The sequence below is a fragment of the Mixophyes fleayi genome, chromosome 5, assembly GCF_038048845.1.
Source record: "Mixophyes fleayi isolate aMixFle1 chromosome 5, aMixFle1.hap1, whole genome shotgun sequence".
Classification (NCBI taxonomy): domain Eukaryota; kingdom Metazoa; phylum Chordata; class Amphibia; order Anura; family Limnodynastidae; genus Mixophyes; species Mixophyes fleayi.
The window spans coordinates 109,328,099-109,400,187 of NC_134406.1; positions in this window are offsets into that span (position 1 = coordinate 109,328,099).

The following is a 72,089-nucleotide window of genomic DNA, read 5'->3' on the forward strand; positions in this document are numbered from 1 at the left end:
GCCGAAACTTGTCTTGAACAAATGGAAACGCTAGACATGGGGAGTTTTGTCAAGACTTTATGCAATATTATCAATGATTGTACTGTACCTTATGTCCTCCCAGATGACGTGTATTTTGTTTGTGGAAGAAGGGCTTATACTTGGTTAACTCCGATTTCCAAGGGTCTATGTTTTCTAGGTAAATTGGTTCCTGAGTTTATGACCATAACACATGATGAAATGACTGTTATCCATAAAACAACATCACACTCATACGACAATACACAGTATGAACATCGTGGCAAAAGAAACATGATTCCAGGTGAAGAACCTGTAGCTACAAACTTAATTAGTGAAATTAGAGGATTTCAAATTATGGTCGCATTAGTCCCCACCGGGATCACTCGAGAAACTTTAAATTTTAAGTACATACAAGACCTGGCTAAATTAATTGACAATATCACAGAGATGTACAATGACACTTTCAGGTAAGGAGCTACAGGCTTACAAAAAGGGGTTAGTTCAACATAGGTTGATGTTAAATTAACTTACATCTATTACTGGTGAATATTGTGGGACATTAGCTGCCAAATTTGGTGTCAAATGTTGCACATACATCACCAATAATACAAATGACTCTAAAGAAGTAATTGACAGGAAGATGGACGAAATCTTAAAGTGGAAATTCCGGAAGAACCATAATTCTTCACTATATGAAATAGGAGAAAAGGTAGCAGGATGGTTTTCTTTGTTGAACCCTGCAAAATGGTTCTCAGGTCTAGGGAAATAGGTACAAGAAATGATCACTAGCATAGGTAAGCTCCTTATTCTTATATTTGTTGTCATTATAGTAAATGTCTTGTGTGTGAGATGTGTTCCTACTGTGTTGAGGTGTGGAAAACGTTCTACTGAGGTAAATACTGGAACTGAGAATGTAATGATGATGAGAAGTACAAGTACCACGGTTTATGAAGAACTGCATTACAATCCTGAAATAGAAAGTATAATTAGGTTACAGTTTTGTGCAAAGGGTGACCCGTGAAAGTCAAATAATTGAATGAAGTCATTTCAAATTAATAAACATTGATTTATTAATTTTAGATTAAAATAAGCGAATGGTACGCTACGATGTGGAAGGGCTAATTACGCAATTACACTAGTGAACACTTATAAATACATTTCCACTCACACATGCATTTGTAAATAGTTCACTTTAATAAAGTTCCAGCACATAGTCTTTATATTCAAATGTAATAGATTTAACAGTTTAATACAATAATGTTAAGACATGTTGGAGGGAGACTTACAAGGTCACCAATAGGCAGGAATGTTGATGGACACCACAAATTAGGGCGTTTAACCAAACATAAGAAAGTATCCATTTGGAAGGTCTCTATAGGTAATTGTAAGAATGTCATTCTTGCTGACATGTGTCTTGAACAAATGGAGACACTAGGCATGGGTAGTTTTGAAAAAACCTTATGTGATATAATTAATGGGCATACTGTTCCTTATGTTCTCCCTGATGATGTGTACTTTGTTTGTGGGAGAAAAGCTTATTCCTGGGTGACTCCGAGTTCCAAGGGTCTGTGTTTCTTAGGTAAACTGGTTCCTGAAATCATGACTATTACTCATGAAGAAATGGTTGGTATTCACAAGACTACATCCCCACCATACATACACACACAGTATGAACACCGTGGCAAGAGAAATATGATTCCTGGTGAGGAACCCATAGCTACAAAATTGATTAGTGAAACCGCTGGTTTCCAAGTTATGGTTGCTCTAGATCTCACCAGGACCGCTCGGGGAACTTTAAATTTCAAATATATTCAACACCTAGATAAATTGATAGACAATATCACCGAGATGTATGATGACACTTTCAGATATACGGGAAGGGAGCTACAAGCATACAAGAAGGAGTTGGTGCAACATAGGTTAGTACTGAATTATCTCACCTCTATTACTGGTGGATACTGTGTGACGTTGGCCACCCAGTTTGGTGTCAAGTGTTGCACATACATCACCAATAATACAGATGACCCCAAGGAGGTTATAGACCGGAAGATGGATGTAATTCTGCAACTGAAATGGGAATTTCGAAGGAACCATAATTCTTCATTATATGAGGTCGGGGAAAAGGTGGCAGGTTGGTTCTCATGGTTGAACCCTGTGAAATGGTTCTCCGGTCTGGTGGAGTGGGTACAGGAAATGGTTGCTAGTGTAGGTAAGCTCCTTTTCTTATATTTGGTGTCATCTTAGCAATTGGTTTATGTGTCAAATGTGTTCCTACCGTGTTGAAGTATGGAAAACAGTCTTCTAGGGGAAACACTGAAAACGAGACTGAAAGGGTGGTGCGAGATACCGATGTCATGGTCTTTGAAGAAGTATTGTACAATCCTGAACTTGAAACAGTGATTTTGTGATAGTTTATTACACTATCAAAGGGTGGAGCTGTCGAAGTCAGCAAATTGGATGAAGTCATTTCAATTAATATCTAGAAAACTTGGTTGCCTTTGTCTGAAAATATGCGTAGAGCACGCTATGGCGTGGAAGGGCGTATCATGCCGCAACACGTGGAAATAACAGTTTTTACACTTTTTATATACATTCGCACAAACACACACATTTGTAATTAGTACACATTAATTGTAGTTACAACACATAGTTATTTATGTCGAAATATAGTAGTATTTATGTGTAATATTATAAGTTATATGCATGTTAGTAAAACATATGGTTAAGGTTAAAGGAAAGGTGTCATGTCTGGTATCAATAAATATATTTTAATCCCCTATTCATCAGCAGCTGTCCAGTTCATTCGGCGAAGAGATCGCACATTGCAAACTCTAGTTATTGATGTTAGGGAATAAACCTTTAAAGTGATGCTGACTATAAAATGCTAATAGACTAGTTGAGCAGTGGTGCACGCAGGGGGGGTTTCTGGGTCTCCAGAACCTGCTCCGCTAACTAAGTGCCCACCATAGCGGCACTGTACTATACAGCAGCCGCGGCGCTGTCAAAGAAGCGTCCGCGGACGCTTTTTTGACAGCACCGCAGCTGCTGTATAGGACAGCGCTGCCGAAATGGAGCTGCTGTGCATGCACAAGGCGCATGTGCAGCAGCTCTCTTGAGTGTTTTGTTTTTTGGGGTTTTTTTGGGGTCAGGGAGGGGAAACATCCCCCCCTGACAATCATGCGTGCGCCCCTGTTGAGACTGGATTCTGGTCGGGAAAGTCAGAGCACATCCCTTGGAGAGATGACCCCCACCTTTGGATATTTTGGTTTAAACTAGCCTATGATCTGCAACACCCTGTACCCTCCTGAAGCCTGGACCAATAGAAGCAAGCCACGTCATCTGCATTGTTTCACTGTATTTCTATCTGCATATAAGCAGGAGCTTTTCATCTAGTGGACAGTCATCTTTGACCACAGACTTTAGACCTGAATGACTGTTCACTGGATCCAGAGCGCCTGCGATAAGTAACGGCTGTACTTATTATTATTATTTCGCTTGATTTATTCTGCTACTTTTTGAGAATAAATATTTGTGCGTTGGAAACACAAATCGAGATTCGACAATCGTTATTGGATAGCGACAAAACGTGCATAACAATATATATATATATATATATATATATATATATATATATATATGAAATCTAATTAAAACTTAGACGCAAGCTTCAGTACTTCCTTTAGTAATGATTAATAAAATATAAAATAGCCTATAACTTTTTTGCTGCTTCAACTGATAACAACAATCTTATGCCATCTAGCTAATTTTCAGTTTCTATAGTACCCAGTAACTGTAAAATACAATTAAACAATAAAATCAGGGTGCTACAGGGCTCCCATAGGCTATTGGAGGAGCCCTGTAGCCAGGGACGGACAGGGACTAAAAATCAGCCCTGGCATTTAAAGCACACAGGCCCATGTGTTGTGGGCTCTATGCACTATATTGTTGCACACTGATGCTGGCACAGTGTGCATTGCTGGTGCAGTACAACATGATGTAGTATGAGTTTGTGTGTGTGTGGGAGAATTATTTCACTCCCCACATTACAGCAACCAGCATCACCCCCCACATTACAGCAACCAGCATCAACCCCACATTACAGCAACCAGCATCAACCCCACATTACAGCAACCAGTATCAACCCCACATTACAGCAACCAGCATCACCGCACACATTACAGCATCCGGCATCACCCCCCACATTACAGCAAACAGCATCACCCACCACATTGCAGCATCCGGCATCACCCCCCACATTACAGCAAACAGCATCACCTCACACATTGCAGCAACCGGCGTCACCCTCCACATTACAGCAAACAGCATCACCCCCCACATTGCAGCAACCGGCGTCACCCTCCACATTACAGCAACCGGCATCACCCCCCACATTACAGCATCCGGCATCACCCCCCACATTACAGCAAACAGCATCACCCCCCACATTGCAGCAACCGGCGTCACCCTCCACATTACAGCAACCGGCATCACCCCCCACATTGCAGCAACTAGCATCACCCCCCACATTGCAGCAACCGGCTCACCCTCCACATTACAGCAACCGGCATCACCCCCCACATTACAGCAACCGGCATCACCCCCACATTGCAGCAACCAGCATCAACCCCACATTACAGCAATACCCTCTCCTACTTATTAACAATACTAAGCCCCAAACACACTACAGCATTGCCGCCACCACGCCACCCCATACTACAGCAATACCACCAATTATAAAGGTGCTCCTGTAGGAAACCAATGTTTTGCTTTTTTCAGATCTCCCACAAAATAGCAACAACAGAATACTTACACACATATAGGTAACAGATACCCTTTTCCCTCAAATAAATAGTACTGGCAGACTTTTCATGAATCATTCCACATGAAATAAAACTCTAACATATATCTAAAAAAACCATAACTATTGAATGATCATTTGAACACACACGGCCGCATTAAAATTATTTCCATCTACAGAAAAATGTCAGAGAAAAATATTTTTTTTTACTAACTTTTTTTTAGTAACTGGATTTGCGTCTTTTCTATTCATTTTAAATAACACAGTATATAAATTAATGGGGGATATTGGAGGTGGGTGAGACATAATTGGTTGTGATCAATCAGTTTGATGGAAAACAGATAGGAAACATTTAGATTATTTACTTGGAGACGTCTACCCCCTTGACTCACAGGCAGGGCCGACAAGAGGAATTTTGGGCCACAATACAGCAACTTCTTTGGGCTCCCATCATATTCATCAATGAAAGACTTGCCTTTGGCAGAAGTTCATATTATGCCACACCGTAGTGCACCCAGTTTATAATATGCCACATCGTAGTGCCCCAAGGTCATTACATGCCACAATAGTGTCCCCAAACAACATTATGCCATAGTAGTGCCCCCAAATCATTAGTAGTGCCCAGACAAAAACTTATTCACAAATAAAAATTGGTACAGCATATCGGATACTGAGAGTGTGAGTCTCAGGAGCAGCTTAATACACCATTTACAATGCAAACAAAAAAGATATATTGACACAATCACAAATAAAATTTATGACAAGGAATGTTTTTTCCTCTTAATTTAGAAATCTCTGTACAGATAGATATGCAAGAAACATTACAGCGCAATAATAAGCAATACATAGTGTTTTAAACGTCATTGGATACACAGTAGTGCCCCCAGTTCATGAAAGGATGGTTAAAAACACATTGCACACGAGAAAATATATGAACTTACCTGATTATGGCATTCTGTGTTCTGTTCTCCTACTGGGCGCGCTGGGCGAGGAGGGATCCGCAGCTGTCAACTCACACAGGCAGTCGGGAGCAGGAGCAGACGGCAGTGGTCGAAGCGGAAATTTAGAAGTGGGGTTATGGAAAATATAAGTAAATAGAGTATGAAGGCTTGATTTTTTATTTGTTTTAACACTTGTCCCCTCTATGCATTCCCATTCTTCATTACTACTTGTGTTTTATGATGGCTGCATCCCTGACATTCCCAATCTTAAGATGTCTCTCCCTTTACACTTTCTTTTACCTATGCCCCTGCACTATCTTCTCCTTTGTCCCTCTCACTTAACCCCCTGCACCACCTTCTCCCCTGGCTCTCTTACACGTCTTCGTGCACCACCTTCTCCCCTGGCGCTCTCACACGTCTTCCTGCACTGTCTACCCCTCTGGCACTCACACGTCTTCCTGCACCCTCTACCCCCTGGCTCTCTCACCACTCTTACTGCACCCTCTACCCCCTGGCTCTCACACCCCTCTTCCTGCACCCTCTATCCCCCTGGCTCTCTCACCCCTCTTCCTGCACCCCCTTCCCCACTGGCTCTCTCACCCCCTCTTCCAGCGCCCCATACGCCCTGGCTCTCTCTCCCCTCTCCCAGCACCCCCTGGCTCTCTCACCCCCTCTCCCAGCAACCCCTACCCCCTGGCTCTCTCACACCCTCATCCAGCACTCCCTACCCCCTGGCTCTTTCACCCTGTCAGAATCACTAGGTGGAATTGATGATACCTGCCAGCAGTTGGCACTACTGAGTACTGAGGCGAGGAGTCTAACACGCCCCTGGTTTTCAACAGGAACCCCCGCAAGGAGAAACGGACTTCGCTGCAAGAGCTGTGCAGGTCGCGCCCTTCGTATCAGTCAGCTGGCGAGGTAACAATTGAGGCAGCGGGGATAGCCCACCAGGATGCAGGATGGAAGAGTAGTCAGCAAGCCGGGTCAAAACCAGAGGAACGGATATAGCCAAATCAGAAGCAGGAGAATGGTCAGGAAGCCGGGTCAATACCAAATAACACTCAAAGCCAGAATCAGGAACCAAAGGAGAAGTCAGGAACAAGCCGGGGTCAGAATCCAAATAACAGCAACACAGGAACAAACGCTGGAGCAAGGCTGAAGACTAAATACTCTGGCACTAGACATGTGTCAGAGGCTGCCTTATATACCCTAAGGAGCCTCCTGATAGGGTTAGGGAGATTTTGGCGGTAAGACATGCTGGCTGCAGACAGGTGAGCAGAGATAGCGTCCCGCTGCTAGGCAACAGGACGTGGTTGCTTGGAAGGTGCAAGCGTCCGTCCCCTGCACCAAGTGTCAGTGCGGAGTGCTGGGACGGCACCTGACACACCCTCTCCCAGCATCCCCCTTTCCCCTGGCTCTCTCACCCACTCTCCCAGCACCCCCTTCCCCTTTGGCTCTCTCACCCCCTCTCCCAGCAGCCCCGACCCCCTGGCTCTCTCACCCCTCTCCCAGCCCTTCCCATTTGGCTCTCGCATCTCCGCGACACTCCCTCCCCTCGAAAACCGGGGGGGGGGTCCCGCGATTTTTGCGGGGGGATGTCTCGGGGGTGCCTCGATTTTCGTGGGGAGGGGTTTGCGGGGGTGCGGTGATTTTCTCAGGGGGGGAGGGAGGGTGGTCGCGGGGGTGCCATGAGTTGCGGGGATCATGAGTGTGAGAGTCAGTGGGGTAGGGCTGCTGGGAGAGGGGGTGAGAGACAGTGCACAGCATAACAGGGGAGGGAGCTGAGGAGCGCGCAACAGAGCCACCAGCAACCAGCCACCAGGAAGACAGGAGGAGTCGGGCCGGCCCATATAGCCATCGGCCCTTCTGGCATTTGCCAGAAGTGCCAGATGGCCAGTCCGGCCCTGCCTGTAGCACTGTCCACGGAGCGGGGCTGTCCACATATAGTCACTGGACAGGCGGCCGCATCACATGCTATGCGATGCGGCCGCGTCATTCATTAATTCTCACACAGTGAAACATATTTTTTGACATTAGAGTCAACAGATGGGGATGGCTCTGGTCTGATCCTACTGTATATGTAAAATATAGAGCAACATGCCCACTATGATTTCAAATTATTTTATTAATGATAATGATTATACATCTCATTCAGACAAAATGTAGTCCAGGGCAGATAGCAAGGATGGGGCCTCTATAAAACTAAGAATTAATCTTAGCATGCAAAACAATAGAAGTTGGACTGGCACTGAAAAAAAACCAGATGCAATATCTTGGCTTGCACACAAGTTACCAGCCCGCATTCTGGTGACAAGTATAAAAAAAGACTGCCATTCTAGTGGCAATTATACATTAGAAAGTCCTATTCTTGAGGCTAGTGTACAATGCAGAACTCATTCTATTATTGTAGATAGAATACAGAGCTACATACAGTTTCTACCTAGTTAGTGAAGTTGAAAAGGACATAGGAACATAATTTTAAGCCTTTCCAAAATTATAATTATGTTGATTGAGAAAATCAACAAAAGAAAGAAAGTCTTCCCTACTCTGTCACAAAACAAGTTTTGATATCACCTTAACCAGCCTGTTTCTCGTTTTCTCGTTTCTCACAAAATTTGAAGCACAACATGTACTTTTATAGCCCAAGGTTTTCCTGCCCCTGGGGCAGTCTTCACTTGGCTATGTAGAGGGGGAGAGTGTGGTCTCCAGGAACAGATGACCAGACAAATATCCGCAGTTATGTCCAACAACCCAGTCGAGGGGGCCAGTCACGTTGTATACCAGGAGACAGTCATTCGGAAGCTTCACCAGACTGCCACAGGAGGCTAAACTTAACTGCCAAAAGACTTTTTGCAGTCGGGCATTTTAGGATTGACAGGACACCCAAGAGAGTGTGGACTACAACTCTGCTACCACAGATGTGTGCACAGGAGTGGCCCAGTTTCATTGTTGTCTCAGCTTATGTCACAAGGCAGCATAAAGCACCAATCAAGCTGGGTGGGATGTTATGCCAGCTGTCATGGGACCCTAGTGGGTGATCAAGGAACTGTGTGCTGCTGTCTACCCTACCATCAGACCCAGGTGGAACCACAGCAGGCCAGGGATTATGGACTTGGGGGAGAAAGAATTGCTTGGATAAGTGAGCCACTGGGGAACAAGGGCTAAAAAAGTGAGGGAGGTATGTCACAAAATGAGTGTTGTTATCAGCTTAACCAGCCTATCCCTCATTTCTCACAAAATGCGAAGCACAACAAAATGTACTTTTTATAGCCCTGTTAATGTTCCCCAGTTGACCAGAATACATGTTGATAATTGGACATTGTTGCCATTTTTATATATGAGACTTTTTCACTATATGTTATTAATTGTAAAAATGTATCTAGTTTATTGTATAATTATTGATATGGTAGTGATGCTGTTATACAATATTCTTAAATAGAAGCCAGGTGGGTTATGTGTAAGGATCAGGTGGGGTCTAGGATACAGGTCAGGGGGCTGCAGCTGCATTCCTAGATCTGGAGGTCGGGAAGGTCAATTAGTATCCATTGCCTTCCACTAGACTAGTTGAGACATTTTGGCAGGGACACAACAGGGGAGCCACTGTGAAAGGACACTCATTTCCCACTCCCCCTCCAACCCCATGGTCCAGCACCGACCAATGTTCAAGAAGGAGAGAGCCAGGGGTTTGCACAGGGAGGGGAAAACACCATGGAAATTTGACCCTTGAAATAAGGAACCACTTCAAGGGGAAGGTGGTATTCATTCTGAGGATTGATGCCTGAAAGGTGCAGGGCTGACTGGTTGTGAGTTGATGTTCTCGATCCGGTGATCATTTCTGGCCTGTGTTCTGGGAAGCAGACTGCTGCTACATCTGCAGCTCAGAGAAAACCATGGATCTTGGATTGTGCAAGTCAGGACAGCCAGGTGACTGTGACGCCTTAAGCTAGTAGGGTAAGGGACAGATAATGTAGTAAACCTGACTAGCATTTATTTATTGTTTGTATATAATTTTCTAGGGACTGTTTTATTACAATAAATGTATTGTTGTAGTGTCTAACTGCATTTGCCTGAGTGAATCTTAAGAACCCTAAAAGGTACTGGGTAAGGTTCCCTGGCATATTAAGGCACCACTGGGTAGCAAGCTATTGGGTAGAATTGGGACAGAAAAATGCGGTATCTTCACACCCCCTAAAAAGGCCAATTGAATACATTCCCTAGATCACTGGCCCCCATAACTTTCTCTGATAACTGGATACAGATAGCATTACTAAGAGATGCATCCAATCAATCCATTTTTAAATTTTGTTCATAAATTTGCTATCCCCATTTCAATTTGTAAGGAATTCCAGTTTAACAACATTTATATTAAAGAATACCTTCTTTTGCTGATGTCAAATTGTTCTTTTCTTAGGAACTGATGCCCTGTTGTTAGAGATGAGCAAAAATTTTAAACCATTCCACTGAATATGCGATTTATATCTTGCTTATCTTTTCCTGTCCCTACTACTCTAATGCTGTAAGTCACTCCTCTGCGGTGATTTCAGGAAGGAATGCTAAAAACTTGTGTCACCTTGCAATCCTTCTGCAATTAATTACCACACAGTGGCCAGTGACTGGACTGCTGGTGGAGGTAGGGAGTGGCAATATAGGAACTAAAATGCTTTACCTCTCATCTCTGCCTCTCCTAGTATTTTGAGACAAGGTTCGCCCCTCTACTCAAGGGAGGAATAGTCCTGAGCTCTGGGGAAATACCCTCCTCACCCACTCCAAGCTCTGGCGCACTGCCTGTTTGTAATTATTTAACTTAGATACATACAGATAAATAGGAGATTAAATGAGTGAAGCCACAGCAGCAACACAAAGTATTTCAACTCAGTCAACTCCTACATGTTTGTGCATAGACAAGTTTGAAGTGAGAGCATCTAGGTCAGCATGTAGCCAAGCCAAACAACTAAGTATTACCAAGAACACAGAGTAGTGATGTGAGGCTCCTTTCAAACGGATGCAGGAAGATTGTGGTATCAAAAGCACCATTATATGAAAAATGTTCATGCATCCAACTTACTTTACTTAATTACTTCAAGCATTTGCTTTTTACTATTGCTATTTGCTATATACTAACTTACATTCAGATTTACATTAAATCACTATATGTGAAGATTTATGGCAAATGAGTTTCAGTACTTAAGAGTGATCTATCAATGTTCAATTTTATTCAGAAGTTAAAATAGGCTATAATCACCATAATTAAATCAGTAATATATTCCGCAAACTCTCCAATCTATAAAAAATCTATTTAATTGAAATTCAAATTCACCACTTTTCCCATTCATTTAAACAGACAAAACTTTTTCTGTGCGAGCAGAAAGCTCATTGAAATACATTAACAATTGAAATGAATGAGGAAAACTTAACCAATCACAGCAATGTTTACATACTCACCCCTTGTAATTGGCTGAGCAGATACTGACCTCCAGTCCTATTGAAAATAATGCTATCAGCGGCAAAGCAGTGTAATACTATTGTGGAACTGTTCATGTGGGACGTGTAGTTCCACAAAATTATTTAATTTATTTTAACTTTTTTTAGGAAAAATGTTTATTTATTTGATGAGGCAATTTTTTATTAATTGCAAACAACAATGAATTACGATGGGCTTCGGTGCCTTTAGAAGTGCATTATCCATTGAAATAAATTGGAGATCCCTTCTAAACTTACAAGTTTTCATGCAATCTCAAGTACCTGTAACACATGGGATTATTTTTAGAGATTTTTTGTAATGATTTTCCAAATCACCCTTTACTAAATACCTTCTGCTCTGCACTTTAAAATTCAGTGATTTCTGTGATTGTGATGTATATGGACTTTTTTTGGAAAACTTAAAAAAGTGGAGATTTACATGGAGATTTAATAGATTAGGTGAATTCCAAATCGCCTTGTAAATCACTAAAAATAAATTCCCTATTGATAGATGCCCCCTTAGCTGTTTGAATAGGATTTATCTATTATTCTATGGGGCATATTCAATTGTTTGAATATCCCGCCGCATTAAAACTATTACCGTTATTACGGTAACAGTAAGCTGGATTTCAGCTGCGAGCTGAAATCCAGCGAGAAAACTACCGTAATAACGTTTTTTACGTGCACTATTACCGTAACAACAGTAGTAGTGCGCAGAGCGCGAGATTTTTGGCGTTTCCTCGAACAATTGAATATGCCCCTATGTGACAGTTTAGTCTCTGTTTGGTGACTCTTTGTACCAGCTTGATTAGTAAACTGTAGGACAGCCAACTATTTGGAGTCCGTGTACACTTTCTGCAAAGTTATGTTATGCTTCTCCACACATATGCATTGAGGTCCATTTTCTGGAATCAAGGGCAACTTGAGGTACCTGAAACATTTCATATTGTTCTTCACTGATATACCCCCTTCACTTTACTCTTCCTCAAGATCTTAGATGAGAGTAGCAGTAAAGGTATTATTTCAAGTCTATTCCCTGACAGTCCTCCAACCTCCAATCTTTAAAACGCTCCCTCAAAATACAACTCCTCACGGTGCCCTATCCTATCCTACCCTGACCTGAAACTGTTTCCTCTGTACCCCCCCTGCTCCTCTTGCTTAACTCCTTCTCCCTTTAAACTAGGAACTCAGAGGCAGGGCACTCTCTTCATTCTGTCTCATTTCCCACCTACTTGCTTCCCTAATGTGTACTTGCCCCATGTCATGTTTCTTTACACTTTATTGTGTAATCTTTGTTTTACTCATGCTTACCATGAATGTTTTATAATTTTATGTCTAATGCTGTGGAATCTGTGGCTCCTTAGAAATAAACAGCGATAATGATGATGATGATCATTAAGAAAATATTTTGGGCCTCATTTACAAATTCTAAATTTGCAAGGAGCAGTACCAAACCCTTTTTTCTAGCACAGCTTGCCATTATTTGTAAAAAGTGTACCTAAGTTGTCACCAAATTGCACAGGTTTGAGTTGGAGCAAGAATAAGGTGTTTTGCTGTGGCACAAACATTTCCACCTGCCTTTGAGAAGAGTCAGAAGGAGTGTGGAGGTTCCTCGAAAGTGCACCTTCTAGTTTGTGGTCGGCATCACTTCAAGACCTTTCAGGGTATAACTAAGCAGGACCAAGGTATGCAATGCATGTCCGGTGTGCTTCTTAAATAAGGTTTTAAGTGGATCATTGCCCTCTGTAGATGATGCTTTCTTCAATAGCATTCAAGACAAGAGAAAGGAATTTTATTTAAGTCCACTAGAAGATTCAATAAAATTGCAAGAGATCCCGTGATCAAGTGAAGCTGTTACAAAGAAAAACAATTCCGAAAAAGACAACCAGACAATCAGGGGTGGACTTGTAGAATTTATTCCATTAAGCTAGATACTTACTTTGTCTACAGTTCCTTCATCACCTAGGCACATAAATTTCCCAACTTCTTCAATCATTTGGTTGGCAAACAAATCACAGCACACACACAGGCCTTCCAAGATTCTGTGAGAATGTTCCTCCCCCAAAGGGAATAGGCAACCAAGCTGTACTGATTCATCACTAGCAAAGGTAAATAGAGGCTATTGTAAATTCAATGACAGGAATTTACACAATGATACAAACAGAAGTGAATCTTGTGCATATTTACTGATACTTATACATTATTTGTTGTTTTATTATTTAAATCAAAATGCCAAACCCCAAAGGGTTCTAATCAAGCAACAATTCAATCAAAATTTAAATATAGATCTTACTAGGTCATTATAAAAACCATTCGCCAATATTAATCTTATATTGTTAGAATCTGCATTGTGTCTTGTGCAGCATTACCTCAGGAGGCTGTTTTCATCTCAGCAGCTCCTGCATCTGGGTCGATTTTGGACTCTGTTGTTTATGTTACCCTGCAGTATCTGTAAAACACCAGAGGTGCTGCTGTTTTGTCTTTTCCACTACCAGGGTTTAACTAGCATAGATAGTCACACCTGTGTGTCGCATATATATGCCTGCCTCTCCCAACTTTCCTTGCTGGTCATTGATGTTTCTGAGCCTGTTTATGTTTGTTACCTTGGATTACTGCCTTGCTTTCTCTGTTACTGTGGCTATCCATGTTTAGGCAGTTCCTGCTTCTTTGTACAGCATTAACCAATCACCTGTATCTTCTCCTGGAGGTAACATGACATTTGCATTATTCCTGCTAATCTGCTATACCTGGAAATCTGTTTATTCTCTGACCCGGTCTATGTTCACATTGTATAACCTGGACTGTGTTTTCTCTGCAATAAACAGTTTAATGTTTTCATTATATATCTGGCTCCATGGCTACAATTGCAAGACCTAGTTAGTAGAACAGTTTTGTAACATATATCTATAGATAGCGAATATAAATATACATAAAAATGCAAAAACAAATAAAATACCAATGAAATCTCTGCAGAAACCTATTGCTTCTAATCAAGGATTTACTGTGCAGTAATCCTACAAATTAACTAAGAAATAAAAAAAGCACATATGTTCTACCAAATAGACCTTATAAAAGCTATCCAAATATCAACATACAAAACAATGTACTGTATAAATAAATAATCTATTTAAAACATGTAACTTTACAATCTATAATAATAGAGCTAATAGGCATTGATTAAAAAAAAGACCAAAATAAAGCAAAAAAGACAGAAATCACCATAGTCCAATCTCTATAAATCCAAGTATGTGTATACATATATATAATTAACAGCTATCAAGCTGTGACTCTTGGTATAAATTCAACCAACGAAAGGTAAAACAATATTATTAGTTTGATCTGCTTACAACTATACTAAATACACCCTCACAATGATAAAATACCGAACTACCTTTAAATCCAGAGCTGTATGCTTGCTTCCTTAAGATCCAGTCATGAGTAGCAATCAAAATAATTAGTAATAATGTCATCTACTAATTAGCGTGTTATGCTCCCAGCTACTCAGGAGGTCCAGTGTCCAGTGTCAGTGATCCAGTCATGGGTAGCAATCAGAGTAATTAGATGTGATTTACTACGTAGTGTGTTATTCTCCCAGCTACTCAGGAGGTCTAGTGCCAGTGATACTCCAATGGACTTTAGCGCACAACAATCAGTCGCACATATAATACAGGGTATTTTTACCTTTCTCCCAATACAACAGGTGCACAAACTTCTTTTAGCTTCAGGACCTGGTTCTGCAATTCGATAGAGGTTATAGGAGTAATAATGTCATAGTAAGCTGATTCAATGATTCTGCCATACAAAATAGTACTTCCCTTATGCGTTTCTCTGCAATGTCAATATCGGTTTCATCAGAGGTTAGAAAAACTTGCAGATCTCCAATATTTAAAGAAAGGATATCCAATCAGGACAGCCAGACACTAATCAGCACTGGTGTATTCCTATAATTACAACTCAGCATAATAACCTTTTCAATAAATATAAAATGTATTAATTTCTGGATGGCATAAATCAATAATAATAAAAACAATAGTCTGAAAACAGAATTATTTCCTAAACAGTCATACTTTTAGATGGAAATCATAAGAGTAGTATACTAATCTTGGAATCTCTGTTGAATGAAAATGGGGAAGAATTTTTGGGACAAGAATTACCAGTATTTGATATTAATAATAAAAAAGTGGGGAGGTCACTGAAACAAAAATCAGAGTTTTGCCTCATGCTAAATAAAAATGCTTTTATTGAGGCTTTTTATACCTCTATTTTAGAGGCTTTTATAAAAAAAAATGCAAAAAAAGCAGGAGAAAAGACTTCCCAAGGATAATTTAAGTTTCTAAGAAAGGAAGACTCTCAGAGATCTCTTGAAGGATCCAGATATTATAAATAAACCAGACGATCAAGGGGAGTAGTACTAAATAGAATAGATTATGTACTCAAAGGCCTTTAGACAATTGTTCAGGAGTTCTATTCTAGATTTACCATTAATCTAACCAATCAATTTTACAAGAGAATTTAAAGATTTATTTTTTTCGAGTGGTTTGGAAGATAGGCAATATCCAAGGATAAGGTTCATTTTTTATTTATTACAGATCCTGTCACTGCAACTTTTTATCATTTGTCCAAGATCCACAAATCACTCACATCTCCCCCGGTTAGACCCATTATTTCTAGTGTCAAGTCTCTCACTTCCAATCTATCAGTCTTTGTTGACTTTGAGTTGCAGGCTCACATTGTGTCCCTTCGATCACACATCAAGGACACTACACAATTTTTGGACCAAGTGCCTTTCATCAAATGGGAGAAAAAACTACCAATTCCTCACCCAGCCTCGGACTGGCCTGCCAGGGAGCCGGACTATCCACCAGTAGGCCCCGACACCTGATAGCCCCACCCACTTCCTTGGTGGGGCGGAGCAAAGTAAAGATGGTCCTGATCGATTTTCATTAAAACAGAGAGCTCAGACTGACTACTATGATAGCTGTCCACCGCTGCTGTCTGCTCCCCAGCCTCCCAGCTGCTGCTGTGAGCCTCTCAGTGACAGACAGCAGCTGTCAAATGAGATCGGAGGTGAACTGCAGGGGAATGACTCTTGTGATCATATGATCATGTGATCGTGTCTCTGCTTCTTAGTTCATCAATGTCCTACTGCTGCTGTAAGAAGGACGCTCTACTATTAAGAGAGGCTGTGTAAGTATTTCTATTTCTCTCATCTTCCAATTATTTGTCCTACTTTATGGAAGTGGAAGTAGAGGATATCTTATGAAAATACTGGCACCTGAATATTATTCAGTGTATTATAGCTAGCTATCTATATAGCACTGTATACCAGAACACTTAAATTATATATAATTTAAATAGAATTATTTCTTATTTTATAATGCTAATATCATGTTAATATTAAAAATAATGGGACCAACAAATAAACGTTCATGTTATTTCACACAATAGTGCCCCCAGTTCATATTATGCCACAGATCATATTATATCTCAAAACTGTGCCCCCCAGTTTTATCCATCATAGTTGTGCCCCCAACTCGCATTAACCCTCATAGCTGTGTCCCCATTTTATATTATACCTCATAGTTGTGCCCCCAGTTCATGTTACATCTCTTAGTTGTGAACTCAGTTCATGTTATGCCTCATAGTTGTGCCCCCATTTATGTAAGCTACATTTGCATTTGAAGATTTTACTTGATTGTCAGCAAGAAGATAGTTTTGCAAGAGAGAACAGATAAAATAATATAGCAAATGCTTTCAGGTATGTGTGAGCAACTACTCATTTTGTCCTTTGTTCTGATGCAGCTTAAACTCCTTTACTTGATATTAACGGTGCTTTGGTAGACTTGTTTTCAACTAAACAGAACTTGTTCAGCGGCAGCGCTCAGCCTCTCAGTGTAACAGGGAGAGGAGAGGGTAGGGGGATTAGTTTCTGACAATAAAAAAGCACTACTTGTAAACATAAAATTATACTGTTAATAGGGAGGCTGTTAAACTTAATTAAAAAATGTCCATAACTGTATGTTACAACCATTATGATGGTTAATTTATATGCTTTCATTTAAAAGCTGCTGTTTAATTTTCTATTTCTAATGTATATTTTTGTATTTAATCATACATGTGTTTATCGGTAAAAAAAAGGTTATTTATTGATTGATGCACATTTCATCTCTATTTTCTTTAGATGATACATGTGAAATTGAACTTATTTGCAATGTCCGCTTTTTCTTTATAGACTACACTTGGTGCTATACACTGTCCTCCGTGGGCAGACCACACCCCCTTAATGACTGGCCACACCCCCTATTGCAGTTGGCCACACCCCAATATAGTGGGCCCCTATCACTGCATTCCCCCGGTGGGCCCTTTATGTCCCAGTCCGACACTGTCCTCACCTGTAATGTGAGTCTCTGTATATGAACATACCAAATGGAGGTGGTGTAGCAGCTGTTAAACATTTTCGCAATTTGGATGTTAATCAGGAGGGGACATGATATGAGTTAATTTTCAAATCAATACTTTTTATTTTATCTAGAAATTATTTTGTTTTTGATTATCAAAATTTATTTCAGATTCACGGGACAGCTATGGCCACTTAGTTTGCCCCAAGTTTTGTCAACTTATATATCTACCTATTTGTACAACAGTATATTTGGGATGGTACATTCAGGGCAAATCTGGTGTTATATGGTAGATACATAGACAATTTATGTTTTGTTTAGAAGCGGGATTTATATACTTATTTAGGCTTTGTTGAGCACCTTAATGTTAATACTTTTGGATTGAAATTTAGTAGTATATTTAATGAGCACTGTATCAATTTCTCGGATATTGCCTTATCTATTAAAGATAATAAGATTGTAACAGAGTCCTATTGAAAACTAGCTGACAGTAACAATTTTTTTGACAATAAAAGTTGCCATCTAAAAGCTTGGAAAAACAACATACTAAAATGTCAACTTTTAAGACTCGGATTTAACTGTACAGAGAAAGAAACCTTAGACAAGCATATGACTTATTACTGTCATTTAAGGATCAGGACTATCCAGATTATCTATTAAGAAAGGCCCTCTTTGAATTTACAGAAGTAAACAGGGAAGCTCTTTTACAGAAAAGAATGAAATAATTTGAAACTAACACAATGATCAGGGGACTCAGGGGACTAAATAAACTTTATCTATATTAGCCAATTTAATTCAATATAGAGGCTAATGTGAGAAAGGAACCTACCAAACAATAACAAGTGTATTATATTAACATATTTGGTTGTTAATTTGATTGTTTAGGAAATAATGATGATTATCAGACTATTATTTTTATTATTATTAATTTATGCCATCCAAATAGTAATACTTTTTATATGTATTGAAAATAGGGATGTGCACCGGCGACTTTTGAGGTCTCGTGTTTTGTGTTTTGGATCCGGATTTTCATTATTTTTGGGGTTCGGATTTGTCTCGCAAAACACTTGACGAAAGGTCTCGGTTCGGATTTAAGGTTTTGGATTCGGATTTTTTTTTTAAAAAACATAAAAAGTTTAAAAATCAAGTTTTTGGGCTTATTTTCACTCCTATGCTATTAGTAACCTCAATAACATTCAATAACAAGCATTTCCACTAATTTACAGTGTATTCTGAACACCTCACAATATAGTTATTAGTCCAAAACGTTGCAACGAGGTATCTTTCTGGACTGCGTAGAGGAGTGGGTCACCACAATATATATAATAAGAAAACCATCAACTTGTATGATTCGTACCAATAAATGTACCTGGACTGCGTAGAGGAGTGGGTCACCACAATATATATTAAAAACCCTGAACTTGTATGATTCGCACCAATAAATGTACCTGGACTGCGTAGAGGAGTGGGTCACCACAATATATATTAAAAACCCTGAACTTGTATGATTCGCACCAATAAATGTACCTGGACTGCGTAGAGGAGTGGGTCACCACAATATATATTAAAAACCCTGAACTTTTATGATTCACACCAATAAATGTATCTGGACTGCCTAGAGGAGTGGGCACTGGGCACCACAATAAAATATATAAAAAACCTTCAACAGGTCTGCATTACACTGCACATACGGCTGCTCCTCCATCCTCTCCATCATATACATGTTGGAGTTTTAGCGTGTGACAACCTCTTGTTTTTGATAATGTCAGTGCATTTTGAATATTTTTCAATTTGCCCCACACCACTGAATGTACTTTATCTATGATACGCATCTATCTATCTTGACTGCGTAGTGTGGTGGCCCCGGTACACAATTTGGTACCGAGGCCACAATATAATTAAAAAACCCTCCACGGGTCAGAATTCCACCAAAAAAGGGTATGGACTGCGTAGTGTGGTGGCCCCGGTACACAATTTGGTACCGAGGCCACAATATAATTAAAAAATTGGGCATCAACTGTCACCGTTGTTTAATATCTGATACACCTAAATATGGACTGCACAGTGGAGTGGCCCCGGTAGTAAATTTGGTACCGGGGACACAATACCTCCATCAACCCTCTAAATCCAACTCCACTGATGGCGGACACCGGGCGCACGTCTAACACCAACATTGCAGTTACAGCCGCAGTTATACGCTTTGCAATAGGGTGACTACTATCGTATTTTGTGGTCATGGCAAACAACTGTTGGACGGTCAATTGTTTTGTGAAAGACTTAGCGGTCTTACGACTTCCCCTCTGGGAAGATGACCGACTAACAGCAGCAACAGCAGCAGTGGCAGTAGTAGGCGTACCGCTGCAGGATTCCTCGGATGAATCCCGTATTGAGGAGGACTCAGTCTGGCTGCTGACTTGGGCTGCAGGACTGAATCTGATGGAGATTTTGGAGGAAGTTGACGAGGAGGGTGTTGCTGGTGTGTATCCAACTGGACCACGGGATTTAGGTGTCCCTGTACCGATGAGGGTCCTAGCCCCAGCTCCTGAACTAACCACTGAACTATGAAGGTTATTCAGGTGACGTATAAGGGAGGATGTTCCTAGGTGGGCAAGATCCTTACCCCTGCTTATTTGAGCTTTACATAAGCTACATATGGCCATACATTGGTTGTCTGGATTTGGATAAAAATAACTCCAGACCGAAGAGGTGCATTTTTTGGTCTTCTGACCAGGCATGACGATGGGCTTTTTCATCCCATGGACATCAGCTGTTTCCCCCCCTGGTGCCTCATTTACAATAACCACATCACCATCCTCATCATCAAGTTCCTCCACAGCGCCAGCTACATCATCAATAGGCTCCTCCCGAGCCACCTCTTCCCGTACAGTGATGGGAAGGTCAGGCTTGACAACCACCAACATCCTTGGACTCGCCTTGTGGATTTGTGATAATTTCTCTTTAGAAGGCAGAGTTGTTTGCTGTTTTGTTGCTGACAGCATAACTCTCTTCAATTTTTTGTAGGGGGGGGGGAGGAGGAGGAGGGCTAAGATCCGTGGGTGAAGCTGAACCACTAGTCATGAACACGGGCCAGGGCCTAAGCCGTTCCTTGCCACTCTGTGTCGTAAATGGCATATTGGCAACTTTACGTTTCTCCTCAGATGATTTTAAGTTTCTCTTTTTGCTCCTTTTTCTTTACTTGGGCTTTTTGGATTTTACATGCCCGGTACTACGAGATTGGGCATCGGGCTTGGAAGACGACGTTGATGGCATTTCATCGTCTATGTCATGACTAGTGGCAGCAGCTTCAGCATTAGGAGGAAGTGGGTCTTGATCTTTCCCTACTTTATCCTCCAAATTTTTGGTCTCCATTATATGTAGCACAAGATACTGCAGAATGTGTGAACTTGGTAATATTGCAGTACCAATGGACTTATACTGCTGGATTGGTTTTGCAAATTTGGTTATAATTATATATATTTTTTTTAATTTTTTATTTTTTTTTACTTTTTTTTTATTTTTTAAAAACTTGGGAATAATGGGGAAATAACTATGCCCTTAGAAGCACAGAGCACAGGACACAGCACCACTGGACTGAACAGGACACGGCACAGGACCCAGCAGCACTACGGAACTCAGCAGGACAGAGCACAGGACACAGCACCACTGGACTGATACTGCAGAATGTGTAAACTTTGTAATATTGCAGTACCAATGGACTTATACTGCTGGATTGGTTTTGCAAATTTGGTTATAATTATATATATTTTTTTTAATTTTTAATTTTTTATTTTTTTTTACTTTTTTTTTATTTTTCAAAAACTTGGGAATAATGGGGAAATAACTATGCCCTTAGAAGCACAGAGCACAGGACACAGCACCACTGGACTGAACAGGACACGGCACAGGACCCAGCAGCACTACGGAACTCAGCAGGACAGAGCACAGGACACAGCACCACTGGACTGATACTGCAGAATGTGTAAACTTTGTAATATTGCAGTACCAATGGACTTATACTGCTGGATTGGTTTTGCAAATTTGGTTATAATTATATATATTTTTTTTAATTTTTAATTTTTTTTTTTTTTTTACTTTTTTTTTATTTTTCAAAAACTTGGGAATAATGGGGAAATAACTATGCCCTTAGAAGCACAGAGGACAGGACACAGCACCACTGGACTGAACAGGACACGGCACAGGACCCAGCAGCACTACGGAACTCAGCAGGACAGAGCGCAGGACACAGCACCACTGGACTGATACTGCAGAATGTGTGAACTTTGTAATATTGCAGTACCACTGGACTTTTACTGCTGAATGTGTGAACTTGGTAATATTGCAGTACCAATGGGCTTATACTGCAGGATTGGTTGTGCAAAGTTTGTGGTAATTAAAAAAAATTAAATTAGTTTTTGGTATTTTTTTAAATAACTTTTTTTAATTTTTTTAAACACAGGAGAATATTGGGGAAATAACTATGCCCTTAGAAGCACAGAGCACAGGACACAGCACCACTGGACTGAACAGGACACAGCACAGGACCCAGCAGCACCACTGACCTCAGAAGGACAGAGCACAGCACACAGCACCACTGGACTGATACTGCAGAACACAGCACAGCACAGCACAGCACAGCACAGCACAGAACTAAACAGCACAGCACAGAACTAAACAGCACAGCACAAGATCTACCAGGACAGAGGACCACCTAACACACCCTCCCTCTACCCTGATCAATGCCCGAGTGAAGATGGCGGCGACTAGCGGGGAATTTATAGGATCCGAGTATCGCGAGATCCGACAACGGGATTATGAGTCAGAGCCTCAGTTTCAGATTTGAATTTGGCGCCAATACCCGGATCTGTCTCGGATCCGACTCGGATCGGCAACGTTCGGGTGGGCTCGGATTTCAGAAATCCAAGTGCGCTCATCTGTAATTGAAAAGTTTATTTTGCCAAGTAGGAATACACCTGTGCTGTTTAGCATGTGGCCATCCTGATTGGATGTCCTTTCTTTGAATATGGAAGGTCTGCAAGTTACTTCAAACCTCTGATGAAACCGCTATTGAAATTGCAGAGAGACGTGTAAGGGAAGTACTACTTTGTGTGACAGAATTACCGAATCAACTTACTATGACATTATTACTCCTATAACCTTTATCAAATTGCAAACCCGGGTCCTGCAGCTAAAATGAGTGTGCAAACCTGTGATATCAGGAGGAAAGTAAAAATAACCTGCATTATATCTGTGACTGATTGCTGTGTGGTAAAGTGCATTGAACGATAACTGACACTGGACCTCCTGAGTAGCTGGGAGAATAACACATCACAGAGTAAATCAGGTATAATTATTCTGATTGCTAACTGTGACAGGATGGACCGCCTATGCCACTCTGTCTGTTGTTGCTGGGAACCGGCTGGGCTTACTTTGCCACCATTCCCTTTCTTTATCCAAAAAGCGCCCTCTTGCTGCAGTAGGAGGGGCTTATAATGCTGCCACCACTGAGCTCCTTCTATGGCACTCAGAACCACGTACCTTCTGGGTCACTGACACTGCTAGTGTACCTTATTGCTGGTCTACCCAGACTGGTAACTCCGGATCTCTTACTATGGATCCGGGTTGCTGTAAATGGATACCCCCTGACCTATCACACTAACCAGGCTGCATGGGTAGCAGGCAGAGCAGTGATACTGGAAAAGCTTGGGTCCAAACCTCAGACACAGCCGGAGAACAGATTAGATTTGGGTCTAATCTGTAGATCACAGGAATACAGCGATATTGAAGATGTTTCCAAGCAGGTCTTTGAAGCAAGATGGTTTATTTTCTCTCACCCTAGTTGAAGGTACCATGGTGGTTAGGTCAGATGAAGTCAGAAGAACGATTACATGCTCACACAGCTCATCTTTTATACAGTTCAGTCTATTTTTAGAATCAGGATGCAACCCTGCTTAGCAAAACATAAATTTACATGCATTGCAAAGCTAACGATATTTACATTTATCTGTGAAATTCTAGAAACCGCCCCCCTGGTCCACACCAACAATTTCTTGAACACTTCTCTGCATGGCTCCCTCACTTCTTATCTACTGACATCCCCATCATCATCATGGGTGATTTCAACATCCCTATTTCTAATCCACGTTCCAATGCTGCTTCCAAACTACTCTCTCTAACATCCTCACTTGACCTCTCCAAGTGGATTGAATCCGCTACTTATCAGGATGGCCACTGTCTTGATCTTGTTTTCTCTAGACTATGCTCAGTTTCTCATTTCCTTAACACTCCTTTCCCCCTCTCGGATCATCACCTTATTAGCTACTCGCCCAACCCCAGTTCTTTACTCTCCCTAGTGTCTAACTCTTCCAAGCCTCCTCACAGCCGCAGGAATTTCAACTCTATTGATTTTCAACAGTTTTCCACCTCTCTCCAACACCTTCTCTCCCCAATTTCTACATTCTCCTCCCCTGATGGGGCAGTACCCCATTTTCATCAAACCCTAGCAACTGCCCTGGATCAAGTGGCTCCAGCGACACTACATACTTCGCAAAGGAATCCGTTGCCAACCATGGCACACTACAGTAACGCGAACTCTACAAAAAATTTCTCAGAAAGCAGAACGTCACTGGCGTAAATCTTGTACCTCTAATGATTTCATCACATATACTGATATCTACCACTCCTATAGAAATGCTCTGGGCACTGCTAAACAAACCTACTTCCAATCTCTCATCTATGCTCAGGCTTCTAACACCAAATGCCTCTTTAACACATTTAAATCTCTTCTGAATCCTCCTGACCCAAATCCTCCAACTACCATCAGTGCACAGGATCTTGCTTCCTATTTCAAGGACAAAATTGATAAGATCAGACTTGAAATGATATCATCTCCCTTGACAAGCAATCAGCTCAATTCCTTTGTAGCACCCTCTGACTCTCTCTCTTCATTTGATCCCACAAATGAAGAAGAAGTTTCTACTCTCTTCTCATCTTCCTACTCTACCTCCTGTCCTCTTGATCCCATTCCCACACAAATTGGTATGTCCCTGTCTCCTGTGCTCATTCCCCCTATAACTACAATCTGTAATCTATCTCTTTCTACTGGTATTTTTCCATCACTATTCAAGCATGCAGTGATTACTCCCATTTTAAAAAAACATAATTCTGACCCTAGCTCTTTCGTAAATTACCGCCCCATCTCCCAGCTCCCATGTCCCTCCAAGCTTCTCGAGAGAATTGCCTACACTCGCCTCACACACTTTCTTACAGCAAACAATCTATTGGATCCTCTTCAGTCAGGCTTTCGCTCTCAACACTCCACAGAGACTGCGCTGACCAAGGTTGTCAATGATTTGATCACAGCAAAAAATAATAACAATTACTCTCTTCTAATTCTCCTGGATCTCTCTGCTGCATTTGACACTGTTGACCACTCTCTCCTCATACAAACGCTACAGTCCCTAGGTCTTGAAGACACTGTCCTATCCTGGTTCTCATCCTACCTATCTAATCGCTCTTTCAGTGTTAATTTCTCTGGATGCTCCTCTGTTCTGCTTCCTTTATCAGTTGGAGTACCACAAGGCTCAGTCCTAGGTCCTCTGCTATTCTCTATCTACACCACTTCTCTTGGAAAACTAATAAGCTCCATTGGATTTCAGTATCATCTCTATGCGGATGCTACACAAATCTATCTATCCTCTCCTGATCTTTCACCATCTGTGTTGTCTCGCGTTACTGACTGTCTCTCTGCCCTTTCATCTTGGATGTCTTCTCGCCAACTCAAACTCAATCTTTCAAAAACCATATTAATAATATTCCCACCCAAAAACAGAAGTTTCCTGCCTGACATTTCTATTTCTGTTGATAACATGACCATAAATCCCACCCCGCAAGCTCGTTGCCTAGGTGTAATCCTTGACTCACAACTGTCGTTTATTCCCCACATCCACTCTATATCTAAATTATGTTACATACACCTAAAGAACATTTCCAGAATACGCACATATCTGACACAAGACACCGCAAAAACATTAATTCATGCACTCATCATCTCCCGCATCGACTATTGCAGTTCCCTCCTTACTGGTCTTCCCAAAGTCAGACTTGAACCCCTACAATCTATTTTGCACGCAGCGGCTAGATTGATTTTCCTTGCAAACCGTTATTCCTCTGCTAAACCACTCTGTCAGTCTCTACATTGGCTGCCTGTATTTCAACAAATCCAATATAAAATTCTTCTACTAACATATAAGGCCATCAATGAAATTGCACTGACATACATTTCCTCACTTGTCTCAAAATATCTCCCAACCTGACACCTCCATTCTGCACAAGATCTGCGTCTCTCTTCCACTCTCATCACATCCTCCCATTCTCGGTTAAAGGATTTTTTCCGGGCTGCACCCACTTTGTGGAATTCCCTCCCTCACACAGTAAGACTTTCCTCTAGTCTTCAAACCTTCAAGCGTTCACTGAAACTTCACCTCTTCAGACAAGGTTATGATATTCCTCAACCACCACCTTAGTTTCCCTAGATTACCCTATTACCATCCTCTACACAACTAACGCAAGATAACAACCCTCTGACCAACATTGGCACACACACAGCCCACTCAATACTTTTACCTTTGCATTCTGGCTGGTCCATTGAGCAATATGATGTAGCACATGCCCTTGTGTTTCAAATTCCCATTTTCCTATAGATTGTAAGCTTGCGAGCAGGGTTCTCTTACCTCTCTGTCTGTATGTATTACCCAATATTGTCTTATTAAAGTTTGTTCCCAATTGTAAAGCACTACGGAATCTGCTGGCGCTATATAAATAAATGTTGATGATGATGATGAAGAAACGATGTGATGGTTTTCAGATGCCAAGAATCCAGGAGCCAGTGTTAATTAAAAGTTCCTGCCTTTAATGTTGAACGTTCACACATCAAAAGATCTAATTAACATGTGGCCTTTCATCAGACCATTCGGAATACATATTCAAACAGAACAACAAAACCAAAAACAAGCTAGTTTCCCACATCACAATGCACAAGAGGCTTTGTAAACACAGGCTCATTGTATCTGATATATACATCAAAAATAGGCATATCCTATAGCAAGGTTAGACAAGAGACAAATTTCTTCCCTGGTCTCAGAAATAACGATTACCTGTCCCACAATATAAACAATATCAAAAATTAAGTGCAAATGCAATTACATAAATAAGTGCCCTGCGCTATTTGCTTTAAATACATTTTTACCAAAAGTTATTTAATAGTGATCCAGTCACACTAACCATTACTGGACAACTGACACTGGACCTCCTGGACCTTCTCAGTAGTTGGTAGGATAACACACTATGAAGTAGATGACATCTAATTACTCCTATCGCTGCTGATGACTGGATCTTAAGGAAACAAGCATACACCTCTGGATTTAATGGGACATATAAAGGTAGTTTTATATTTTATCATTGTGGGGGTGTATTTACTACAGTCAGGGCTGCCATCAGAAATCGTGGGGCCCAGTACAAATGACACAGGCAGGGCCCTCTCGATGAACGCCCCCATCCCTCTTGGTGAATTCCCCCCCCCCCAAAAAAAAACAAAAAAACCTTAATTTATGGCATTAAGGGAGAAAATAACTATTATCCCTCATATCCCTCAAGAAATAAAGCATAACCCATTATCATACTTGGAAGCCTAATCTCCTACAAAATTCAGAGTAAAAAAAATGTGATAATAAAATATCTTTAAAATATACTTATCCAGATGTTGCAGCTGCTGCTCCTTGCTCCTTATTCCTACAGCGGCAGCGGGAACATCAGTGTGACGTCAGGTCACACCACACCATCACTCAGGGGCGGATTCGGAACTTAGAGTGGCCCTGGAAAAAATTCTGGAAGTGGCCTTACATGGGCGGGACCAAACAGTGGGCTGGTCCAACACATAAGTAGGCGGGATTAACTCGATTATCCATAACCACATCAGTTATCAGTGGCAGACGAGGCTAACAGTGGTAGGCGGAGTCACAGTAAGCAGACACAAAGAAAGGTTATAAAGTATTGTGCTACACCCAAGTATTTATTAATGTAGAACTGAAAACTGCCATGTAAGAGGAGTGTGACTATATTGTGTAAACAAAAAGACATTTGACACACCGCACAGACAGGCCATGCCAGCCTCCTATCTATAAGAAAGTCATTTATTCAGAGATCCCTCTCCCCTTCCTATACCATCAAGCATTGAATTCTGACTAAATTACTCCTCATGTGTGCGAGTATGTGGTAGGTAAATTAAATTGTAATCTTCACAGGGACTGATATGCATGAATAAAATGCTGGTGTACCATACAGATGTACAACATGTTCATAATATTTAAACCATATATTGTAAGCTTGCGAGCAGGGCCTTCCATACAGGCCCGGCGCTCCCATTAGGCAACCTTAGGCAGTTGCCTAGGGCGCCGGGTCCTGCAGGGCGCCGCTGCCGATGACTAGATTTGAAAATCTAGTCAGTGGAGAGAAGTGGGTGAGAGGTGCAGCGGCCGCGGGGTGCATTTTACCAGCAACTAGTGTCTGTGCCACCACATTATTCCATAATCTAGCGCCCTAGACATCATGTCAGCTTGCAGTGCCAACACATAATATTAACCTCCAACGGCCCACATAATGCCAGCATCCAGTGACAACACTTTAGAGACTGGTATGTATATGGTAATGGGTGGTAATATATAGTCCCATGTATATCAGCCACCAGCAACCAATATTATACCAGAAGTGCCCCACATTATACCTGCCTCTAGTGTCATCATATTTAAATCAGTGATCAATGTTACACCAGCATCATCTGTCTCCATATTATAACTAAAATTTAATACCTCCATATTCACCAACCAAAGTCTCCACTCAGATCTGTGTAAAGAATGACCTGCTTACAATATGTAGAGTGTGTGATCATTCACACAGATCTACCTTCCAGCTTGAGCCTTTATTATGTTAGCATTGTCATAGTAGTAAGAGACACTCTATAACTATCTCCTAGTAGAGGGCATGTAAAATCCAAAAAGCCAAAGTTCACTAAAATTAGCAAAAAAACAAAACCATTTGGCCTAAAAACAATATTGTGAGGTGTGAGGTGTTCAGAATAGACTGGAAATGAGTGGAAATAATTGTTATTGAGGTTAATAATAGTGTAGGAGTGAAAAAAAACAAAAATATGGATTTTAGCACTTTTTATGCTTTTTAAAAAAAAAAAATCAGAACCCAAAACCCGATATCAGAACCAAAACCTTGAGTGGGGTGTTTTGGCAAAACCAATCAGAACCCAAAACCTGAAGCTAATCAGAACCCAAAACCCGAAAAGTGGCCGGTGCACACCCCTACCCCAAATATTATGCCACACAGTAGTGCCCCAATTCAAATTGTGACACACACTACAAACACTAAAAACTGCTCTGTAGTCCTATATGTGAGTAAACTCGCCTCTCACACTGATGTTGTCCGTTCCTCATTGGGTAATAGAAGAGCTGTGAACAGTCTATCTGAGCTCCAGGATGTTGAGCTTCATGGGATCTCTCTCCCTCCTGCTTGTGCTGCAGCCCACCCTCAGTGAAAAGCAGCCTGGTGATTTACTTCGAGGACTGCTTCACTGTCGGCTGTCGGGGCGCCCTCTTGTGGTCGGAGTACAAACAACATGCATAAAAAAAAAAACGAATGAATGAATTAAAATGAATATATAAGAGAGCCGCCGGGCCCCCTGGTGACCCCAGGCCCGGTACAAGAGTACACCCCGTACCCCCCTGATGGCGGCCCTGACTACAGTTGCATGCGGGCCAAACAAATAATATTGTTTTACCTTCCGTTGGTTGGATTTATACCAAGAGTTACAGCCTGATAGCTGGTAATGATTATGTATATATAATTGGAGTGTAGAGTTATTTTTTAGTCAGTAGATAATACCATGATATAGTGATTGTTGATTTCTGTCTTTTGTTTTATTTTGGTTCTTTTTCTTCTTTCTTTTTAATATATGCCTTTTAGATGTATTATTACATATTGTAAACTTGCATGTTTTAAATAAATTATATGTTTATACATTATTGTGTATGTTGACATGTGGGTGACTTTTATAAGGTCTATTTGGTAAAACATAGGCCATGATAAGCCCCAGTGCCATGCATCATGGGGCTGTTTATACCAAAGGAGGGTGGATTTTGTGTTGACTCTGCTAGGGCTTCTTTCTTTCTGTTATAGTGCAATTGGATTAAAAATGAAACAGTCGATGGTTGCCAGCAGTTGATGGGACTTATAGTTTCACAACACTACTTAATCTATTCTTGACTTGCAAGTTTTACCCTCGCACCCATAACCCAAAGTGTGCCAGAAAGAGGCTGGTTTTCCATGGGGAGGGTGCACAATTTTGGTGAGCTTGTGGGACCATGCTGGGGTTGGTATAACATTACCCCATGTTGTGGGATATTTCCTCTTATAAGGTACAATTTTGGAGATATATGTACCAGTGAGCCCTGGCTTTTAGTTCCAAATAGAACAACTCGCAAAATCAGTCTATAATAAGTAAAAGGTGATCAACCATCAGTGAAAGGGTTGAATAATTATACACTGGAGTCTGCATTACTGGGCAATGAGGTATGAAATGGGATCTGCAGAGTGTGGGAAATGGATGTAGCTTAGCACAATATGCTCAACTTATACCAACCCTCTGCTAGAAAAACTTGTGCTTTTTATCCCACAACCAATTATTTATCCGTCTACACACTTTTATCACCTGTTCTATGCATCTTATGTACAAATCTGTTATGTGCAACAGTAGGAAATGCTTCACAAAACCTAAATAATTCTCATCAAACTGATGAATTTGAATTTTTTCAAGAATTTGCACTTTATCTCATTATAAAATACTGGTCAGATTAGTTTGGTATGACAGGTCCTTTATAAAATATCGAAGTCTCTTTGTTATCCATTTATTTTCTATAATATATTTAAATAGTATCTTTTAGGCTTCCTTCAAATAGTTTACCTTTGACTGAATTCAGGGTCACTTGTCTATAATTTAATGGATTTATCTTTTCTTCAGTACAAATATTCTTGGTTTTCTACCGTGCATCTAGAAAGTCGTGCCAGCAGAAATCAAGGTGCATGCCTACTTTCCACTGTCAGGATATGTCTAAAGGAATGCCTAGGTCTGCAGAGAGGCAGAAAAATCCTAAGAGGAGCAAAAGTGTAATCCTCCCACCAGATTTCCTACCACTAGAAGCACCCCGCCATTAAATTAAACCTTTCAGTTGTTCTCCTTAAATACTAAATTAAATTTAAAAAAATCATGAGATGGATGGAACATAGATATGGATTTATTATATGTGGCATTTTTGTATGTTTGAAGATTTGTTTGTGAGCCTAAAAATGTGAGTCTTTACTGAAATAATGCTATTCTAGCACCCAAAGCCATGCGCACACAGTGTCGGAATGGTCCAACAGGGTACTGTGGAAATCCCCAGTTCCCTTAGCTGTTCCCTTTCCCCATGGGGGAGGGGGCTAAGACAGCATACTCAGAGCACAGGTGGATGTAGTGAAGGAGTGTCCTGTGATTGGAGGAAGTAAAAGAGCAGCATTTACTGCTTTGTAGCACTGAGGAGCAGGGCCGGACTGGGACTAAAAATCAGCCCTGGCATTTAAAGCACACAGGCCCACGTGTTGTGAGCTCCATGCACTATATTGTTGCACACTGATGCTGGCGCAGTGCGCGTTGCTGGTGCAGTACAACATGATGTAGTATGAGTGTCTGTGTGGGGGGGGTATTTATTTCTCCTAATGACCCTCAACATTACATTGTTAGCACCCCAATTACATCAATAAATACCATGACAATACATTAGTACCCAAATTACAGCAATAAATAACCCCCCCACACACTCATACTACATCAATACCCACCCACATTACAGCAACCAGCATCACCTCCCACATTACAGCGTCCAGCATGACCCCCCACATTACAGCAACCAGCATCGCCCCCACATTACAGCATCCAGCATCACCCCCCACATTACAGCAGCCGGCATCACCCCCACATTACAGCAGCCGGCATCACCCCCCACATTATAGCAACCGGCATCACCCCCCACATTATAGCAACCGGCATCACCCCCCACATTACAGCAACCAGCATCAACCCCACATTACAGCAACCAGCATCAACCCCACATTATAGCAATACCCTCTCCTACTTATTACCAATACTAAGCCCCAAACACACTACAATAATGCCGCCACCATGCCATCCAATACTACAGCAATACTACCAATTATACAGGCACCACTGTAGGAAACAAATGTTTTGCTTTTTTCAAATCTCCCACAAAATAGCAACAACAGAGTACTTACACACATATAGTTAACAGGTACCCTTTTCCCTCAATTAAATAGTAATGGCAGAATTTTCATGAATCATTCCACATGAAATAAAACTCTAACATATATTTGAAAAAACCCATAACTATTGAATGAGCATTTGAACCCATGCGGCCGCATTAAAAGTATTTCCATCTACAGCAAAATGTCAGAGAAAAGGTTTTTTTTTACTACAGTAACTGGATATTCGTCTTTTCTATTCTTTCTAAATAACACAGTATATAAATTGAGGGGGATAGAGGAGGTGGGTGAGAGATAATTGGATGTGATCCATCAGTTTGATTAGATAGGAAATATTTAGATTATTTACCTGGAGACGTCTACCACCTTGACTCACAGGCAATGCCGACAAGAGGAATTTTGGGCCCCGATACAGCAACTTCTTTGGGCTCCCATCATATTCAACAATGAAAGACTTGCCTTTGGCAGAAGTTCATATTATGCCACATCATAGTGCCCTCAATTCATATTATGCCACATCGTAGTTCCCCAAGGTCATATTATGCCACATAGTATTACCCATATTATTCATATTTGGCCATGCAGTAGTGCCCACAAATCATATTATGGCATAGTAGTGCCCCCAAATCATATTATGTCACAATAGTGCCCCCAAATCATATTATACCACAATAGTGCCCCCAAATCATATTATACCACAATAGTGCCCCCAAATCATATTATTCCAAAATAGTGCCTCCAAATCATATTATTCCACAGTAGTGCCTCCAAATCATTAGTAGTGCCCAGACAAAAACGCATTCACAAATAAAAATTGGTACAGCACATCAGATACTGAGAGTGTGAGTCCCAGGAGCAGCTTAATACACCATTTACAATGCAAACAAAAATAGATATATTGACACAATCACATATAAAATTTATGATAAGCAATGTTTTTTCCTCTTAATTAAAAATCACTGTACAGACAATTATGCAAGAAACATTACAGCGCAATAATTAGCAATACATAGTGTTGTAAACGTCATTTGGATACACAGTAGTGCCCCCAATTTAAGAAAGGATGGTTAAAAACACATTGCACATGAGAAAATATAAGAACTTACCTGATTATGGCATTCTGTGTTTTGTTCTCCTACTGGGCGCGCTGGGCGACGAGGGATCTGCAGCTGTCGGCTCACACAGGCAGTCGGGAGCAGGAACAGACGGCAGTGGTCGAAGCGGAAATTTTAAAGTGGGGGTATGGAAAATATAAGTGAATAGAGTATGAAGGCTTGATTTTTTATTTGTTTTAACACTTGTCCCCTGCACCCCCTTCCCCTTTGGCTCTCTCACCCCCTCTCCCAGCACCCCCTTCCCCTTTGGCTCTCTCACCCCCTCTCCAAGCACCCCTTCTCCTTTGGCTCTCTCACCAACTCTCCCAGCACCCACTTCACCTTTGGCTCTCTCACCCACTCTCCCAGCACCCCCTGGCTCTCGCACCCCCTCTCCCAGCACCCCCTGGCTCTCTCACCCCCTCTCCCAGCACCCCATTCCCCCTGGCTCTCTCACCTCTCTTCCAGCACCCCCTACCCCCCTGGGTCTCTCACCTTTCTCCCAGCACCCCTACCCCCCTGGGTCTCTCACCCCTCTCTCTGCACCCCCTACCCCGCTGGCTTTCTCACCCCTCTCTCTGCACTCCCTACCCCGCTGGCTCTCTCACCCCTCTTCCTGCACCCTCTACCCCCCGGCTCTCTCACCCCTCTTCCTGCACCCCCTACTCCCCTGGCTCTCTCATCCCTCTTCCTGCACCCCCTAACCCCTGGCACTCACCCCTCTACCTGCACCCCCTACCCCCCTGGCTCTCACCCCTCTTCCTGCACCCCTTTCCCCCTGGCTCTCTCACCCCCTCTCCCAGCGCCCTCTACCCCCTGGATATCTCACCCCTCTTCCAACACCCCCTTCCCCCTGGCTCTCTCACCCCCTCTCCCAGCACCACCATTCCCCCTAGCTCTCTCATCCCCTCTCCCAGCATCCCCTTCCCCCAGCTCTCTCACCCCCTCTCCCAGCACCCCCATCCCCCTTTGGCTCTCTCACCCCCTCTCCCAGCACCCCCTTCCCCTTTGGCTCTCTCACCCCCTCTCCCAGCATCCCTTTCCCCCTAGCTCTCTCACCTCCTCTCCCAGCACCCCCTACCCCCCTGGGTTTCTCACCTTTCTCCCAACACCCCCTACCCCCCTGGGTCTCTCACCCCTCTTCCTGCACCCCTTCCTCCCTGGCTCTCTCACCCCCTCTCCCAGCCCTCTACCCCCTGGATATCTCACCCCTCTTCCAGCACCGCCTTCCCCCTGGCTCTCTCACCCCTCTCCCAGCACCCCCTTCCCCCCTCTCTCAGCACCCCAACCCCCCTGGCTCTCTCACCCCCTCTCCCAGCACCCCCATCCCCCCTGGTTCTCTGACCCCTCTCCCAGCAACCCAATCCCCCCTGGCTCTCTCACCTCTTTTCTCAGCACCCCCATCCCCCCTGGCTCTCTCACCCCCTCTCTCAGTACCCCCATCCCCCTGGCTCTCTCATCCCCTCTCCCAGCATCCCCTTTCCCCCTGGCTCTCTCACCCCCTCTCCCAGCACCCACATCCCCCCTGGCTCTCTCATCCCTCTCTCTGGACCCACTACCCCCCTGGCTCTCTCACCCCTCTCTCTACACCCCCTTCCCCCACTGGCTCTCTCACCCCTCTCCTAGCACCCCCTACTCCTCTGGCTCTCTCACCTCTCTCCCAGCACCCCCTACCCCGCTGGCTCTCTCACCTCTCTCCCAGCACCCCCTACCCCCCTAGGTCTCTCACCCCTCCCTCTCTGCATCCCCTTCCCCCGCTGGCTCTCTCACCCCTCTCTCTGCACCCCCTTCCCCCGCTAGCTCTCTCACCTCTCTCCCAGCACCCCCTACCCCGCTGGCTCTCTCACGTCTCTCCCAGCACCCCCTACCCCGCTGGCTCTCTCACCTCTCTCCCAGCATCCCCTACCCCCCTAGGTCTCTCACCCCTCCCTCTCTGCATCCCCCACCCCCTGGCTCTCTCTCACTCCTGAACCACCCGCGATCCCCCTCCTCCCCCCCCTCCCGGCGCCAGAAGTGCCAGATGGCCAGTCCGGCCCTGCTGAGGAGTATCCTGCTAATGCATGAATTCCTCACCAATCTCAGCTGTGCTCAAATTGGCTGAAAGACATCACACAGGCAATCCGCCAATCAGTGCATTGACATAACCTCTACCCACAAAGTCCGGGCCACAGTGGAAGCTCGAGACAGCACAGCAGGGAGAAGTAAGTGTAAGAGAGTTTGTGTGTCAGTGTATGTGAGTGAGGGAGTGTGAGTCAGTGTGTATGAGAAATGTGTGTATATAAGAGAGGGAGTATGAGTCAGTGTGTATGAGAAATGTGTGTTCATCAAAAAAACAAAATGTACTTTATGCAATGAAAGGCATCTGTTTTTGTTTAGTGCAGTAGAAAAAAAAATATATAGCGTAAAATCTGTAATGTGAAACAAACCACTTGCTTGCATATATAAATGTGGCTTCTTACAAGTTATTACAAATAATTTGTTAACAGCGAACTAATCAATTGTGTAACTGTAATACAACATTTTATTTTACGGTCCTATTCTGTCTGCTGTCTATATAAAAAAGTGCAGACTTCTATAAGACTCTGAAATAGTGAATGATATAATGCACATTGATTTATTTAATGAGCTCTGCCCTGTTCTTCCTCACTAATATTTGCATCCACATCAAGTTGAAAATGCAAAATTACAACAATCTTACAACTGAAGGTCAAAATACTTATAGAAATTTAGAAAGCTGCACAGGGAGGAGCTGGGGCTGGGGATTCCATCTGTGACTGCCTCTCTCTGCCACCCAAAGATGCAGGTGCTCTGATTACACAAAGTTCCTGAGTGTGAGTCAGGGTGTATGAGAGAAGGAGGGAGAGTGTGTGTATGTGTGTATGTGTGGGTGAGCCAAGCGTTGCTTGCTCCTTCCTGCCATAAATCCCATCTACCACATTACCCCCTCTCTGTTGCCATACACACCATTTGCCAATTCATCCTCCCTACTGTCAGACACCCCATCTGCCACACTCCCAATGCCTGCTTCTAGACACCCATTTGCCACACTTCCCCTCCCTAATACCAGACACCCCCTCTGCCACATTCTCCATGCCTGCTTCCAGACACCCCCTTTGCCAAACTACTCCTCCCTACTGTCAGACTTTCCAACTGCCACACTCTCCCTCCCTGCTGTCAGACCTCCCATCGGACACATGCACCCTCGCTGTTCACTGCCAATCACCCCACTGGCCACACCAACACATTGTTTCTCATTCATTGTTTTTCAATTGGACTATTGTGCATTTTTGGCCTTCTGGCATTCTCATTGATAGTGGATTACAGTGTTAGAACCATATGGACTATCTGTGCATGCAATTTTATTTGTAATTGAAATGTATTAAATATCTGTTTTCTACATCCCCTGATTTATTCAAACGTAACCACCCTTCTTCTTTCCTTATCCTGATCAAATTACATTGCATTTATTATTTAATCGTAGGACAATTTTGAGCGCTTATACTATACCATATTACTCCAGGCTGAAATAGTAGACAGTACCTGTTTAAGTGGTACATCATGTAGAACGAGTGGTGCGAAGACAAAGTTTTCATACAAACTGATACCAGGGTGATCCAGAAGGAGATACAGAATGTGAGATTAACAATTATTATATATATATATTATATATATACATATATATATATATATATATATATATACACACACACACACACACACATACAATATAAAGAGCCTCCTAGTGTCCGCCATACAATACAGAGAGCATTCCTGTGACCTCCATACTATACAGAGAGCATTCCTGTGACCACCATACTATTCAAAGAGCATTCCTATGACCACCATACTATACAAAGAGCATTCCTATGACCACCATACTATACAGAGAGCATTCCTATGACCACCATACTATACAGAGAGCATTCCTATGACCACCATACTATACAGAGAGCATTCCTGTGACCTCCATACCATACAGAGAGCATTCCTGTGACCGCCATACTATACAGAGAGCATTCCTGTGATGGAGAGGGTGCAGAGGTTACAGCTGTATTTCAGGGGTCCAGGAGTCAGAATTGACAGGTGTCAGGGATCAGAAGGAAGGGAAACATATCTGGATAGAAACAGAGGGAACTGATATGCAGGGCAAGGAAAGGTCAATGATGGGGGCTCTGTACTGTACCGAGAGTTGGGAGGGGCACTGGAGTCATAGTTATCAGGAGCAGAGGTGAGAGTGTTGGCGACGGCACCGCCCGCACCACCCTAGTTACGGCTCTGGCCATTCAGGTGTAAAATAGTTAAGTATAGATAATATATATTTATATAAAATATTATTCTTTTACTTATTTAATTTAGGTTTTTTTTTCTTTTGGTAGTTACTAATTATACAGACCACAATGTAGCTCACCAGCTTTCTGCAGCTGTTTTCAAACCTTCTGCTGTCTAGTTGATGTGATAACTTATTCACACAAGGGGGGACTATATATGAAAGATATTGATCCAAAACACGTGAGTTTTATTCTGGAAATGACCTTTTGCCTCATTTTCAAATCTGATTTTGGCGCGAGAAACCGGGTCATGTTTTGGTTCAACTCAGAACCCCAAAACTCGGAACTGTCGGATCTCGCTGAATACAAACAGCTCATCTCTTGTAAAAATATACTGTTATTCTCAATCTTATTATTAGATAATATCTTGAACTGCATAAATCAGCAATATGTGACTCAACCATATTTGATATTTACAGTAAAATATTTAAACTAAAAAAGGTGTAAGTTTCAGACAGTTTTTTTTCTATGCTTTGAATTCAAGCATTTAAAAACCCCCTTTGAGAAATCCATAGATTGTAAGCTTGCGAGCAGGGTGCTCTTACCTCTCTGTCTGTATGTATTACCCAGTATTGTTTTATTACTGATTATTAATAAATAAATGTTGATGTTGATGATGATGATGCCCCTTATTTTGTATTACAAGCTCATACTACAAATATTCCCACATATTCATTAATAGTACTGTAGCTCTCTTATAGTGACTTGTTGTAAATAAAATACTACTTTATTGATTAAGATATTTAGGTAGGTGTCAAATATTTAACCATTTAAACAGTGCTGGGGACAATAAAAATAAGGCTGAAGTACAGTATAATAGTGTGGTATTAGTGTGGAGGTGTTCTCGGTAGTCTAAGGGTGCACTCTCCACCAATCTGCATGGGACAATGGTCATGGTCCACTCTGGTATTGTAACTCTCCCCACTTGTGGAACTTCCTAACCACCTGACTAGACTCTCCCATAACTTCATGTTATTGACAGAATCAACAATAATATCTACTACTGTACTCTGCCCACGTCTGATTGCTGAACAGCTATTGAGAATCATTACTCTACTGTGCCTCCTCACCACCGGCATCTTTTCCAGACATGATATAAAAAAAATGGTGACATGAATCATTCAATAACATCACAAATATCTTCTGAAATCTCTTTTTCTAGTTGCCATTAGTTTTGTCCAAGCTGTATGTCGTTAATAGAGAGAAATTGCAGTTATTTATAAGGGTTAACCCATCACATAATTGTGGGAGATAAGGCCTAAAATCATAATTGCAGTGTAAATATGTTATGTCAAATGAATCCATTGATAAATTGAGCTATTAAAGTGTCAAATGTGAAGACAGAAAGTTTGATTTGATGGCTTTGCACACTCCAGTGTGAGAAGATAGGAGTGTCATCTGTGGCAGCTTCAAAGAGCTCCTTTAGTGAGATATAGCCTGGTCTAGGATGGAGTTTGGCACCTGAATAGACTTTTAGGGATCGCTCAGCATGGTGTCTGGATCACAGAGCCCATCTGCTAACTTGGCTATACTTTAAATAGACAAAGAGAGTTCAGTTTTTAAATATGCCACTTAAAATCAATAAAAGTAGTGATCAACCACATATTCCTCCATAGCAGGAAGGGCAACTCATATGTCAAAGTAAGAATTCTGCCCCACAGAGAAGTTAAGGAAATGAGTATAAGCGCTACGATTACACTGTATCTGGGCGTGTTTGATATCAAAATATGGACCAGTTCATAGGGGATTTATTAATGCTAAAATTGTTTCTATGTGACGCTCCACAGAAAAATTAGGTTTCATAGTAGAATTAGTTAGTAAATCAGGCAACATGCAAATGGTGATCGAAAAAGTGTCACAGGCCACAACCCCCTGGGGTAGGAAGAGGTGTGGAAGTGTCTTTAAAAGGCTGAGACCAGGTACAGAAAATTGTCAGACTTTGGGAAATCAATTCACATTGATAAGCTGTCTATCTTCCAAGCCAATTTCCCTTGGCCACTTCCATGTAAGTTATACTCTGAATCTAATCCTTTTTATTTTAAACTGTTTTGCCTCTGTATGATATGTCGATATATTAATTGTTTATTAATTTTTTTTTATTTCTGAATGCCCTGTACTTTTGTATATTAAATCTATAATTTAATATGTTGCGTCCTTGATACTCTAACGAATCCATTAGCCTGTTAAGAAGAAATAGCTCGACCAAGTTAACCCTTTGAATGATAGTGTGTGATTTGTTGATACATGTGATTAACAAGCTTATTGTGTGCTTGCATTTACATATGTGTAGCAGTCTAAAGGTGTGAAGAGTTAACCCTTTGTTTGCTGGTGTGGGCCTTGTTAGCCTGTGGATAGCTAGAATCCTTGTGTGCCAGTGTGGTACAGTATATTGGAGTCCTATTGCTGTATTCAATAGGCGGTGGCAAACCTGAAGTGTGTGGGGGTGTGAGCGCTGTTTGGGGCGATTCAGTAGGTCTATAACCTGTGAGATAGGTAGAGAGAGACTGCAGGCTGGAATCATGCGTGACCTCATACAGCAAACACCCCAAAGACACGGCAGCTGGGAACGTGTCCGTGACAAATTGGTGGCATAGCGGTGGGATTATTTAATTTCTTAGAGTATTAAGTGCATGGTTTAAGCAATTAACCCTTGTACTTATAAACTGATTGTAACCTTGCGAGGAATGCAATAGTTTTACAAGGACAAAACTCAGGACCTATTATTATGTTTGAAGTCATATGTGCAAAGCAGTTTCCTTCCCTCTCTCTGTTTTTTTCTTTTCTATCTTTTAATTTGCAAAGTAACTGAGGAGATGGCTGCGGCATATAAACGCATGACAAAAAGGGTGCTCATTTCACAATGTGAGGGTGGAGGAATTCCCACTACTGGCAAAAGCAAGGAGCCATTGATTGAAGCTCTCGTGCAGAGAGATCAGCACCAAATCGTAGTTCTGTCCCAGGAAGTGCACAGCCAGGATTCAGAAGCGGACCTGACTGTGGATATTGCTCAAAACAGTGGACTGTTAATTTCGGATGATTCTAATGGTTCATGTGTGGACACTGCTATGGATGTTTATTTGCAAACTGCCCTAAAATATTGGGGCTCAGCGCACATTACAACTAAAATGCAGCTTATATGACAGTTTCAGGAGAAGGAAGCTGCAGAACGCCAGGTTGTGGAGAGGCACACTGCTATGGAGGCCGCAGAGTGCCAGTAGAGCGCCAGGCAGAAAAAGAAGCTGCCAAGCGAGAGGCAGAGAGGAGATACCAGCTGGAGCTTGCCAAGCTCCAACGCCAGCCAGAAGCCAGAGAGACAGATATCAGCAGACCACGTCCAGAGAATTTCCCTGTATGGGCCAAAGATGGGGATTAGGATTCTTTTTTGAGAGGATTTGAAAAGACATGCAGACAGTATGGACTGCACAAAGATCAGCGGGCACAGTATTTAACCCCCGGTTTGAGAGGGAAAGCATTAGAGGACTTTGCAGTTCTTTCACCTGAGATGAACAAATATTATGTGTTCCTTAAAAGTCCCCTGTTGCAGCATTTTATTATCACGCCGGAGGCACACAGACAGAAATTCCGAGATTTAAAACGCAGTGCCTCTGACACTTATTCAGGACTGCCTGCTTCTTTCAAATAGTGGATTGGAGGTTAAAGATCACCACCTTTGATGCTCTGAAAGATTTGATGATCCAGGAGCAGTTTCTCACTTTGTGCCCAGCTGAGGTGAAGGAATGGGTAGTGGATCGGGACCCTGAATCATCTGCAGAAGCAGCTAGACTGGCTGACAAGTATACTGTCACCCGGGCACCTGCAGCTAAAAGAGGGACTTTTGTGCCAGGGCAGTCTGCCTGAAAAGGGGAACGAACAAAGAATCAATGCCACCCCCCTGAACACCATCACACCCTGTTTCTACACCTTTTGGGAGCGTTGGGGCAAAGCCTGTTTTGGGAGACACCCCGCCAATGCTTTGTATGCAACCAGGTGGGACACATCAGGAGCACCTGTCCAGAAAAGAAGACCACTTCACCCTCCTCTGCGGGGGTAACTTCCCTGCAATCTTCTCCAACTGTCCTGTGTGTTGCTGGACCACAAGGGGGCGGAAGGACAACCTGCAAATAGTCACTGTGGGTGACAAGGTAACTGTGGGGTTAAGAGACACTGGTGCAGATGTTATGCTAGTGCGTTCAGAACTGGTAGGGTTAGAGGACTTCACTCCAGGAAAGTATATTTCTCGGTGAAATTCACCTTACAGTGCCTGTGGCCAAGGTTTACCTTGATTGGGGTGCTGGAAGAGGTCTGAGAGATCTAGGGGTCTTGGATTATATGACTGCAAATGTGTTACTGGGGACAGATTTAGGAAGGATGCCTTCTCATTATGTCTCTAATGATGATGTTAATGCCACACCTGTTACTGTGTCAGAATCTGCCGAGAGTAACCACATTTTTTCCCAGGTACCAGGATGTGACAGGGAAAGGGAATGTCATATTGTATCATATTGTGTGTAATGATGCTAAAGCCACACCTGTCACTATGTTAGAATCGGCTGAAAGTAACCAAGTTTCTTCCCAGGTACCAGGAAGTCACAGGGAAAGAGAATGTCGTATTGTAACTGAGGCATATATTGATGATAATGACAAAAGTAGTATTGCATTAGAATCTACACATGTTCTTCCACTGATATTGTCACGGGCACTAGGAGTCTTTACCCAGGGATCACCAGATGATAGGCTTACCAGAGCAGTATAGGTGGTAATATGGTACTCTGGTAGCAGGGTGATCACGGAACAGGAAATAGCAGATGATGAGATGCTCAGGAAAGTCTATGACTAGCAGCACTGGCAATATGGAGGTAGTAATACACGAGGAACTGTATGGACCAAGGACACGTGAAGGTAGTCAGTGGTCTGCGGTAGCAAGTTGTACCACTGCTATAGTGAGGAGGAATGTCCAACAGAAACGAGGAGGTGATGAGAGTCAGCGGTCTGCGGATAGCAAGTTGTACCGCTGTCTGAGTGAAGGAATGGAATCCAAATGGAGGTATCCGGGGAGTCAGTGGTCTGCGTTAGCAAGTTGTACCACTGCTATGTGAGAGGATACTGGAACAGGTGAAACTGTAAACAGGAGTCAGTGGTCTGACATCAGCAAGTTGTACCACTGAATATATATGTGAGGAGGTGCACGGGGGAAGACTGCAACACAGGATATACACAGGCACCTTATACACGATCCACAGTAATATGCACAATATGGATATACATATATATAAATGACTGATCAGGTCTGCAATCTAGAAAGTCTCTTGAAGTAGTCCAGCACAATGATAACACAGTCAATGATGGCAATAGACTCAGCGGACAGCAAACTCCAGAGAGAACCAAACACAGTCCAGCAAGATATGCAATACACAGCACAGTCAATGAGAAGTATGCATACCGTGGTTCAGCAGTAGCAGTCAGATGGGATTGCAGCGGTACCTGAGCGGCTGGAGACCGACTGGATAGGAAGTCCCTGGATAGGTGAAGCAGCGGTCTAGCAGGTGCAGCGCACAGGTGAGTAGACCGACAGGGACACGAATCCACAGGAGTCAGCAACACGTGGAACTGGACTCATAGGAAACCCAGGAGAATGGAGATGATCCAGCAGAGGGTAGTAGAAGAGATACAAATCCAATGCTGACAGGAGGGTAGAGGCCAGTGGAACACGTGAAGGCGTGGAGAGTGGATCAGCAGGAGATGGACGATAGCGCTGACCACAGCGGCAGGACTCAGCGGCACACGGAGGTAACCAGTAGCAACCACAGGAACCAACAGCGATGGGAAACAGGAGTGCAGCGCAGGGCAGGAACTGTAGATCACGAAGTGTAGCAGATGGTAATGAAAAGCGGCAGTCTCGAGGAAGTCACAGCAAAGATGAGATGAGAGTGTAGTGCACGGAGGCAGCGGATAGTAATCAGCTGGCAGTCACGATGTTGAACACAGGCGAGTTGTAAGCAGGAGACTGTAGTGCACAGAGGCAGCGGATAGCAGTCAGCTGGCAGTCACGATGTTGAACACAGGCGAATTGCAAGCAGGAGGCTGTAGTGCACAGAGGCAGCGGATAGCAGTCACATTGATATAAAATAACGTTGAAGTGGTGTAGAAGACTGTAGTGCACGGAGGCAGCGGATAGGAATCAGCAAACAGTCATGATGATAAAGTTGATGGTAGAAGTGGTATGGAACCACAGTAGTAGAAGTGGTTTGGAAACCACAGGAATCAGCAGCACTGAATACACAAGTAATACAGGAACACCTTCAGAGACTCATGAGGAATGAGACTCCAAGATCAGGCAACGTGGTAGTGACCACAGGTGCTTAATATAGGGAGGTTGCCTGATCTGCCAATTAAGTTAAAGGGGTATACACTGAAGTATAGAAAAGGGCTGCGCATGCGCAGACCCTCAGGATGGTGGACGGCCACGGTTCCTAAATGTCCGGGAAGAGGCACTCACGGTCCGGTGAGTGACAGTACCCCCCCTTTTAAAGGTGGGCACAGAACGCCTGGAACCGGGCTTGTCCGGATTTTTGGAGTAAAACTTCTTCAAAAGGGCAGGAGCATTAAGATCTTCAGCTTTGATCCAAGAGCGCTCCTCAGGACCAAAGCCCTTCCAATGAACGAGGAAGTGGAGGACTCCTCGCGAAATTTTTGCATCTAGTACCTCGGTAATCTCAAAATCCTCCTCCTGATGGACTTGAACTGGCTGCGGAGCTGAGGGAGGAGTTGAAAAACGGTTGATAATAAGAGGTTTGAGCAAAGATACATGGAAGGCATTAGAAATCCGAAGACTCTTAGGAAGAAGGAGTTTCACACATACTGGATTGATAACTTGAATGATCCTATATGGACCAATAAAACGAGGGGCGAATTTCATGGATGGAACCTTCAAACGAATATTTTTTGTGGATAACCAGACACGATCTCCAATTTTTAGTGGTGGAATAGCCCGCCTCTTCTTATCAGCGAAAGATTTATATTTGACAGATGTCTTCTTCAAACAGGTTCTAACCTGAGACCAGATATTTTTAAAGGTCTGACAAACAGTCTCCACCGCAGGAACTTGGGTGGGCGGGAGGGCAGGAAATTCCGGAAAAGACGGATGGTGACCGTAGACCACAAAGAATGGAGTTTTGGATGATGACTCATGGTACATGTTGTTATGGGCGAACTCAGCCCAAGGGAGTAACTCTACCCAGTTGTCTTGATTGGCTGATGAAAATATCCTTATAAAAGTCTCAAGATCTTGATTGACACGTTCGGTTTGTCCATTGGATTGTGGATGGTAAGAAGATGAGAGTGCTAATCGTATGCCCAAGGTTTTACAAAGGGCTCGCCAGAATCTGGACACGAATTGTACTCCTCTATCAGACACAATCTCAGATGGACATCCATGGATACGGAAGATCTCTTTAATGAAATGTTCAGCCAGGATAGACGAGGAAGGCAAACCAGACAGAGGGATGAAATGAGCCATCTTCGAAAATCTGTCCACTACGACCCAAATAGTGTTATGGTTCTTACTAGGTGGTAAGTCAGTAACGAAATCCATACTAATATGGGTCCATGGTTTGGACGGAATGGGTAGTGGTCGCAGCAACCCTGCTGGGGTTCTGCGGGAGGATTTGAATTGCGAACATAATTCACAGGAAGCAATGAACTCTTTGACGTCTCTCCTCATTGAAGGCCACCAGTAACTTCGAGAGAGGATCTCAAAAGTCTTGTGTTCACCGGCGTGTCCAGAAAAACGAGAGGCATGGAACCACGAAAGGATTTTCCTCCTTAGAGTAGGAGGCACGAGGGTCTTCCCAAATGGTAGCGTTTTGGTGGATGAAGCAGCCAGTGAGATACATTTGGGGTCTAGAATGGTATGGTTGGAAACCTCTTCTATATCAGAGGACGTAGCAAAGGCTCTAGATAAGGCATCAGCTTTTTTGTTCTTGGCAGCTGGTTTGAAGGTAATTATTAATTCAAAACGGGAAAAGAAAAGAGACCATCTTGCTTGACGAGGGTTCAAGCATTGGGCAGACTGGAGATATGACAAGTTCTTATGATCCGTGAAGATCGTCACCGGATGGCGAGCTCCCTCCAACAAGTATCTCCATTCCTCTAATGCGGCTTTGATAGCCAGTAATTCCTTGTCTCCGATGGTATAATTCTTCTCTGCGGGTAGGAGACCCCGAGAATAGAAGGCACAAGGGTGGAATTTTTGCTGTTCCGAGCGTTGGGAGAGAATAGCTCCTAAGCCCACATTAGAGGCATCTACTTCTAGGAAAAAAGGGAGTGTCACATCAGGCTGACGAAGGATTGGAGCCGAAGAGAAGGACTCTTTTAATGTTTGAAAGGCTTGAATAGCCTCAGTAGACCATTGCTTAGGATTAGCCCCTTTACGAGTCAGGGCCACAATAGGAGATGCAATGGAAGAAAAGTCTTGAATGAAGCGTCTATAGTAATTGGCAAAACCTAAAAAACGCTGGATGGCACGAAGAGTAGTTGGCTGGGGCCAATGTAGTACAGCATTTACTTTGTCAGGATCCATCTTCAGACCAACTCCGGAAACAATATACCCCAAGAATGGAATCTGGGGTAATTCGAATGAACATTTTTCTAATTTACAGAACAATGAATTTTTCCGTAGCCTGGAGAGGACTTCTGCCACATGTTGGTGGTGAGAAGGCAGGTCCTGTGAAAAAATCAATATGTCGTCCAGGTAGACGACGACACATACATATAATAAGTCCCGAAAAATCTCATTGATGAAGCCCTGAAAAACAGCGGGGGCATTACATAGCCCGAAAGGCATTACCAGATATTCGTAATGCCCGTCTCTGGTGTTAAACGCCGTCTTCCATTCGTCACCGGAACGGATTCTGATTAAATTGTAAGCACCACGAAGATCCAACTTAGTAAAAATACGGGCTCCCTTAATGCGGTCAAATAGCTCAGTGATCAACGGAATGGGATACCGGTTCTTGATAGTAATGGCATTGAGTCCACGAAAATCTATACAAGGGCGTAATGATCCATCCTTCTTTTTGACAAAGAAGAACCCAGCTCCAGCGGGCGAGGTGGAAGGTCGAATGAACCCACGCTGGAGGTTCTCCCGTATATATTCAGATGTAGCTTGAGTCTCAGGTAACGAGAGTGGATAGACCCGGCCTCTGGGAGGAGTCTTGCCAGGAAGAAGATCAATCGGACAATCCCAAGAACGATGAGGAGGAAGACGTTCAGACTGAGCTTTATCAAAAACATCGGTAAATGAAGCATATTGAGGAGGGAGTCCCGGTGAAATAGCTGAAATGGAAGCTTGCTGTACCTTGAGAGGAATGACTTGGGAAAGGCAATGATGGTGACATTCAGGCCCCCAAGACGTGACTTGAGGGGTGCGCCAGTCAATCTGGGGAGAGTGACACTGAAGCCATGGAAGGCCTAGGACAATCGGACTTGTCGTAACAGGAAGAATTAAAAACGATATCTCTTCATGATGCAGAGCACCAATCTGAAGGGTTACTGGAGACGTACTCTGGGTGATGAGACCGTTGATGAGACGTGATCCATCGATAGCCGTCACAGTAATGGGAGTTTTTAAGGTAATCATTGGTAGAGACCATTGATTAACTAACGATTTGGAAATAAAATTTCCTGCTGCTCCGGAATCAATCAATGCCTGTGACTCAAAGGTCTTGGTAGCAAAGGAAATAGTCACATCAAAAGCGCAGACTTTAGATTTCATAGACGATGGAGAGGACTCCAGGGACCCTAACTTCACCTCTCCAGAACTAGTTAGGGCCTGGCATTTCCCGATCTCTTAGGGCAGGAGCTGAGGACATGAGTGGAATCAGCACAATAGATACAGAGTCTATTCTTGACTCTTCGTTTCCTCTCCTCAGAAGATAACTTGGAACGTCCAATCTCCATGGGAATCACAGCGGGTGACACTGGACGAAATTGAGGGTTAGAGCGAAAAGGTGCTTTAGCAGAAGTCGTTTTCTCAGCCTCTCTTTCACGAAATCTCATATCAACACGATGGCAAAGAGAGATCAAATCTTCAAGTGACGAAGGAAGCTCTTGGGTAGTCAGTGCATCTTTAATTTTATCGGAAAGCCCCTGCCAGAAGGCGGCAACTAGGGCTTCAGTGTTCCACTGAAGTTCAGAGGCTAAGATCCTAAATTGAATGACGTACTGGCCTACAGTATGAGATCCTTGTCGCAGACGGAGGATGCTGGAAGCAGCGGAGGTCACACGACCTGGTTCATCGAACACACTTCGGAATGTGGAAATGAATTTGGCACTATCTTGTAGAATTGGATCGTTTCTTTCCCACAGGGGGGAGGCCCAAGCCAGGGCTTGACCCGAAAACAATGAGATAAGATAGGCCACTCTGGAACGATGGGTAGAAAAATTTTGAGGTTGGAGTTCAAAATGGACTGAACATTGGTTAAGGAAACCTCTACAAGTTTTGGGGTCCCCGTCATATTTTGACGGAGTAGGCAGGTGAAGCGTAGGAGCTGTAGACACCTGGGATGGCAATGGGGAAACGGAGGAAAGCACAGGAGCTTCAATATTAGCTGTAACAGTCTGTCCAGATGTTCCTTGGGAGGTTAAAGATTGGTAACATTGAAGTAACAGCTGTTGGCGAGCATCCTGTTGCTCCACACGGCTGACCAGATGCTGCAGCATCTCTTTAGCAGTAGGTTCCGTATCTGGGTCTGTCATGGCCTGATCTTACTGTCACGGGCACTAGGAGTCTTTACCCAGGGATCACCAGATGATAGGCTTACCAGAGCAGTATAGGTGGTAATATGGTACTCTGGTAGCAGGGTGATCACGGAACAGGAAATAGCAGATGATGAGATGCTCAGGAAAGTCTATGACTAGCAGCACTGGCAATATGGAGGTAGTAATACACGAGGAACTGTATGGACCAAGGACACGTGAAGGTAGTCAGTGGTCTGCGGTAGCAAGTTGTACCACTGCTATAGTGAGGAGGAATGTCCAACAGAAACGAGGAGGTGATGAGAGTCAGCGGTCTGCGGATAGCAAGTTGTACCGCTGTCTGAGTGAAGGAATGGAATCCAAATGGAGGTATCCGGGGAGTCAGTGGTCTGCGTTAGCAAGTTGTACCACTGCTATGTGAGAGGATACTGGAACAGGTGAAACTGTAAACAGGAGTCAGTGGTCTGACATCAGCAAGTTGTACCACTGAATATATATGTGAGGAGGTGCACGGGGGAAGACTGCAACACAGGATATACACAGGCACCTTATACACGATCCACAGTAATATGCACAATATGGATATACATATATATAAATGACTGATCAGGTCTGCAATCTAGAAAGTCTCTTGAAGTAGTCCAGCACAATGATAACACAGTCAATGATGGCAATAGACTCAGCGGACAGCAAACTCCAGAGAGAACCAAACACAGTCCAGCAAGATATGCAATACACAGCACAGTCAATGAGAAGTATGCATACCGTGGTTCAGCAGTAGCAGTCAGATGGGATTGCAGCGGTACCTGAGCGGCTGGAGACCGACTGGATAGGAAGTCCCTGGATAGGTGAAGCAGCGGTCTAGCAGGTGCAGCGCACAGGTGAGTAGACCGACAGGGACACGAATCCACAGGAGTCAGCAACACGTGGAACTGGACTCATAGGAAACCCAGGAGAATGGAGATGATCCAGCAGAGGGTAGTAGAAGAGATACAAATCCAATGCTGACAGGAGGGTAGAGGCCAGTGGAACACGTGAAGGCGTGGAGAGTGGATCAGCAGGAGATGGACGATAGCGCTGACCACAGCGGCAGGACTCAGCGGCACACGGAGGTAACCAGTAGCAACCACAGGAACCAACAGCGATGGGAAACAGGAGTGCAGCGCAGGGCAGGAACTGTAGATCACGAAGTGTAGCAGATGGTAATGAAAAGCGGCAGTCTCGAGGAAGTCACAGCAAAGATGAGATGAGAGTGTAGTGCACGGAGGCAGCGGATAGTAATCAGCTGGCAGTCACGATGTTGAACACAGGCGAGTTGTAAGCAGGAGACTGTAGTGCACAGAGGCAGCGGATAGCAGTCAGCTGGCAGTCACGATGTTGAACACAGGCGAATTGCAAGCAGGAGGCTGTAGTGCACAGAGGCAGCGGATAGCAGTCACATTGATATAAAATAACGTTGAAGTGGTGTAGAAGACTGTAGTGCACGGAGGCAGCGGATAGGAATCAGCAAACAGTCATGATGATAAAGTTGATGGTAGAAGTGGTATGGAACCACAGTAGTAGAAGTGGTTTGGAAACCACAGGAATCAGCAGCACTGAATACACAAGTAATACAGGAACACCTTCAGAGACTCATGAGGAATGAGACTCCAAGATCAGGCAACGTGGTAGTGACCACAGGTGCTTAATATAGGGAGGTTGCCTGATCTGCCAATTAAGTTAAAGGGGTATACACTGAAGTATAGAAAAGGGCTGCGCATGCGCAGACCCTCAGGATGGTGGACGGCCACGGTTCCTAAATGTCCGGGAAGAGGCACTCACGGTCCGGTGAGTGACAGATATCTTGTCCTGAGGCAGGGACAGGGGACACTGTTACTGCAAATATTGGCATTAATACAAGTGTAGATAAGATGCTTGCTAGAAATGGGACAGATGACAATGTGATTAATTCTGTTGTGTTAGAGAAAGGTAATGTTTCTTCCCAGGTAATATGCTTAGAAGATAGGGTACAAGGTAAATGGAAGGGCGGGCAGAGTGAAACTGAAGTGTCTTTAAAAGGCTGGGACCAGGTACAGCAAATTGTCAGACTTTGGGAAATCAATTCACATTGATAAGCTGTCCATCTACCAAGCCAATTTCCCTTGACCAGAATATACCACTTCCATGTAAGTTACACTCTGAATCTAATCCTTTTTATTTTAATCTGTTTTGCTTGTGTATGTTATGTCAATCTATTAATTGTTTATTAATTATTTTTTATATCTGAATGCCCTGTACTTTTGTATATTAAATCTATAATTTAATATGTTGTGTCCTTGATACTCTAACGAATCCATTAGCCTGTTAAGAAGAAATAGCTCGACCAAGTTAACCCTTTGAATGTCAGTGTGGGATTTGTTGATACATTTGATTAACAAGCTTAGTGTGTGCTTGCATTTACAATTGTGTAAAAGTCTGGAGGTGTGAAGAGTTAACCCTTTGTTTGCTGGTGTGGGCCATGTTAGTCTGTGGGTAGCTAGAAGCCTTGTGTGCCAGTGTGGTACAGTATATTGGGGTCCTATTGCCCATATTCAATAGGTGGTGGCAAACCTGAAGTGTGTGGGGGTGTGAGCACTGTTTGGGGGCAATTCAGGAGGTCTATAACCTGTGTGATAGGTAGAGAGAGACTGCGGGCTGGAATCGTGTGTGACCTTCTACAGCGAACACTCAAAGTCACGGCAGCTGGGAGCGTGTGCGTAACACTGTACATTTCAATAAACCAAATTTTAGGGATTTGCCTTTGTAATTCCTACAGAAAACCCCAACGTTTACCATTTTGTCATTTTTACTTAAATTCCTTTCAAATACACTATTATTCCTTGTTTCAAACTCATTATTCCTAAAATAAATAAAAATGTAAGTGTCTGTATATTAGAGATGAGCGGTTAGGATTTGGAGAAATCCTATAGAGTCAGATCCTGCTCACATTCAAAACCAAAACACAGGAGTCAGCACACATCTCTTTTGCATATGCCTGTGCCTAAAATATTAAAAGTTGTCATTAATCATATTGCACTTTGTATGAGAAATAGAGCTTGCTTTGAAAGAAAAATATTTATATCACTCCAAATGCGCAAAGGATTTTGTTTAGTAATTGTGATTTGACCGAGTTTTTAGAAAAACTATTTCATTGTTTGTCTTAAAGCTTGTTTTATTTTAGTATTATATTTACTTTGTTAAATTGAATAGATTATGTTCTTTTTGCTAAACAGTTTTTGGCTTAAATAATCACTGTGTATTTATTTTGTTCTTAGGCATGTCTAAATAACACAAAAAGAAAACTCATCAATATTTGAAATGAAAACAAAGTACAGCATGTTCCTTTAGAATGTGACATGGATCTGGCTAATGAGCAGGCTTTGCTTAAGACATGTTGGAGTCATTTTAAGTAAATATTAAAATTATTTCCCTAGTAACTATACAATCTGAATGAATATATTTTCTATTTTCTATTATCTGATGTTTTGTTTGTACATCTTTATAACGTAAAAATATCTTCATTTTGCAATAAACACGAACAGTTGTCACTTGTTTATTAAAGCCCCTTTATTAAATATGATTTAGCATGCTATCACAGCTTCCTTTGTACTGTAATGGCCAATCTACTTATCTCCTTTATATTAGCTTTAGTTTGAGCTCATATCTCTATGGAACTGAACTGCTCCATAACATTCATTGCTCAGCTTCTGTTCATTTTTCAATTCCAAATTGATTAAAATATTAGTTACATTTTGCCACCGGCTGTCATGTTTAATTTAAATCTCTGGGCACTGTCACGAACACGCTCCCAGCTGCCGTGACTTTGGGGTGTTCGCTGTATGAGGTCACACACGACTTCAGCCCGCAGTCTCTCTCTACCTATCACACAGGTTATAGACCTACGGAATCGCCCCAAACACAGCGCTCTCAAACCCCCAGACACTTCAGGTTTTGCCACCACCTATTGAGTACGGACAATAGGACCCCAATATACTGTCCCACACTGGCATACAGGCCTCAAGTTCCACAAACTAGCAAGACCCACACCAGCACACACAGGGTTAACTCTTCACACCTCCAGACTGTTGCACAAATGTAAATGCAAGCACACACAGCTTGTTAATCAAATGTATCAACAAATCACACACTGGCATTACAAGGGTTAACTTGGTCAAGCTCTCTTCTAATAGGCTAATGGATTTGTTAGAGTATCAAGGACGCAACTTATTAAGTTATAGATTTAATATACAAAAATACAGGGCATACAGATAAAAAAAAAATAATGAATAACAATTAATAGATTAGCATAAGCAAAAACAGTTTAAAATAAAAAGGGTTACATTCAGAATAGCATTTTCTCCCTGTGTTTGCGTGGGTTTCCTCCGGGTGCTCCGGTTTCCTCCCACACTCCAAAAACATACTGGTAGGTTAATTGGCTGCAATCAAAAATTGACCCTAGTCTCTGTCTGTCTCCCTCTCTGTCTGTCTTTGTGTGAGTGTGTGTATATATTAGTGAATTTAGACTGTAAGCTCCAATGGGGCAGGGACTGATGTGAATGAGTTCTCTGTACAGCGCTGCGGAATTAGTGGCGCTATATAAATAAATGATGATGATGATGATGATGATGATGATGATGATGATGAATAGCACTTACGTGCGTTGCATCATCTGTACCATGGGGAATTGGCTAGGAAGATGGACAGCTTATCAATATAACTTGATTTTCCCAAAAGTCTGACCCTTTGTTCCTTCAGAACACAGGTTTTTAAGCAACATGAAATGGGATGGTCTTCACAGGGGCAGCATTTAATGCTAATCGGGGGTTGTGGCCTGGGACATTTTTTCAATCACCATTTACATGTTACCTGATTTACTAACCAATTCTACTATGTGATATATTTTTTTTGTAGAGCGTTACATCGATCCAAGTTTATCATTAATAAATCCGCTATGACTTTGTCTATCTTTTGATATCAAACATGCCTAAATACAGTGCATTCGCAGAGCTTGCCCCCTTTTCCTTCATGTCTCTGTGGGGCAGAATTCTTAATTCAACATATGAGCTGCCCTTCATCATGCTTTTGAGAAATATGTGGTTGATCACTACTTTTATTGATTTTAAGGGGCACATTTTAAAACTGAATTCTTTTGGTCTATATTACATATAGCCCATGTCAGCACATGGCCTCTCTGAGCCAGACCACATGCTGAGCAGTACCTAAACGTCTATTCAGGTGTACAAATAGTCTAGATATCACCCCAGGAGTTCTTTGAAGCTGCCCCCCCCAGGTGACACTTCTATCTTCTCACACTGGGATGTGCAAAGCCATTCAATAAATTTACATCAGACTCTCTGACTTCAAATCCTACACTTTAACTTATCAATGGATTCATTTGATATCACCTATTTACACTGCAGTTATGAATTATCCCTTATAAATAACTGCAAGCTCTCTATGTTCACGACAGGCACTAATATGGGAATGGACTTATGAAAGTTTGTGTGTTGTGTAAATAGCACCCTTCAAATTAAGCAAATTCTCCTAGTCACTTCTCAGGTTTTAGTATATATGGATGTTAGAATATTAAATTATAAAATAGTTGATATCAACTAAATAATATACTTTGTAAAAGAAAACAAAAAGAAATGTATATGAACATTAAAATAATTTGTCAGTAGAATGATATCAGTGTAGGAAAAGTTAATCTAGTTAGGCATATCATGGGTTAATTTGCTCTGCAGAGCAATTACAAAGGTATAGCAGATAAAGCTCTATCCCAAAAGCCAGTCAGGAGGATGCTCATGTGTCCATTCAGCTGGAGACGGCTTGGCGATCAACTGGCAGTTGCAGTCGATTGGTGATAGTTTTTGAAGAGAAAGGACCTGCATGCAATTTTACAGAACAGTGACAGAAAGTGAACAAAAAGAAAATTAAATATGGGGATTAATGTGATTAAATAACTAAGCAATAGTGAAAAGTGAGTAAAGGTAAAGGTGCAGGGAAGTAATGGGCATAACAGAAAGAACCAGCAGAGACAGTAAGAGAGGTAGTGAAAATGAGATAATTAAAGTAGGGACCGTAAGGTCATGACAGTAGAAAGAGGGAAAAAGAGTGTAAACCAGTGATGGGCAAAATACGGCCCGCGGGCCACATTCGGCCCACTTAGAGGTTCTATCCGGCCCGCCAATATTTTAAAATATTTCATTAAAATATGCATAAAATTATTAGGGCCGACCCTGTGTGTCAGAACCTTTATTTTTATGCCTTCCCAGCTATTTCCTCCATTACACTTCATCCTCCTTCCTAAAAGGACACTTCGTATGTCAATCACTGAAACACCTGCCTGCCCCCTAATGGCTGAAAGTCATGTGAGAAGAGATGGGCTGGGCCATATAGTAAGGCGGATTTCAATTGGCTGCTGTGTTGTCAGTTAGTGGCTCACCAGAAAGACGGATCTGCAACAACCTGCTGAAATAAGTGCTTTGTCTGTACAATCGCTGCACTTATAGAGGTAACACTGCTATATAACACCCTCCCGTCCCATTCAAAAAAATTGTATTATATATTTCGATATTTGAGTTTTTTAATAAATTATATTGGCCTGCCTTAAGTTTTTCTTTTTTATTTGGCCGGCTCCTGAAAAAGTTTGCCCATCACTGGTGTAAACACTAGCAAAAAAGTAATGGAGATAACCAAGGGTGAGGAAGCTGACAGGAAAAGATAACAAGGGATAGAGATAAAAAGAGGACAGAGTGAGAGTATAACCAGTCCTGAGTATAAAAAAAGGCTACTTTTCAAGGAGGCCAAAGTTCATAACACTTAAAAAAAACCTTCAACCCAAACTCTGTCTAAGTCTTCAACAGAATTCAATTACTCAGTTACTGACCTCATGAAAGAGATTACATTAAAAATTCAGAAAGAAGTGTGGGTCGTAATGGAGGAATTTCTAACATCATCAGCACTAGAGGTTCGAAACATATTTTAGCAAAAAACAGATGACCTCAGCTAGTACACGCAAGCTACTGAACAGGACCTCACGGCGCTTTGTTTAGAATTTCAAAGAACACCTAGAGGATTTGGAAATATAGTATACAAATCCAAAATATCCCAGAATCAGTAAATATAGATACTTTGCCTCCATTCTTAGAGGGCCTCTTCAGGTACTGTCATCTGATACACTAGTAGAGGCAACGAGATTTGATTGAGCCACATAGACCTACTGTCCAAGTCACCAGTGGGCCAACCTCCTCAAAATGTTGTTATGTCCTGCCATGAATTCAAAAAGAGGAAATTATGGTTGCTTCCAGAAATGTTACAATAGTTTCAAACGTAGGTGCTAACTTCAAGGCTTCAAGAATTGACACTATCTACGCTCAAAATAGGCGACAACCTATACAAATGACCAAAACACTCCTGAATGGTATTTAAGTTGTGTCACCCAAAGGTACAAGCTATGTCTTTGAGGCCCCAAGCACGTTCCTGAGCATAGCTAGAGGAAAATGAACACCGTGCCACCTGGTCCATAAAAAATGAGGCCCTTTTGCCATAATGGTCACAGGCCTGATATTATATGCCAATGCAGTGATTTTCTCTCTTCTCTACCACCCCTGCTTCTAGCAGCATGAACTAGGTGATTTTCTCTCCTCCTCCGCTGCTGCTTCTAGCAGCAGGTGCTGATGCTTCCTAGTTTTCAAACTTGATTTCAGATGACAGCTGACCTCACATGGGCCAGTTATTCAAACCAGCACTGTGTATTTAAACCAGTCTACGTGTATCAATCAGTGCCAGAGTATCAGGTCTCCTGCCTCTACCAGACAGGAGACCTGTTCCTGCAGATCGAGTTGTAGCTGTTCTGAGAGTCTTCATTTTGTTCTTGGTTCTGACTCAGGCTTGGCTTTCAATTTTTCTTTTGGTTGTGTCCCAACATTTTCCAGTTGCTTCTCAGGATTCTGATCCTGGTCAACAGTTCATACCATACCCTGTAGGGTTCCCTGGTGAAAACCTAGGGCAGTGAGCTGGGGGAGGAGGAATGGGGACTCTGAACCTCGGTTCTGTCTGTGCTACCTTTGGCTGGTGTAAAGAATTGACTATCTTTTCCCTGAACCTTGCAAACTGATGTTAAAGCCTCAAGCTACAACCCTAACCAGTGTAGACTACTTCAGAAGAGAATTAAGATACATTAACATACATAACGGTTCGCCCTGAGTAACTTATTCCTGCGTTTAAGCCTAGCCTGCTGACTGCAGCACAGTGGTCTACTATGAAAGTTTCTGTCCTAAACAATTATATTAACAGGACTATCATGGGTAGGGATACTTCAACAGTAGAGCCTTTGCAATCTTTATATAGCATGCCCTATCATTGATTGTTTGAAGTGATGTTAAAACAGTTTTCATTAGGGACGTAAGCCCATATTGAAACTGTCTTATATTAGTTTTCCATCAATTAATAGTTACACATTTGATGGAGCAATGGCAATTTGAGACATTTAATGCTATCTCTAAAATTATAGTGCAATGTCCAAATGGGAACTGTCTGGTGATAAGGAATTAAATTGATGAATTTTGAATTGTGCTTCTTGTTGCCCATTTTCTACAACACAAGGACCCAGAAAAGGGTTTCTTCTAATTATAGTTTTCTTTACTCATCATACCCTATTGGAGCAATTCCTTCATTACAGCTGACACTTTATATATCAACACAAGCTGTGCATTTTTACACTGATAAGTGTGGTGCTGAAGGTGCTGCAATCTAAGCTATCGTTGACGTTTTCCTCTCTGCAAATTGTTCAAAACTTTAGCTCTTATAATAAAATGAAAGCCAGTAAACAGAATTTGGTGAATGAGATCACAGCTGTAATTATCTCTGAAATGGTGGGCAAAAAAGTATGAGCAAACCATCAGCTCCAGCCAAACAACAAATAAAACCAAGGGATTGGCCTTATGCCCCACTCACTACCAGGTCATGAAAAACCCACTTTCCCTGGCTCCGCAATGAACTCCAAGCAAGGGTAGTGCCCAGGAACCCCTGCAAGGGTGGTGTCAGAACCACTACTGTACTTTGAAGGAGTGTGCTCCACGATCTTCCCATGGCTGCTGATGTTCATGATTTCCCAACAAAGTGAGGTTCCCCACCGATAACCACAGCCCACCACCTTTATGACCACTTAATAACCAGCCAGCTCCCACTTCTTTGCCACAATCCTTTGTTGGATGTGAATGCATGATGTAATCTGTAAAGCACTCTCCTGTTGCAGTGTCTGTTATTAAACCAGTTGTGGGCAAAAGGGAACCGTGTGTTCCTGACTCTCGCTCCTGCAGTCCAGAGCTCTCCCAGGTGTTGACACGAGTTTCTGGAAGAATAGACATTTTAAGACAGTCCCGAGGTGACGTTGTGCCGCTCAGCAGTGACCCCCCTAATTACAGTGCTGAACCTTGGGCCAGCATCATTATTGTGGGAGAATGCCTCAAACATGGCCATATTAGGGGATACATTTGGGTGGGGAGTAGGTAAAGGGAATTGTGTAGAATACCAGTGACTGGGAACTTACAGGCAAAAATTCCCTGGAAAGGTGTGGAGGCAGGAGTGGACAGCCAGGAATGGGCGCCCAGAGGCAAGGTTAACCCAGACTGCTAGACCAGGGAAAATAAGGAGAGGAGGGATGTCACTCACCGGACTGTGAGTGCCATTTCTCCTGTGTTCAGGAACCGTGGCCGTCCGCCATCCTGAGGGTCTGCGCATGTGCAGCCCTTATGAAACCTTCAGTACCTGTTGCTTTTAATTGATTGGATGATCAGGCAACCCTCCCTATTTAAACCACCTGTGATCATTACCTGGTTGCCTGATCTTGGAGTCTCATTCCCATGAGCCTCTGAAGGTGTTCCTGTGTTTCCTAGTGTATTCAGCTCCAGCTGATTCCTGTCTACTACGATTGTGGTTTCCAGACCACTTCAACTCTCCTGTGTTCATTGTGTCTGCACTCAGCTGATTCCTATCTGCTACTGCTGCCGGATTCCAGTCCGCCTCAACTCTCCTGTGTTCAGCGTGTCTGCTCTCCGCTGCCTCCGTTACTACTGCCGGGTTCCAGACCGTCTCAACTCTCCTGTGTTCATCGTGTCAGCTCTCCACTGATTCCTATCTGCTACTGCTGCCGGATTCCAGACCGTCTCTACTCTCCTGTGTTCAGCGTGTCTCCCATCCGCTGCCTTCACTACTACTGCCGGATTCCAGACCGCCTCTACTCTCTTGTGTTCAGCGTACCTTCCCTCCGCTGCCTCCGCTACTCTGCCGGAATCCAGACAGCCTCAACTCTCCCGTGTTCATCATGTTGCCAGTTTTACTTACTACTGCTTCCTGAGTATTGCTCCGTTGATTACCGGTTACCTTCCGTGCGCTGCACCAACCTGTTTACCGCTTCCATCCTCCAGTGGTCTCTCCTCCTGCCGGCGTTCAGCCGTTCAGGTATCCCTGCACGTCTCCTTGACAGCCTGCTCTCCTGAACCGCGGTATGCATACTTTCCATTGACTTTGCTATTGTATTGCATATCCGTCTGGACTGTGTTGTGTTCATCTCCGGAGTCTTCTATCTACTGAAGCTATTGTTACTATTGACTTTATTTCCTATTACCTGGATCGCTCTAGTGACTTTGTATACTTCAAGCAGCGCTTGTCAGTTATTATTGTATTGTGGATATCATCGTGGGATCAAGTTCCGTGTGCCCCATGTATCCTCTGCATTACATTCATCTCCTCGTGCCCTTCCTCACATATATATAGCAGTGGTACAACTTGCTGACGCAGACCACTGACTTCCCCGTTACCTACTTGCACCTGGAATCCATTCCTTCACTATAGACAGTGGTACAACTTGCTATACGCAGACCACTGACTCTCACTACCTCCTCTCTACTCCTGGACATTCCTCCTCACTATAGCAGTGGTACAACTTGCTGTACACAGACCACTGACTCTACTCACGTTTCCTTGTCCATCTCGTTCCTCGTGTACATCCATCTAAGTCATTACCAGTTGCTGCTAGTCATAGACTTTCCTTGAGCATTCTCTCACCATCTGCTGATTCTCCTGTTCCGTTGTCACCCTGCTACCAGAGGACCATAGTACCAGCTATATTACTCTGGTAAGAACATCATCTGGTGATATCCTGGGCAAAGACTCCTAGTGCCCGTGACAAGGGAAAGTGGTGCCAAAGATGGGGTTTTGGAAAAGGAACCTCGGAGTGCCAGAAAGAGCCTGAAAATGTAAGGGGGTGCAGTCAGGGAAGAACCTGTGGTGGAAGGGGAAGGGAAGAGATGAGAAGAAGAAAATTGTGCATCTTGAGGATGCTGACAAAGGACTCTGGCATCAGGCTCAGGGTGTCAATGGAGAACAGGAAATAACCTGAGGGGGGGAGAAACGGGACCAGTGAAGCAGGGGGCACTCACATGGTCCTTAAACAAACAGGGTGGATACACTACTTGGTACCCCCAGGTAAAAGCTTATTTCACCAGCATCAACCTGGTTTCAACAGAGTAGCGATCATATTTAGTGGTAGTAAGTTATGAAAAATATGAGATTTATACTCAAAAGTACTTTGGTGGGTCAGTTTGAACTGGTTATTCGGCGGGAAGACATGTAGACAACAGTTGGGGGAAGTTGCCCTCCACCCTTTGTTGAAGATCAAATGAGCTGACCTTGTTTGCCAGTAGACAAGTGGCACATCGTTAACCCTGGACCAATGAAGACCTCTCTAAGTGTTATCTGTGTACATATTGACATCATCAGTGTTGCTGGGAAAGGGGATGCAGGGGTGCACGGAGAAAAAAAAAGAAAAAACAACCCGAGAGAGAGCTGCTGCGCATGCGCCCACGCAGCAGCTCCGTTTCATCAGCTCTGTCCTATACAGCAGCCGCGGCGCTGTCTAAGAAGCATCCGCGGCGGTGCTGTATACACTACAGCACCGCCGCGGACGCCTCTTTGACAGCGCCGCGGCTGCTGTATAGGACAGTGGCCACTTAGTTAGCGCAGGGGGGGGTTTCTAGAGACTCAGAAACCCCCCCTGCGTGCGCCACTGGGATGAGAGAGCCAAAGGGGAAAGGGGTGCTGTGAGAGAGCTAAGAGGTAGGGGGTGCTGGGAGAGGGGGTGAGAGAGCCAGGGGGTGCTGGGAGAGGGGGTGAGAGATCCAAAGGGGAAGAGGGTGCTGGCAGAGGGGATGAGAGATCCAAAGGGGAAGGGGGTGCTGGGAGAGGGGATAAGAGATCCAAAGGGGAAGGGGGTGCTGGGAGAGGGGATGAGAGATCCGAAGGGGGTGCTGGGAGAGGGGATGAGAGAGCCAAAGGGGGTGCTGGGAGAGGGTATGAGAGACCCGAAGGGGGTGCTGGGAGAGGGGATGAGAGAGCCGAAGGGGGTGCTGGGAGAGGGGATGAGAGAGCCAAAGGGGAAGGGGGTGCAGGAAGAGGGGTGAGAGAGCCAGGGAAGTAGGGGGTGCAGAAATAGGGGTGAGAGAGCCAGAGGATAGAGGGTGCAGGAAGACGTGTGAGAGAGCCAGGGGGTAGAGGGTGCAGGAAGACGTGTGAGTGCCAGGGGGGTAGACAGTGCAGGAAGACATGTGAGAGTGCCAGGGTAGAAGGTGTTGCAGGAAGAAGTGTGAGAGAGCCATGGGAGAAGGTGGTGCAGGAAGACGTGTGAGAGAGCCAGGGGGTAGAGGGTGCAGGAAGACGTGTGAGTGCCAGGGGGGTAGACAGTGCAGGAAGATGTGTGAGAGTGCCAGGGTAGAAGGTGTTGCAGGAAGACGTGTGAGAGTGCCAGGGGAGAAGGTGGTGCAGGGGGTTAAGTGAGAGGGACAAAGGAGAAGATGGTGCAGCGGCATAGGTAAAAGAAAGTGTAAAGGGAGAGACATCTTAAGAATGGGAATGTCAGGGATACAGCCGTCATAAAACACAAGTAGTAATGAAGAATGGGAATGCACAGAGGGGACAATTCACTTATATTTTCATACTCCCACTTCTAAATTTCCGCTTCGACCACTGCCCTCTGTTCCTGCTCCCGACTGCCTGTGTGAGCCGACAGCTACTGACCCCTTCTCGCCCAGCGCACCCAGTAGGAGAACAGAACACAGGATGCCATAATCAGGTAAGTTCAAATATTTTCTCGTGTGCAATGTGTTTTTAACCATCCTTTCTTGAACTGGGGGCACTACTGTGTATCCAATGACATTTAAAACACTATATATTGCTCATTATTGCGCTGTAATGTTTCTTGCATATTTATCTGTACAAAGATTTTTAATTAAGAGGAAAAACATTGCTTGTCATAAATTTTATCTGATTGTGTCAATATATCTATTTATGTTTGCATTGTAAATGGTGTATTAAGCTGCTCCTGGGACTTACACACTCAGTATCTGATATGCTGTACCAATTTTTATTTGGGAATGAGTTTTTGTCTGGCCACTACTAATGATTTGTGGGCACTACTATGGCATAATGTTATTTGGGGACACTATTATGGCATAATATGACCTTGGGGCACTACGATGTGGCATAATATGAACTGGGCAAGTCTTTCATTGTTGAATATGATAAGAGCCCAAAGAAGTTGCTGTATCGGGGCCCAAAATTCCTCTTGTCGGCCCTGCCTGTGAGTCAAGGGGGTAGACGTCTCCAGGTAAATAATCTAAATGTTTCCTATCTAATCAAACTGATGGATCACATACAATTATCTCTCACCCACCTCCAATATCCCCCTTAATTTATATATTGTGTTATTTAAAATGAATAGAAAAAAGACGCATATCCAGTTACTAAAAAAAAAGTTAGTAGAAAGAAATATTTTTCTCTGACATTTTGCTGTAGATGGAAATACTTTTAATGCGGCCGTGTGGGTTCAAATGATCATTCAATAGTTATGTGGTTTTTTTTAGATATATGTTAGTTTTATTTCATGTGGAATGATTCATGAAAATTCTGCCATTACTATTTAATTGAGGGAAAAGGATACCTGATACCTATATGTGTGTATGTATTCTGTTGTTGCTATCTTGTGGGAGATTTGAAAAAAGCAAAACATTGGTTTCCTACAGTGGCGCCTGTATAATTGGTGGTATTGCTGTAGTATGGGGTGGCGTGGTGGTGGCAATGTTCTAGTGTGTTTGGGGCTTAGTATTGTTAATAAGTTGGAGAGGGTATTGCTGTAATGTGGGGTTGATGCTGGTTGCTGTAATGTGGGGGGTGATTCTGGAAGCTGTAATGTGGGGGGTGATGCCGGATGTTGTAATGTGGGAGGTGATGCCAGATGCTGTAATGTGGGGGGGTCATGCCGGATGCTGTAATGTGGGAGGTCATGCCGGATGCTGTAATGTGGGGGGTGATGCTGGGTGCTGTAATGTGGGGGGTCATGCTGGATGCTGTAATGTGGGGGGTCATGCTGGACGCTGTAATGTGGGGGGTGATGTCGGTTGTTATAATGTGGGGTGTGATGCCGGATGCTGTAATGTGGGGGTGATTGATGTAATATGAGTGTGCGTGTGGGGTTATTTATTGCTGTAATTTGGGCACTAATAATGTATTGTCATGGTATTTATTGATGTAATTGGGGTGCTAACAATGTAATTCTGAGAGTCATTAGGAGAAATAAATACCGCCACACACACACACTCATACTACATCATATTGTACAGCACCAGCAACGCGCACTGCGCCAGCATCAGTGTGCAACAATATAGTGCATGGAGCTCACAACACGTGGGCCTGTGTGCTATAAATGCCAGGGCTGATTTTTAGTCCCAGTCCGGCCCTGCATTCCAGTGAAAGATAATAACACAGAAAAGACATGGCTAAATGAAAATAAAACAGGTTTTTACCATTGCAACAGATGTCAAACCTGTAGAGTCATGAAAGTGACTAACACAAAGCCAACCAACGAACTCACCTCAAACTCCAATGGAAGAAAAATTCCCAATAAGAGAAAAGATCACCTGTGACACAACAGGGGGGGGTGATCTATCTGTTGGAGTGTCCATGCGGCCTGCAATACATTAGCTGCACCATTAGGAGTCTTATGGGCAGATTCAATTGACCGTGTTACTGCTTAAAAAAAAGCGGACTGCCCCCTATTACCGTTACTACGGTAATAGTGCACATTATTATCATTAGAATGGTAATTTCAGGGAGCCGCGAATGGAAATCCCAGTTAAAATTGCCATATTAATGGTAATAGTGCGTAGGCCGCGTTACTTTCGGCAGTAATGCGGTCAATTGAATCTGTCCTTTAAAGTGAGATTGAGAGAACATTGAGAGAACATAAAAAGTGGAAACCTACATTGTATCGAACCATTAAGCACTGAAACATAATGCTGATCTCTCAAGCCTTAAGTTCTTAGGTATAAAAAAAGATTTAAAAAAAATAGTGGAGAGGGGCTGATTATCTCATTAAGATTTCAAGAGAAGAGGCAAAATTGAAATTCGAACTTTACACCTTGGCCCCGGAGGGGTTAAATTTAGATTTTGATTTAGGGAGTTTCAAAGATAAAAATTGACCTTAATATGAGCAACACCTACCAATTTTACATTTACATTGGTATATGGCAGTGGTTCCCAAGCTTTTTCAAATCGCGGCACACTTAGAGCCTCCATAATTTTTTCAAGGCACCCCTCCAAAATAATTACAGAGCAGTCCCTTTTTTAAGTATTTGAGTCAAAATAACGTAATAAGTATTTAGGTCAGGACAGAAATACTTAGTAAGTTGTTTGCAAAAATAATATACATAAATCCAAAGGAAAATAATATTTTTATATATTTTTTTCAATTATATTTCTGTCAAAGAATAATTTACAGCTACCAATAAGAGGAATAAGATCAAACAAAATAAAACAACATGTAAAAAAAATCATCACACAGTGCCCATTTCACCTTTACACTGTGCTCCTTCATCCACACACTGTCTGCCCCTCTTCATCCTCACTGTCTGCCCCTCTTCATCCTCACTGTCTGCCCCTCTTTATCCTCACACTGTCTGCCCCCTCTTCATCCACACACTGTCTGCCCCTCTTCATCCTCACTCTGCCCCCTCCTTCATTCTTTTGCTGCTCCATTGCTGTTTCCTTTCACCTTCCCCTCCGTTTCTTTACTTACCATACTTGGCTTTCTTTCTTCTATTTCTTCTGTCTTGTCTTCTATCTTCTTACCAATGCGGTAGCGCCCGGAACCAGCATCCTCCTCTCTCCTGACGCTTCTCACTGAATATGTCAGGCATGGTGATGTCACGCCCAACATTCAGTGAGAAGCAAGGAGGGAAGAGGATGCTGGGTCTCGGGTGCCGCTGGATTGGTAAGTTGTCCTTTAGGGGTTTTTTTGTCCCCTGGCCGCGGCAGCCCTGTGACAGTGCCGCGGCACCCCTGGGAGCCGCGGCACACACTTTGGGAACTTCTGGTATAGTATAAGATCAGACCATAAAATGTACTATGCTGAGTTAACTTTATTGCAAAGGGACTGCATCTGTCCATTAGATAGAGAATGTAGAGAATTGAACAATATACAAGTGAAGAGGATGGGTATTTATGGTTTAAGTTACAGTCCCCAACCGCACAAAGATGTCCAATTTAGAGTAGGACTGTGAGACATGCTTTAACATACAAATATGCATAGCATCTATATTAACTGGAGTGTAGTTATTAACTCACTTTACATCAAGGGGCATCAACAAAGATATGCATTATATACTCCACACAAGGCTATGAAGTCATATATGTATATGTATATGCATTGATCCTAGTGTTATTTAGGTGACAAAAGAAGTTTAAGAAACATATTAATATATACCTTACAACACTATTGATAATATTTAGGATAAGGGAATTTTAAACACGCAAGTTTGAATGAAAGCATATGCATGTCTAAGATGCTCTATTCATTTAACTAAAATTTCATTTATTGGTAATATTAAAATATGTAAGAAACACCGGATTGATAATGACTTTAATGGAATATGAGGTGTATCCAAAAGCCAAATTTACTACATAATGAGCTTACTACTATATAAACAACCCGGATATGGGGCATTTATTATCCCTGAGGAGGCTAGTTTTGGTGAAACGCATATAGTTATCAGAGAGCCTGCACACTATTAATTGATTGCAATTATCACGGAGGAGAAACTAATTGAGACATAGCCAATCTGCACTGGAAAGCACAGCGTGCATTCCACGCGCTGAAGTCAGGAACAAGAAGTTCAGCTTTAGGAATGCAAGGTGCATTCCAAACAACTGTCGAAGTCAGCAAATTGGATAAAGTCATTTCAATTAATATTGCGCAAACTTGGTTGTCTTTGTATGAAAAGATGCGTATTGCACGCTATGGCGTGGAAGGGCGTATGCAGCCATAACACGTGGCAATAGCGGTTTTTACACATTTACACACATTCGCACCAATACGCATCTTTGTAAATAGTACATATTAATTATAGTCGCAACACATAGTTATTTATGTTGAAATATAGTAGTGTTTATGTGTAATATCATAAGTTATATGCATATTAGTGATACATATGGTTCAGGTTAAAGGAAATGTGTCATGTCTGATGTCATATTGATCCCCTTTACATCAGCAGCTGTTCGGTGCATTCGGCGAAGAGATCACACATTGCATACTCTAGTTATTGATGTTAGAGAATAAACCTTTAATATGATGCTGACTATAAAATGCTAATAGACTAGTTGTAATTGGAGTCTTGGCGGAAAGAAAGGAGCACATCCCCTGCAGAGATGCCCCCCACCTTTGGATTCTTTAGTTTGAACTAGCCTATGATCTGCAACCCCCTGGACCTTCCTGAAGCCTGGACCAATAGAAGCAAGCCATACCATCTGCATTGTTTTACTGTATTTCTGTTTGCATATAAGCAGTAGCTTTCATCTAGTGTTCAGTCACATTGACCAAAGACTTCAGATCTGAATGACCGTTCACTGGATCCAGAGCGCCTGCGATAAGTAACGGCTGTACTTATTATTATTCCGCTTGAATTATTCTGCTACTTTTTGAGAATAAATATTTGTGCGTTGGAAACACAAATCGAGATTCGACAATCGTTATTGGATAGCGACAAAACGTGCATAACACAACTAATAAGAGAGAGACTACAAACTAACTGGAAAAGCAACACTACAGTACAGAAAATTCCTTTATAAATTATGGGATATTGTCCTGATAAAGGGAGAAGAATCTGCATAAGAATACACAAAGTTAATTGGAAATTCTGATCTACCACATACCACTGTCGTGTGGGAGGATTTGAGAACTGTTTAAGGTCATACATACCAACCTATTTTAGATTACAGTCTCATGTGATAGGACCTGGTGTGATTTTAATGTGTATATCACTTTGCATTGATATACCATTGAATATATTGCAGATTGATATATCATTTGATATATTGTGATTAAAAATCAATGAATATTTGATGATGTGTTGTATTCAAACTCAGGCCCCAGATTGTTTTGCCTAAAGATTATATACTGTTAATTGTATAGCAGCTTGGATAACAGCTTTACCTAAGCACAACTGCCAATAGGTGGATATCATTAACATCTGGTTATCCCTTATATCATTGTGTAGTGGCAGCCGTAAATACGATAGAGGAAAGCGTTTTTTCTATTCTTGTGACATATTATCCTACTACTTTATCCTACAAGATTAAGCAGCATCCCATACACCTATTAGCGGAAACAAAGGAGATGTTGACCTGAATTACATCTTTTCCTCAGAATGTAGACAGCCTGTTGTCCTCACAAGTAGATGAGGACAGTTTTTGTAAATATTTCATGCAATTTGAGAAATTCCTAATTACAGAAGTGGGAAACAGCAACACTGGAGAGATATGTGAAAGACCACTTTGTCCCGGCCTAGAGGATTAAGAATAATAAAAGAAAAAAAAACTTTTGTGGCTAGCAATGAGAAATTTTTGAATGAGTGAAATAAGACTAGATAATTGTTCATTTGGTTTGATGAAATTAATTATCGAAGAGAGAGGAAAAAAGTCTCTAAAATCAATAGATGAGGAAATTAAATCTATTGAAAATGCACTAAAACATCTAGATGATTACAAGAAACTAGAACAATTTGCACAACAAAAATTGGATAAAATCACACAAGAAACCATAGTTCTGAAACAGAAGAAATATCGTAGAGACACACTGGATTACAAAAACAATTATAAAAGGTGGAATCAGACACCCAGAATAAAGAAAAATCCCAAAAACATTAACAGGATTTAAGGAGAGCATACAGAGATATCCAATGCCCAATCATAAAAAATATGTAGATACTTTCAAACAACTGAGATCGCCCTTAATAAAGAAATTACCAGCAAGGAGGAATACAAATAGAGTGTATAAATCCCCAAATCCAAACAATTTTGGTCCAGGAAAAAGGGGAAATTTAGAATGCACTAGACATTACAGACATAAGACTTAGCCAAAATTCTTACAAAGAATGTATAAGAGCAGTGGATGATTTAAGAATAAAGGAAAAAACATCGCCTGATTGAAAACATTTCCAAAGAAAAAGCACAATTAGAAGATAAGAAAAAGCGCGATTGGAAGATAAGGTAGAGAAAGAAGATCCAGAAAAATGTATGGATCTTTATTTAGAATTAATCATCATCCTCCACAATCAGAGATATATCTATCGTGTTTAAGGCTGCCACTACACAATGCTATAAGGAATAACCAGATGTTAATGATATCTACCTATTAGCACTCGTGCATGCAGAGCCGGCGGAACGCGGTAAGCTGGGTAAGCAAGGCGGGGGGCACCATGCTGGAGAGACGTTTCTCACGCCTGCCTTCCCCGCTGTCCACTGGTCCAGCTACAAAAATCACTTTTTGCGGTGCCCAGAGCCCTCCTCTCTGCACCCTGCTCTAACAGTGTTGGGCGTGATGTAATCACATCCCGACACTGTCAGTGAGGAGCCGCACAGAGAGCAGCACAGAAGAAGACAAAGGAGGATGAGAAGAAGACAGCAGAAGAAAAGATCATAGAAAGATAAGTAAAGAATGGAGTGGACAGTGTATTAAAGGAGAAGGTGTGATGAAGAAGGGCATGGTGTGTATTATATGAGAACATTTTTTCTTCATTGTATTAGCTGAGTTTGAGTTAGTAATGTACAGTCATGGGCAAAAGTTTTTTTCACAAAGTTTGCTGCTTCAGTGTTTTCAGTCATTTTTGGCAGATGTTATGGTAAACTGGTATACTGAAGTAAAATTTCAAAGATTTTCATAAGTGTCAAAGTCTTTTATTGATAATTACATTAAGTTTATGAAAATAATCGATATTTGCAGTGTTGACTCTTCTTTTTGAAGACCTATGCAATTCGCCCTGGCATGCTGTCAAACAAATTCTGGGCCACATAAAAACTGAATGCCGTCCATTCTTGCCTAATCAATGAAGGGAGTTTGTCAGAATTTGTGGGGGGTTTTTTGTCCACCCACCTCTTGAAGATTGACCACAATTTCTCAATGGGATTATGGTCTGGAGAGTTTCCTGGCCATAGACCCAAAATTTCGATGTTTTAGCCCCGAGCCACTTTTGCCTTATGGCAAGGGGCTCCATCATGCTGGAAAAGGCATTGTTCTTCACCAAACTGTTCTTGGATGGTTGGGAGAAGTTACTCTTGGAGGATGTTTTGGTACCATTCTTTATTAATGGCTGTGTTCTTAGGCAAAATTGTGAGTAAGCCCACTCACTTGGCTGGGAAGCAACCCCACACATGAATGATCTCAGGATGCTTTACTGTTGGCATGACACAGGACTGATGGCAGTGCTCACGTTTCCTTCTCCGGACAAGCGTTTTTCCAGATGCTCCAAACAATCTGAAAGGGGATTCATCAGAGAAAATTACTTTACCCCAGTCCTCAGCAGTACAATCCCTGTACCTTTTGCAGAATATCAGTCTGTCCCTGATGTTTTCCTGGAGAGATGTGGCTTTGGCCTTCTTGACCGCAGGCCATCCTTCAAAAATCTTCGCCTCACTATGCGTGCAGATGCACTCACACCTGCCTGCTACCATTCCTAAGCAAGCTCTGCACTGGTGGTGCCCCGATCCCGCAGCTAAATCAACTTTATGAGACGGTCCTGGTGCTTTCTGGACGTTCTTGGGCACCTTGAAGACTTATTCACAACTATTGAATTTCTCTTCTTGAAGTTCTTGATGATCTAATAAATTGTTTATTTAGGTGCAATTTTACTAGCAGCAATATCCATGCCTGTGAAGCCCTTTTTGTGCAAAGCAATGATGACTACACATGTTTCCTTGCAGGTAACCATGGTTAACAGAGGAAGAACAATGATTTCAAGTACCACCCTCCTTTTAAAGCTTCCAGTCTGTTATTCTAACTCAATCAGCATGACAGAGTGATCTCCAGCCTTGTCATTATCAACACTCTCACCTGTGTTAACGAGAGAATCACTGAGGTGATGTCAGCTGGTCCTTTTGTGGCAGGGCTGAAATGCAGTGGAAATGTTGTTTTGGGGATAAAGTTCATTGTCATGGCAAAGAAAGACTTTGAAATTAATTGCAATTCATCTGATCACTCTTCATGACATTCTGGAGTAAATGCAAATTGCCATCATAAAAACTGAGGCAGCAGACTTTGTGAAAAATAATACTTGTGTCATTCTCAAAACTTTTAGCCATGAGCAGTGGTGGATTGGCCATAGGCCTTACTGGGAATCTTCCCGGGAGGCCAATGGCCTGATGAGGCCGTCTGGAAACTGTCTCATGTCTTTTCTTTCTTTTAGTACATTTTTTTTTATTTGTCTCTCGGCAGCGCGGGAGATGGTGGTGGCCAGTAGGGGGATCGGGAGGGGGGAATCCGCTTCTCATTTGGTTTGTCCTAAAGAAGTTGACATCAGTGATGCTGTCTTGACAGTGAATAAGGAGGCTGCCTATCACAGAGAGGGGGCTGCAGAGGCTCTCGCGTGACTTCAGCCAGATGATGTCTCCTGCATCATGGAACTGAGCGGCGCCGGCACAGGTAAGTTAGTAAAACTGTCGTCATAGTAGATTTTGTCCCCAACTCATTGGTAGTTAACATGAGTACAAATAATGCAAAAAAAAACAAAACTTGTTTGACACCGCATAACTGAAATTAAAACACATTCAAGTAACGCTAATATTGTACTTTCATCACGCACTATTTCCACTTCTAATGTTTATTCTATTCATAGTTGCCAACATATTTAAAATGTAGAAGACTCTTTGCTGTTAGGTCAGTGCAGCCTAGTATGTCCTGTACGATGTCTATCCCTGCAATGCTCGTCATTTCATTTATACTGAATTTGGCGAGTAAATGGTAAGAATGGCAGCTAACCTGCTGAAAAAGGCATTTTATTGTGTAGTTGGTTGATATAAAAAGTAGGGACATTTCCAAGAGCAAACCTTTGAAAGTTGGTACTGTCCATTCAAATTTTCAAACATTATCCTTTTTATGGGAAAATGACTACTTTTATTATTATTAATATTATAGAGTCTACTAGTATTAGTCACATATGCTAAATGTCCCTAACTTCCAAGGACAGTCCTAGGTACTCGCTGTCTTTTTTTTTTTCTGTGTTAAATTAATATTTATTAAAGAGGAGCATTATAACATCACCAAAAAAAATTCTCAGGCTGGGACTTCAATCATTTTTGTGCTTTGTTAATACATAACCCCCACTCTCAGAGACAAATACTTCCAGGACCATAAGCAGGAAGCTTTACGCAATTGGCACATGGTTTTTCTGGATGCAATATACAAAACTAAATGTATATATTGTTTGCAGAATGCTTGTTGAAAACAAAGTGACCATTGGCAATATCCCTAACACATCTGTGGTTTGCTCTAGACAATTATTTCCCAAACTCAGGCCTCAAGTACTCCTAACAGTGCATGTTTTCCAGATCTCCTTGCTGGAGCACAGGTGTATTCATTACTGACTGACACATTGGAACAGATCCACAGGTTGTACTAATTATTTCACTGGTGCCCTGGAAAACCTGCACTGTTAGGGATACTTGAGGACTAAATTTGGGAAACACTGCTCTAAACCCAAAATTATTTACAATGGGTAATTAGTGTCACAATTCAAAATATCCTCCCATGATGTGTATTGAAAATCGGGTGGATTTTTTAATCAATGTATAAAGTGGACCTCACAACTACACACAGTGAAGGCACCCATTCTGTCATGGAGACGGCCAGGACATGGCCAGCCTGTCAGCTGCGAGTCCCGGCGGTGCCCCAAGCCGCTGCATAACACATAGCGGTTTAGCATTTTCTGATAAATGTTATGTGATTCTGAGTTGTAGCTAAAATTACCCTTTAAATCTATCTGAGACATGCCTTGGGGTATGTGTAGTTACTACAGGTTGAGCACCTCAGCCTTATCGGTTACAGTTAAGTGAGATGCGGTTCACCAACATCACTTTTAAGATTAGAATAGAGATGAATTTACAATTGTTTCTTAGTAATAGCAGATTCCATGTCTGCCAATAGAATATAAAGTAGAATATGCTTCTCTTTATATTTTCTTTTCTCTTAATGCAATTTTAAACCATTTGCACAAAAAAAATGTTGTGGAAACTTTAAAATCATCTGCTATTACTTGAGCACCTGTACAAAAAAACAATCCATTTGCAGGTGCAACATGTTTCCTAGGGATCACCCAGTAAAGGCACCATCTCTATCCACTGAGTCATTTTAATATAACTCGTCCTGCAAAGCAAAATCTTGTTTTTGCATTTTGTCAAAACACAAGATACAGGAGTGCATTAGCCCCCATTTAGCTAAAAACACCCTGATCTATCCAGTTTCTGCCATCATCAGATTTTTTTCTGGTCAGCTAAATGTTAACCCTTTTTTTTGTTTTTATACATTCTTAGCTTATGTGCCC